This window comes from Carcharodon carcharias, chromosome 1, assembly GCF_017639515.1.
Source record: "Carcharodon carcharias isolate sCarCar2 chromosome 1, sCarCar2.pri, whole genome shotgun sequence".
Lineage (NCBI taxonomy): Eukaryota > Metazoa > Chordata > Chondrichthyes > Lamniformes > Lamnidae > Carcharodon > Carcharodon carcharias.
Genome location: NC_054467.1, coordinates 124,862,588 through 124,915,340, shown reverse-complemented (window position 1 = coordinate 124,915,340; position 52,753 = coordinate 124,862,588). Strand labels below are relative to the sequence as shown.

General features: G+C 43.0%; 1 protein-coding gene across 1 annotated transcript; it reads left to right on the top strand.

The window, feature by feature from the left end:
- Positions 1–1,872: 1,872 nt before the first annotated feature.
- On the top strand, positions 1,873–52,338 carry LOC121275276 (cholecystokinin receptor type A-like). The gene is made up of 8 exons (XM_041182721.1): positions 1,873–1,884; positions 8,063–8,195; positions 39,627–39,683; positions 41,228–41,479; positions 47,446–47,707; positions 47,811–47,938; positions 48,925–48,942; positions 51,818–52,338. The coding sequence occupies exons 1-8, from the start codon at positions 1,873–1,875 to the stop codon at positions 52,336–52,338; spliced, it is 1,383 nt and encodes a 460-aa protein (XP_041038655.1).
- The last annotated feature ends 415 nt before the right edge of the window (positions 52,339–52,753 follow it).

Sequence of the window (52,753 nt, the reverse complement as noted above, 5' to 3'; positions counted from 1 at the left end):
ATCAGTAATGGTTTCATGGTCATCATTTGACTATTAATTCCAGATTTTTATTGAATTCAAATTCCACCATCTGCCATCTGGGATTTGAACCCAGGTTCCCAGAGCGTTACCCAGGGTCTCTGGATTACTAGTGTAGTGACAGTACCACTACAGCACCACCTCCTCCAATTCCTGTTCAGGAATTTCTAAGTCTTCTGGTTTGTGAAATTAAATAGCTTCCATGGCCTTGCAATAAAACCTATTTGTGTGATTTATATCTTCCAGGGTTCAACCTGAGCATTTATCATAGCACCTGTGGTCTGTTTTCTTTTTGTAATTGCATATTTAAGTCATCCTTGAGAGTGATAAGTCATCCCATACAGGGTTTCTCATGAAAACAGCAGATTGGGCAGCCTTTTGAAATTCATAGAACTTGCTTTCACATGCTCTGTCTTACGGCTTTCATCACAGCACGCTCACCACATTGCATACCTCAGGAGTGCACCTCTCATACTATATGAACCTCGATTTTCCAACATTGATGTTATTTCCAGAATAATTGTTTTCGGCAAACTGAAAGGAAAGCAGACTGTTGACACCTAACTTTCTGAGGTACAATTCATTGACATAGTAACTGATGCAGATTCAGACAGATGTAGCAAGCATTCCAGTGATGGGAGCAGAAATTGTCTGGAAGTCAAATTTATGGGAATGGAGCTCATTAAAAGGAAGTGTCACCATAGCTTCTCCCATTTTACTTGGGATCACGGCAATGTTGTTTTATCACCCTTCTCCATCTCCTTTTGTCAGTAACTCATTCCCCTTTCAATCCCACTGTGTTTAACTCTCTTATTATCACATCCTTCCACCATGTCTTAGGCCTTCCTCTTTTCCTTCTTCCTGATAGCCCTATCACCATTACTTGCCTCACATGTTCATTCTTTCCCTACAACATATGACCAAACTATTTCAATCTCTTCTCAGCTACTTCCTTCAATGTTTCCACAACCTTCAGTTGGCCCCGTGATGTACTTGTGGTAATTATGATTTTATTTAGTGTGTAATATACCTTTAAGAATAGGGCTTATTAAGGAAGATATCATGATCTTTAGTACCCAATAGGAGAATAGTGTGGGCTACTTCTGTAGTTAGAAGTTAGTAGTGTCCGGATAGAGTTTGAAGTGAAAGCACACTTGTAGTTGCTGCTGAGCACCCTTGTAAATAAATTAAAAGTTTCCACCTAAGAAGTGTCAGCTGATCAACTCTATCAACATTACCAACTCAGTCACTACTCACAACAAACTGACAATGAGGATAAACAAGTTTAACAGAAGAAATAAAGTGAAATGAAATCGGCACTGTACCTCACCCAGTAATTGTAAGTAGAATTCCTTTTGAATCAAAGAAGTAATTCCCTGTCAGAATGCTGAAATTCAGAAGAATTGATCCTTTCGATCCAGCCACAGATGATTGGTCTCATTGCATTCTTTTTCCAAGCAAATGAGAATACGGGTAAGAGAAGAGGCAAGCGATTCTCTTAAGTACACGTGGGAATAAAACCTATGGCTTGATTTGAAGTTTGACGGCATCTAGTTCCCCAGATTCAAAACATTTTGATGAGTTGGTGAACCTCGTGAAGGACATTATCAACCAAAGTCCTCAGTTACTGTGCAAAGGTTTAAGTTTATCTCAAGAAATAGAGCCACAGGGGAGACAGTTGTATGCCACATGGCAAGTTTGAAGAAGTTAATGGAACATTGGGCATTTGGTACATCTTTAATTGGCATGCTCAGAGATTGTTTAGTGTGCGGTATGAATGAGGACACATTTCAGAAGAGATTATTGTCCAGAGTGAATTTGGATTTCTAGAAGGTGCTAGAGATAACACCGGCCATGGAAAACGCAGTAAGAGATTCAAGAGCTATACATGGCATGCAAAATGGTGCTGTCCTCCACATTGGGTGGGAAACACCAGCCAAAAAGGACACAAAAATGCAAGGCTGTACCGCAAGGCGGGAAAAAGCCCCAGCCAGCTGGAAAATAAAAAAAAATGACTTAGCAGCGAAAACAAAGAATAATTTTAATAGGGGTGGAAACAAGCAGTCTTTTAATGATTGGCAGATTTAAAAAATTGAATGTTATTATTGTCACAGAAATGGACATATGATGAGACAGTGCAAGGAAAGATTCAAGCAGACTTTTAACAGAAGAAAAAACCCAGTGAGATCTACAATGTAGAAGAGCCTGAAACAACAAATTCAGTTATTTGCTTGTTGTTTAATCTAAAAGTTGGAAAGACAGGACCAATATTTGACCTATACAGCACACATCCAGGAAATTCCCAAATGAAGACCATGTAGATGATGAAATAGAGAGTTTAGTGAAGAATTGTGTGCAATTTCAGCAACTGCAAAAGTTGCCTTCAACAGCTCCATTACACCTCTGGGAGTGTCCTGGAAGACCATGGGTGTAGTTACACATTGACAATGTGGGACCTCTCATGGGACAACGTTTCTGCTCATTGTCAATGCCCACTCAAAATGGATGGACATATATGAGGTGAAGTCGCCAACGTCTTGAGAAGTTATGTCAAAGTTTTGCCATTAACGGACGACCAGAAGTAGTCATTTCCAATAATGGCAAGGCATTTATGAGTGCTGAGTTTCAACAGTTTATTAGCCTCATTGGTATCACTCATGTAAAAACTTTGCTGTACCACCCTTCCTCAAATGGCCGAAAGGGCATTTCAAACATTCAAGGCAGGCATGAAGAAGCTAACTGGAGATTCCTTAGCACCCAAGCTGGCACGCGTTCTTTTCATTACAGGACCACCCCTCACATAACAACAGGTGTCACACCTGCAGAGTTATTGATGAAACGCTGTCTCAGGATGAGATTGAGCTTAATAATGCCAAATTTACAAGGGAAGGTGGAAAGGAGTCAAGGAAGCCAGAAAACTACACATGACTGGCATAGCCATGAAAGGAAATTTACTGTGGGAGAGACGGTATATGTGAAGAACTTTGGAGAAGGACCAAAGTAGTTGCCAGGTGAAAGAAGTGCAATGACTGGACCTCTATTTTACCATGCAGAGGTGGAAGGCACAGAGGGACATGTGGATCATCTAAGGAAGAGAGAAGCAAATCACCAAGAATTGATCCCACCAGTGTTCACGACCGGGTCTGTGTTTCCTGTTGAGAGTACTCAACCCAGTACAGACATGAATGATGTTCCTGGAAGAGTTGAGGATGCAAATGCCCACCAAAGCACCTGGTATTCAGGCAACTCCAGAAAAGGAGGTTCCTGACAAAGCATCTGAAGTTATAGAGCTGAGATGTTCTACACGCATTAGGAAACCACCTGAAAAACTGAACTTGTAAATTACTTACCAGTGTAAATATTTTGTTGTCTTGAGAAAATTGTATATATCTGAGTAAAGGGGGAAGGGGGAGGGCTGTGGTAATTATGGTTTTATTTACCGTGTGATTTACCTTTAAGAATAATGCTTGTTAAGGAAGATCCCATGATCTTTAGTACCCAATAGCAGAGTAGCGTGGGCTACCTCTGTAGTTAGAAGTTAATAATGTAGAGATAGGGTTTGAAGTGAAAGCACATGTGTAGTTGCTGCTTAGTGCCTTTGTAAATAAACTAAAAGTTTCCACCTAAGAAGTGTCTGCTGATCAACGCTATCAATAGTACCAACTCGGCCACCACTCACAATGGTACCGGTTCTTGATCTTGTACATTCTCATCATTCTACACATCCTTCTCAGTATCCGTATCTTCATGAAGTTGCCTCCCCCCACCCCTAAACTTATCAATATATCCTTATCTTTCTTTTTACTTGTAACGGGTTCTGTTCCTTTCCTCCTTACAGTGATTCTTGGATCACAGAATTATGAGGACAAAATGCACATGACAACCAGATTTTGGCTCAACCTTAAACTAGTTAGTTTATTAAACCAACAAATCCTCAGTACAAACCCCTTTAGGATTTGACTGATAATTACAATCACCCACACAGCTGGCCATTACCAGTGCAGATTGTAGGCCCAGATCTGGAGGTGACCAGTCCCTCTCCTTCTTTATCTGGCTGCAGTAACCACGCTTCGATGTTGTCCTTTTTTCTAGAATCCCAGTTACACTATCACAAACCTGAACCTCAGGCATAGGTTCAGTTAACAGCTGGATCGCCTGGTCTTTCGTACCTCTTTCTCTTGGTCTTACAATCTTCTGAGCTTTATAAACGACAAGGTCAAAGACAAACCCTTATCTGTTCCCCTGTTGTTTACACAACAGGGCCAGAAGTTTCCCGTTGGCACGTGGGGGTGGGCCCCATGTGGCCACGTGTAAAATGACGCGCGGTGATGTTGGGCCAGTGTCCCGACGTCACTGTGCGCCTTCGCAATATTTTGTTGGGCGGGCGTGCATTGATCTCCAATGCGCACCCATCATTAATTAACGGGTCACATAAGGCCCTTGAGGTGCCAATTGATGGCAATCTTTTGGTACCCGTACAATCTTCAGGTTGGTGAACGAGCTCAACGGGCAGACGGGTAGGATACATTTGTATAAACCTCATCCACGGGCGGGATAAGGGGGCTCAGTGGGGTTGTGAGTGTGCTCCGTCAAATATTGTTTTTTCAAAGTTACTGAAACTTGCCTGTGTGATCTGCAGTACTTCAAAACGCATACCAGCAGCTTGGTCTGGACTCACAGCCTTCAGGTCAGTACTCTGCAGTGAGGAATCTTTTTTGGCCTGCAGGTTTCAGGAAGCCTTCCCTTAGCCTGGGAATGGGAGCTGAACTGTCCACTGGAGGCACCTCCTCTGAGGAGGAAGGGAGGGCTAGAAGGGGGAGGAGGCCAGGAGTGCACATTCAGCCTCCAGGGGAGCCACCTATGGGGGGACAGGCACAGACACAAAGGATGTAGGGCCAAGAGGTAGTCCAAGGCGGAAGGGGCCACATAAGATGCCACAATCCTGCTGTCAGGGTATATAGGCGGTGAAGCAGTTACCTTAATATGTCTGAGGTGCAGTGCCAAAAGAGGTTGCGTCTCTCAAGGGAGATAGTCAACTATATCTGTCAGATGATTGGGCCTGAGATCTCCGCGAACTGTGTAGGTGGACACCCCATGCCAGTGGCTCTAAAGGTCACAACTGCCCTCGAATTCTATGCTTCTGGCTCCTTCCAGGGTCGGTGTGTGATCTTTGTGGTGTCTCCCAATCAGCTGTCCATACTTGTGTCAAGCAGGTTACAGACACTCTGTTCAGGTGTGCATTAGCCTTCATCCACTTCCGCTGGGACCAGGCAAGCCAGACACAGTGAGCCAGAGGCTTCGCGGCCATTGCTGGCTTCCCCCACATCCAGGGTGCTATAGACTGCACACATGTGGCCATCAAGGCACCAGCAGGTGAGCCCGGTGCCTTTGTTAACAGGAAGGGCTTCCACTCCATGAACGTGCAGATAGTGTGTGATCACAGGATGCTGATTCTACAAATCTGTGCAAGGTACCCAGGCAGCTCCCACAATGCCTACATTCTCAGTCACTCCCAGATGCCAAGGCTCTTCAGTGTTCCTGCCTGGCTGGATGAGTGGCTGCTGGGTGACAAGGGCTGAGAAGGTGGCTCATGACACCTCTCCGCCATCCAAGAACAGAAGCTGAGCAGAGGTACAATAGGAGCCACGCCTCCACAAGGGCTGTGGTGGAGAGAGACATTGGTATTCTCAAGATACCCTTCAGATGCTGGACTGTTCAGGGGGAGCACTCCAGTACCCCCCAGATCGTGTGTTGGTGATAGTGGTTGCATGCTGCGCTATCCACAATCTGGCACTGGAAAGGGAGGACACAGTGGATAATGAAGACGTTGATGCAGTGGCTGCGGCTGCACACGATGAGTCTAGACGTGAGTCCGAGGATGAACATGCTCAGGGAAATGCTGAGGGGGTAGACGCTGACCCGGGCATACTCCAGGGAGGCAGGGATACCCGAGATGCTTTAATTCAACAAACCTCCAGCTAGCACACCACAGATGGAGCTCCAGGACAAGCCTGGGATGCAGGCTCCATATTCGATACCTAAGTGCAAAATCTGCCAGGTTAGGAACAGTACCTAAGGGCCATGTTAATAAAGCTGAATGTCCCACAAATCACTCATAACATTTTTGGAAGCCATAGACATGCAGAAGAAAAGAGGCACCCTCAGCCACAGTGACATGTCTGAATTTAACATTACAACCAAAGAAGCTTAAGAAAACAAAATGGCAAAGGTGTTAAAAATCACACCAACTCATAAAGACCTCATCTCGGGCCAGCACAAAAGCACCAGTGATAAACCTGTGTTGTGCCTAAGGTGCCTTACGTTTACATTTCCGGCTGTTACATCTTGGTGCTGCCCCCTCGCTGGGAGTGGTATCTGAGACAGCCTGCTAACTCTGCTGTCCTGTTGGCTTCAATGACCTTGGCAGTCGTCCTCTGTCCGTGGAGCCAGTGCTGGCCCTGCCTGGGAGGGAGATGCCAGTTCCACAGCTGGCATCTCCCCAGTCGTCGCAGCCTTACTGGATGCAAGGGTCACAGGGAGAGGGGCGGAGGAGCTGCCGTCCTCATCCAGAGTGACTTGAGAGGAGCCCGCAGAGGCAACAGGCAGCTGCTGCGCCGCAGTGAGGTCACTTCGGACCTCCAAGCTCGATGTGGATGGATGGGCACCGAGCTGAGAAACTTGGTGCCCAGACCATCTCCCACACTGGCATTGACCAGCTGAGGTCAATGCCGATGTGAGGGCTTGCTGATCATAACGCATCCCCAGGAAGCCCTGATGGGTCTCCTGAATGAGCCTCTCTATGAGAGTCACCACTGTCTCCATGGGGGACAGAATTCGGACAGAATTTTCATGTTGTATATGTTGAGGTGGCTGTTTCTGATACATGGGGCAGAATTTTCTGGATGGCAGGGGTGCGGAGCGGGAGCGGGAGGGCCAATTAAGGCCTGGCCAGCGTACTTCATGACTCCCGTGCATGGGGGGTGTGGGTGGGCAGCAGCAACAGGCAGCAGCGAGTGTGCTCAGTCTGCCGGGTCCAATGGTGACCCGACGGCCTGTATAAAGGAAGGAATTGTAATGGCTGCTTACAATGGCTGAGCGAAGGGCTCTGCAGAGGGGCAATGGATGTTATGCAAGTCCGGAGGGTAGGCCATCAGGGCAGGCCAGGCCGGAGGGTAAGACAGGGGGGCAAGTGTGCCCCTCACTTTTCCAATGACTGCCTTGCTGCCCTCCTCGAGGAGGTGGCAGCATTGTGGGAGGTGCAGGTTCCTCAGGATGGGAGAAGGAGGCCCCCTCCCACATGACGAAACGTGCCTGGGAGGAGGCGGCGGAGGTGGTGAGTTCCTGCAACATGATGCGGTGCACTTGGATCCAGTGTCGCAAGCGCTTCAACGACTTGTTGCGATCTGGCAGGGTGAGTACCATGTTGGCATTGGTCACTTAGCCCAGAAAGTCGGCTCTGCCCCCTGCTGCACACCCCCCGCACCACCACCCCCCACCTCCACCCAAGTCTGATTGTAATGACTGTATTGAATCATTGACGGCATGTGTCCTTCGCTGGGCGGGCCAGCAGATATTGCCCATGCAGAGGTCACCCTGAGAGGGGGGTGAAGAGATGGGTTCTGCCCCCTAAGCATGTGGTACAGTGAGACCCATATGACTGGTTTGGGGACAACCTGGAGGAGCTGCACCTGGATGCAGTGTTTGAACTGCAGGACATGTCAAAGTCAGGGTGATGACATGCTGGGAGGGGAGCGTCAAGGTGGTGTGGCACCGAAACATCTGCTGCCCTCTGCATTCTGTGTGCTTGCGTCTCCTTGCTATGGAAGGATATACTGTGTGGTGCCTAATGTGATGTAGCCAGCATGTAGCCAAGGTGGGGGTGGGGGGCTGGGGAACAGGCCTAGCATCTTTTTGTGAGTGTTCAGCAGCAGCAGGGTGAGGAGGCACTGGAGACCTGATATGTCCCACTCTGGTTGGAGTGGGCCGTCCACAAGGAGAGTCCATGTGCAATTTGCACAAATCAATGCTCTTCTCTCATTTTCAGGAGAAGAATGCACATAATGCTACAGAGGGTGTGAGGACTGGTGGCGGCCAGGCGCAGATCACCATTCTCAGCCAGTTTGAGCAGGAGGCCCTGGATTTGGAGAGGCTCCATGCGCCCAGGTGCACTGGTGTCGGTGAGGCTGGGGTGCCGCGGCCAGGTGTTTATGCCCAGCAGTGAGGTCAGCATTGTTCTCCCAACAGCCATAGCAGTGCTAAATGTTAATTGATTTAATTTTGCAACATGGCTTGACCATTGGCTATGGAAGGATGAGTGCATAATGATCCGGGGGACAGGGATGCACATTGACATTGTCTCCACATTAACTGATCCAATGTCCTTGTTCTTCCTTTCAGCATCAGCGGAGCAAGGCTGGGAGGAGGAGCAGCAGAGGCCCCCTCTCACACCTGAGGGGCCTGAATTCTCACCAGCGTCACACCATCTCTGCCAGGCAGGCACCAGCACAGATACTAGTACCTTGTCGGGAGTTAGAACATCAGCTAGTGTCCTGGGGCACAGCAGTGAGGGCACTTCACAGTCACTGGAGGAGCTGGCAGAGGCAGAAAGTGCCCATGGCACCAGCAGTCAGAGGACTGCAAGAGGACCAGGCACGTGCTCAGTCGGTGCCTGATGATGTGCCTCTGGAGTCGTCCGTGATGCTGCAGGTGCAGGAACTATGGTCAAATGTGTGGGAGCATCTGTGGGAGATACATGAGGCTATGCTTGACTTGGTCTCCATGGTGGAGGAATCTACGGGAACTTCGCTGAAACAATGAGCCACATGTCCAAGGGCTAGGCACCCTCCATGGAGAGAGTGGCAACTCTCGTGAAGAAGCTCCTCCAGGAGACCCATCAGGGCTTCCTGGGGATGCGGTCTGACCTGCAAGCCATCACATCGGCATTGACCTCAGCTGGTCAGTGCCAGAATGGGAGATTGTCTGGGCACCAAGTTTCCCAGCTCGGTGCTCATCCATCCACGGTGAGTAGGGAGGTCAAAAGCGATCTCATGTCACTGCCTGTCATCTCTACAGGTATCTCTCAGGGCGCTCCGGATGAGGACAGCATCTCCTCCATTCCTCTCCCAGTGACCGTAGCATGTAGTGAAGCTGCGACAACTTGGGAGATGCCAGCTGTGGAACTGGTAGCTCCCTCCCAGGCGGGGCCAACACAGGCTCCACAGGCCAGAGGACATCACCAAGATCATCGAAGCCAACGGGACAACAGAATGAGCAAGCTGTCTCAGGTCCAACTCCCAGCGAAGGGGCAGCACCAAGATGTAGCACCCGGAAATGTAAACATAAGGCACCTTAGGCACACCACGGGTTTCTCTCTGGTGCTTTTGTTTTGGCCGGCAATGAGGTCTTTATGAGTTGGTATGATTTTTAACACCTTTGTCATTTTGTTTTCTTAAGTACCTTTTGTTGTAATATTAAATTTGGACATGTCACTGTGGCTGAGGGTGCCTCTTTTCTTCTACATATGTATGGCTTCCAAAAATGTTAGGAGTGCTTTGTGGGACATTCAGCTTTATTAACAAGGCCCTTAGTTACTGTTCCTAACCTGGCAGATTTTGCACTTAGGTATCGAGTATGGAGCCTACAGCCCAGGCTTGTCCTGGAGGTCCATATGCAGTGTGCTAGCTGGAGGTTCATTGGATTAAAGCCTCCCGTGTGGCCCTGCCTCCCTGCAGTATGCCCGGGTCAGCGTCTACCCCCTCAGTATTTCCCTGTGCATGTTCATCCTCGGACTCTGCTGTACTCATCATGTGCAGCTGCAGCCACTGCTTCTACGTTTTCATCGTTCGCAGTGTCCCCCCTTTCCAGCGCAAGATTGTGGAGAGCGCAGCATGCAACCGCTGTCAGCGACACACGATCTGGGGGATACTGGAGTGCATCCTCCAAGCGGTCCAGGCAATGGAAGTGCATCTTGAGAAGACAAATGGCTCTCTCCACCTCAGCCCTTGTGGAGGCATGGCTCCTATTGTACCGCTGTCCACCTTCTGATATTCGATGGCGGGGAAGCATCATGAGCCACCTTCTGAGGGGATAGTTCTTGTCACCCAGCAGCCATCCATCCAGTCGGGCTGAAACACTGAAGAGGCAGTGTCTGAGGATGTAGGCATTGTATGAGCTGCCTGGGTACCTTGCACAGACTTGTAGAATCGCCATCCTGTGATCACACACTATCTACACGTTCATGGAGTGGGAGCCCTTCCTGTTGAGGAAGGCAATGGGCTCACCTGATGGTGCCTTGATGGCCACATGTGTACAGTCTATTGCACCCTGGATGCGGGGGAAGCCAGCAATGGCCACGAAGCCTCTGGCTCTCTGTGTCTGGCTTGCTTGGTCCCAGCGGAAATGGATGAAGGTCAACGCCCATCTGAACTGAGCTTCTGTAACCTGCTTGACACAAGTGTGGACAGTTGATTGGGAGACATCGCAAAGATTACCCACTAACCCTGGAAGGAGCCAGTGGCAAAGAAGTTGAGGGCAGCTGTGACCTTTAGAGCCACTGGCATGGGGTGTCCACCCACACAGTTAGCGGAGATCTCAGGACCAATCATCTGACAGATATGGTTGACTATCTCCCTTGAGAGACGGAACTTCCTTCGATACTGTACCTCAGTCATAATAAGGTAGCTGCTTCACCACCTGTATACCCTGGCAGCAGTATGGTGGCATCTTTTGCAGCCCCTTCCTTCTTAGACTACCTCTTAGCCCTGCGGCCCCTGTGCCTGCCCCTGTGCTCCAAAAGGCATCTCTCCTGGAGGCTGAATGTGCATTCCTGGCCTCCTCCCCCTTCTAGCCCTCCCTTCCTCCTCAGAGGAGTTGCCTCCTGTGGAGAGTTCAGCTCCCATTCCCAGAATATGTAAAAGCTTCCAGAAACTGGCAGGCCCAAAAAAGATTCCTCACTGCAGAGTGCTAACCTGAAGGTTGTGAGTCCAGACAATAAGCTGGTATGCGTTTTGAAGTATTGCAGATCACACAAGAAAGTTTCAGTAACTTTGAAAATTCAATACTTGAGAGAGCACACTCGCAACCTCAGTAAGCCCTCATATCCCACCTGAGGATGAGGCTTATACAAATGTGTCCTACCCGCCTGCCCATTGTGCCCATGCGCCGCCCCAAAGATTGCATGAGCACCGAAAAATTGGCATCGACTGGTGAGTCAAAGGCCTTAGGTGGCCGTTAATTAATGGCAGGAGGCAGTGGAGTTCATTGCACGCGCGCCCAGCGAAATATTGCGATGGCACGCAGTGACATTGGGACGCTCGCCCGACATCATTTTATGGGCGGACTTGTGGGGCCCGCCCCTGCACGCCAATGGGAAAATTCTGCCCATGGGCATTTTTTTCCAGGTTTTTCAAATCTTTATTTTTTGTGTTTAAATTCTTCAGATCCCTGAGGCAGCTCTCTGCCTTCAGGGTGCTTTTATTCGATGCTCCCCTGTGCCCGCGCTGACTTCAGCGCATGCATTCCTCTGTGATATCACGGTCAGGTGCTGATCGCAGTCGGCGGTCCGTTTCCCTGCCGCTCCCTGGCCCGCTGATCATGCCTGCCCCCCAAGTTGAAAATTCAGGCCATGACGAAACTTTATTGAATGGACTCACTAGCAAAACTTTCCAAGTCTTGCATTAGGGTCATTTCCTGCCCCAGGCTAAAGCTGCATATGCAGTTATAAATAATGATCGCAATTCAGGCAGTCAGTTCACTGCTCTGCTTTAGCTCTGGTAAGGTAAAAAATCCTGAATCATACTAATAGCAGAAAATCCTTCCTTGTATTTTGTGCTAATAAATGCAGATTAAGTATGCAATTATTTTCTATTACCATGACATGTTCCTCTTATGTTTTAAGAATACTTTATAATAGAGCATTTGTGAAACTACTAGTCATATTTGGATTCAGAAAAACCGTCATTTTATCAACTTTTTTTTCTTTTTAATCAGTGAGAAGAGAACTGTGCCTTAGTTTAACAGTGTCACTGTAATTATGCTCCAGGAAATGGAGGTATATTTTTAAAGTTTCATACTACATTTTCAATTCCACAGCAGTTGTAATTGAAGCATTACTAATTCATCTACAGAAAGAGACAAAGCTGAATGAGAGAAGAGAAAGAGCTAGCTTAGATTTTGGTCTTCCAATTTTCACCAAGTATCCAAGAAGTTCTTGCTGAGAGCTTGCATTAGTTTAATGCAATAGCCACCATTATGCAAAATAAAACAAGAGTCAAAGATGGTGGTCTAGAAATCCAAATGAATAAACATGTACTCAAATTGCCAACCTCAGATAACCCAATGTTAGTCATTTTTAACAAAGCTTCCCATGTTATTCCTCCTGATGGCTATTATTTTTTCATTCATGGGATGTAGGCATGATGTCTAGGCCAGCATTTATTATCCATCCCTAATTGCCCTTGTTCAGAGGGCATTTAAGAATCAATCATATTGCTGTTGGTCTGGGGTCACATGTAGGCCAGGCCAGGTAAGGATGGCAGATTTCCTTCTCTAAAGGACATTAGAGAACTAGATGAGTTTTTATGAGAATCAGCAATGGTTTCATGGCCATCATCAGACTTTTAATTCCAGATTTTTTATTGAATTCAACTTTCACAATCTGCCTTGATGGGATTTGAACCTGGGTCCCCCCCACCTTCTCCCCCCACCCCCCCCCCCCACCCCCCCACCCCACCCCCCCCCCCCCCCCCCCACCCCAGCAATACCCTAGGTCTCTGGAATACTAGCCCAATGACAATACCATTATGCCACTGCCTCCCCTATTCCAGTGTAACTAGTTTCACAATAACATTGTCCCTTAGCTTGGGAATCTAAGAAAATAAAAAGGTCTGTTAAAAGTACTTTGGCTGCTGAAACACGTGCACTTGTGGAGGCAGGGGAAATAGTATTCTAATTGCCAAATATTTTAAATGCAATTCTGTACAATACAGAAGATAGCATACCCACTAACTGACATGCTAATAATGGTTTGTTGTGGGTTTTTGTTATTTTTTCCTGTGATAGGAATGTGCTTGCAAGGGCAGTATTTACTGCTCATCCATAATTGACTTTCAGAAGGTGGTGGTACCTTCTTGAACCGCTGTAATCCATGTGGTTTAAATACACCCACAGTTGTTTCTTTTCCTGTAGTGATTTGATACAACTGAGTGACCTGCTAGTTCATTTCAGAGAACAGTTAAGAATCAACCCTATTGCTGTGGATGAGGGTGGTAGATTTCCTGCCCTTAAGGATCATAGTGAGCCAGATGATTTTTTTATGAATATCTGGTAGTTTCATGGTCATTATTAATGAGACTAGCATTTATACCATATTTAGTAATTCATCAAATTTAAATTACCTCAGCTGTCATGGTGCAATTTGAACTCATGCCCTCTTAGAATTAGTCCAGGCCTCTGGATTACTATAATAAAATTAAAATAGTGCAGATGCTGGAAATCTGAAATAAAAACAGAAAATGCTGGAAGAACTCAGCAAGTCTCACAGCATCTGTGCAGAAAGGAACAGAGTTAACATTTTAAGTCCGTATGACTCTCATATGGATTTGAAAGGTTTACTCTGTCCCTGTTTCCACAGATGCTGCCAGACCCTTTGGATTACAAGTCCAGTAACATTACCTTTATGCTACCATCTCACTATACACTCTAATGCACACTCTATGAAAAGTATGAGTGAGAAAGTGTTATGATTTGTTTGGGTTTTTGTTTGTTATGAAAATAGGAATGTTTGTGTTTTGAAATGCAACAGTACTACATGTCATAGCTGGCTTGCTGTAGTCGTGTGACCTCTGCCATGAGGCACTTACTGTAGGCTGCCATTTTAGATCAGTTCAGTAAAGACTCTCACTGAGAAAGCACTGCTGTCTTTGGACTCAAAGCAAAATTGATCTTGCTGGCTTGAAACAAATGCTGGCGGGAAATGAAGACCCAGATTTAGATCCTTGAGACAGGAATCACAAGTCAGGCCATTTCCTGATGCTGAAACCCTATCTCCTGCTTAACAATGCCTGCCATGCTATTTTCATTAAGGGGTGGCAGGGTGGGCTAGAGTTGGGGTCGTCACCTCTGGAAGCAAGCCTGAGGCAGAGACAGAGGCTGAGATGGGCAGGTTAAAAGACCCATTAGGATATTGGTCCAATTCAGTACTTGGGAAGCCTTTGAGATGCTCTGAAAATGTCAAGGTAAATACTCATTCAAAAACAACTTGAAGAAAACATGATGCTATTAAGTGGTAAAAAACTGTCAAAATAAACAAACTTATGGTCCCCTTGACAGCTGTATGAACAATCTTTAGGGAGCTGGATCCATTAGTAGGGTTTGGAGCACAGCTACACATGCATAAGAAGATTCTATTGAATGACTGTATCAACAACCACTGCTGAGCTGAACCCATTAGTGGGGTTTGAATTTTAGCCAAGCATTCATAATAGGATTCCTTTGCACAGCTGTATAAACAAATTCAAGAGCTGAGTACAATAAAACCTTTGACCTCAAAAATATTTTCAAACTTAAAAGCAGGGGAACAGCTGTCTGAGCTACGTTCAAATAAAAGATTAAATCATTGGGCATCATTGGCAAAGTCAAATCTGAAAATCAATACTGTTCAAGGCAGAAGAGCACTTTACATATTGGATAATGTGTTCTAATGCATCTAAACACTTTTCCACTTTCAGAATGCTGATCAATTTATAGTCACTTACCTTTTAATCATTGTATTAAAAACATATTATAACTTGTCACACAGCTTTACATTATGACATATGAAGTTGTCAATATCTTTTGAACCTACTTGTCAACAGGTTCTCGACTCCAGACTAGGCTTCCCCCATGGTTCACAATTTCTCTGAGATGGCGTGAATCATGTCTCCTTCAGAAGTCAGCCTGACTCCATCAAAATAGCAGGGGGCCTGAAATACCTATCCCGCAATGGAGCCGGCAAGGATGGGCGTGCTACGTATGGACTCGTGATCCGTCCTCTTTCCCACGCCGCTAAAAATTGCCAGCAATGGGAATGGGGATGGGAATATTAAAACTGGGTCCTGCACGCTATTTTTAAAGCCCACTCACCTCCATTCAGACATGGACAGAGGCATGAAAGTCGAGCCCAAAATCTCTAAAATTAAATAGATGGATGCAAGTTATGAACTGTCTGTTTGTTTAAAAAAAGAAATTCTTGCTAAATAAAATTGTTAGGGGTCCTAGAGGAGGGACATCTCACAATGTAATATTTTGTGCAGAATGTGGAGGTCCTCAAGTTACTTTGAAATTTTGGATTGTACATCTAAACTCTAATTTTTATTTAAAGAGAGAAGGTAATCTTTTCATTGTATATTAATTGTATTTAATTGGTGAGAATTAACTGGGGATTAATTTCTGTTTCTATAAATAGCTGGGTGAAGAGCTGCATATTTGTAATGCGGAACTCTGTAAATAAATGCTTATAAAAATGTATAAGATGGGCTCCAGCTCTATCCTTCACCACTGGTTTTCTGCGATATGCGTGTCCTGGAACACTACACTATCCCATTCCAAAATGGTAGGTGGCACTTCTGGTATGGGAGTGAAGAACAAGCACCACCCACCATTTTGGACACTTAGGTGCCCAGCGTATGCTTCAGGAACAGACACAGCACTATTGCATTTTATACTGATGATCACTAGACAGAAGTCATCATGGGCACCACAGCACAGCAAACACTCTGACAGCTATGTGACAACTATGTTGACAATTATAAATGCTTGTGGAGTTTAGGGAAGTAATTGCATGGTTAGCTGTTTTAGTCAAAAATATCTGTCCAGTATCTTTTAAGGGACAGGCTCAAGGTATTTTCTTATTGATTGCTATTTACTAATCAGCATTGGCCATATGATAATTATGATAATCATAAAAGAAATGATGTGAGGAATAACAAAAATATAACAAACTCTTTTCAGTATAGACAGGATTAAACTAGTTGCAGAAGGTGGTGAGAATCATAATTTGTGTACAGGGATCGATTGAGGCAGATTACATTGGCATAATTAAAGGAAGACTTGGTGCATGCATGAGCAAGAACGAAATGGAGGAATGTGTGGGCAGGGTGATGAGGTGTAATTAAAGTGGGAATAGGTTATTTTGGAATATAAACACCAATGTAGACAAGTTGGAATGAGTGAATGTAAAAATGTAAATGTATATAGTGTCTTTCATGATATCAGGATGCCCTAAAGTGCTTTCCAGCCAATGAAATATTTCTGAAAAGTCGTCACTATTGTAATGTAGGAAACACGGCAGCCAATCTGTATGCAGCAAGTTCCAACAATTAGCAATGTGATAATAACCAGATAATCCGTTTTGTGACATTGATTGAGGGGTAAATATCTGCGAAGATACCAAAGATAGCTCTTCTTTAACATAGGACCATGGATTCTTTAATGTCCACTTGGGAGGGTAGACAAGGCCTCAGTTTAATGTATCATCTTCAACAATGCAGTATTTTCTCAGTCATGTACTAAAGTGCCAGCCTTTATTTTTGTGTTCAGGTCCTGGAGTGGGACTTGAACCCATAACTTCCTGACTCAGATATGACAGCCTGTGTCTGTGGTCTAGATTTTATATAATTCTTTATTACTATCATTTGTTATATCATGTGTATAGCGAGGAAGGGGAGGAGAGAAAGAGAGAGAACATAGGACAGAATTTTCCCGTCGGCGATTTGGGGGCGGGTCCCACTCGCCAACGGGAAAATGACACGGGATGACTTCGGGAGGAACCCCCGACATCATCCTGGTCCATTTAAATTTTTAGAAAGGTGGGTGGACACCGAAATCAGCTCTCCGCCCACCAACCTGTCAATGGCCAATTGAGGCCATTGACAGGATAATTAAAGACCCTGCCTGTCCAACCTTAAGGCTGGCAGACAGGCCAGGAGCCTTGGCGGGCTCCTGTTAATACACGAAACCTCATCCTCTGGCAGGATGAGGTTTCAGGTTCATGTTTAAAAGCTTTAATAAAGTTTCAGTGTTTCTTATTAACATGTCCCATCTCATGTGACATTGTCACATGAGGAGGACATGTTAATTATGTTTTTATTTTTCTATTTTTAGAGTTTTTTAACCTGTCACTAATCTCCCTGAGACAGCACTTAGTCTCAGGGAGCAGAGCGCACTTTGACAGCTGGGGATTCCCTCCCCCCCGCACAGGAAGCACATAGTGTTTCCTGTTGGGCCGGCCGCTGGGCGGGCCTTAATTGGCCTGCCCACTCAAAATGGCGACGGGCCCCGTTTCAGCGGTGGGGGTCGGCTGCCTGGCCGCCACCGAGCTGGTGGGGCCCACTTGCCCACCAAGGACAAAATTCTGCCCTTAATGTTTTTTATATAATCTAATATTAGACTGAAATAGGCTCCAATATGACCTCTTTTAGTCTTGTCAACACCAATAAAACTCAGGCAATGTCTGCTTCTGGTAAGGGATTGGATACACTACATTCGGCTTTCATTTCAACAATGACTTGTTCAGTGGTGTATAATAGGCTATTTGACTCATTTTTGTCTCCAAGCAAATGAAAACTAAAAATAAATGAAATATTCATATTAATGGAAAAGTTTGATGTTCTTTTTACATAAAATAATTGAAGACATACATCTATTATTATTTTTCTTGAGTCTCTCTTCAAGATGAAATTCTGCTTGTATGGCATATTATTGAACCTGTGCCAATTAAAAAGCTTCAGAATATTGCAATCTGATTCTGAGGAACCCATTGCATTTGACATGGGTAAGCACTGTTTTTGAAATGCACAAAACCATATTTAGCAAGGTAAACATTGAAAGGCAAACAACATCAAAGCAAGGGAAATAACATGATAAGAGTTTTTACAAAAACAGTACCATTAGGAGCTAGGAAGTTAAAGAGTAATACTGGACAAAAAAGCTAAAGGTCAATCCCGACTGCAAAAGCTATTTTCAGTGATGCAGAGGATTTTAGCCCAGAATAAAGAGTGGATGAAAAGAAAGCAACTGTCTGATTAGAGTGCTTTTCTTACCTTGGGGTGTTTGTTGCAATATTAAAACTGCTGAATCTGTCACAGTATCCATTAGTAAATTATTCTGGGAATGAGCACCTCTAAGTGTATTTTTAGGTGGATATTTTTGTTCTGCTTTTTCTCCCTGTTGAAACTAAAAGGCCTATATTGGAATATTTTTAAGGGTCAATATCTAAAATACCTCATTTGACAAGTTTCATTCAATGCACCCCACGTAGGTGTTTGTGGAAGAATTCTGCTGTAACAATATTTTTATGTTTTTTATTTAAAGTTTTGATTAAGGTTTGTAAAAACATTTAAAGAAATAATCATCATTCAATGATGCAATGATATATTATTGTCATTAAAGATAACATTGTATTTTGTTTTGGACACAAGTTGATGTTTTGGAAAGCATTGAATGTATCTTTAATACTTCAACAACAACAACTTGGATTTAAACACTGCCTTTAATGGGATACAATAAATCAACTCTTCAAGGGGTATTATAAAACAAAATATGATACTGAGCCACATAAGGAGATCCTAGAGCAAATGACCAAAAAGCTTGATCGAAGAGGTAGGTTTTAAAGAGTGGAAAGTGAGGAAAGTGAGGTAGAGAGGCAGGGAGGTTTAGGGAGGGAATTCCAGAGCTCTCAAAACTCCCCACTACACCCCAGTCCCCTTCTTATAATTCAGGGTATAACCAATAGTTCGTTAATCCAGTTTTAGCTTATGACTTTGTAGCTTCCAAATTTGCTGCTTTTGTAAAATCATTTTGGCATCATATTTTATACTAAAGTGGTAGAATTATTTTTTGCTATCCTACAAGCTTTGTGGGACTATGATATGAAGGGAGTAAACTTATTTCTCTGAAGCAAAGAAGAGTGAGGAGAGACATAATGTAAGTCATTAAAATAACAAGCTACAAGTAAGATTGAAGAAAGCAAGCTTTTCATAAAGTGACCATAGGCCTAAATGACAATGGCCAGGATTTTCTGTGCCCGCCAGCTTTGGGCATGTTCGTTGGCATGAGCAGACAATATGGTTCGATCAGTTTCACGATGCATGAAACCAGTTTGCGATCGTCCACTCAGCCCACCAATGGTGGGCCATGTTCTCTGCCATCAGATGTCAGGAACTTCACTGTAATATCAGCATATCATTATTAGGCCAGCCTGCTGGAATCATCCCCCACCCCCCTGCTGGATTGTCCACCTACGTCGGCAGGAAAATACGCTGACATGTTTCATAAGCGACATGCACCTGGCGAGCTGCACTTCACTTGGGACTTCAAGTTCTGTTTGCCTACCTTGCTTCAGTCAGCACTTGCAGTCAACAACACCAGGCTTCACAGACAGCACCACATCACTTTTAAAGGGGCTCAGGGCAGGTCTCTACCTCCCAGATTAGCCATGTGTAGTTGACATTTCAATGGCTGCAGGGCTAGGGCTTGCTTGGCGAAGGGGGAGAAGTGGCCTCATGCAAGGGAAGAGGCTGCAGGATGAGGGCTGTACTGGGGAAGGAGGGTATCCCAGGGTGTGTGTCGGGGCTCATGTTCATCTGCGCAAGTGGCCTCAAGTTTCTGAGGGCTGAGAAGGCAGTTTCCAGAGGAGATGAGGCCAGATGGAGATGTGAGGGTGTGTGTGTGAGAGTGAGTGATGATGTCCCTTGAGCTGGCAGTGAGTGAGATGCCAGCGAATGTGTGATGGGTTTGAGTGTGTGAGTTTAGAGTGATAAGATGGTTGCCTTACCCTGGCAGCACGGATGAGATCATTCACCCTCTATCTGCATTGGATGGCCAACCTCTTCTGTGCAGCATAGGCTCTGATCACCACTGCCATTGCCTACAAAACCGTAGTGATAATGTTGCAGCCCCTCCTGCAGCCAGAATGGGAGTAGGGGACATCACAGCCAGCTTCCAAAAGGTGCTTGAGGGCTGCAGTCTTCTTGCCTTTCTTCTTTACTGCAGTCCTGTGCTGGAAGCACTGAGCGTGGCTGTACTTTAAATGTGGTGCCTGGTGTGATGAAGTGGTGAGGTGACGGCGTGGCAGACGAATCGGAGTCTGCCCGCCATGGAAATGGCATGTTTCCCAGGAATGCATAAATAATGTGGTTGGTTTGGGGCGATACAGCGTGAAAACCCACCATTACGGTCGACAGGTAAAACATCATTTTACCCGCCCACTACGGTACTTTGTGCAAATCTGGGACGATTCCGCCCATTGAGTGGAATGGAAGGGGAATACTGTATGACTTCAAACTATAAAGTCTCTATATTATATCTCTTTCTATTATTTAGTATATCAACAATAAAAGAGATATGAATTTCCCAGTGACCAATTCAAAGGATCACACAAGATTTCACATTTAAGACATTTTCTGTAAAAAAATCTAAAATCAACATTGTATAAGCATTATTTAGCAGGTAATAATGTACTAAACTACAGAAAAGGTACTTACTAGTGACTTATTAACATAACTAAACCCCCATGCCTAGTTTATAAGTTTATAAGTCAGAAACTGGGAATAGTGTGACAAGTAACCCTTCTCCTGACTCCCCAAAGCCCATCCGGAGTCAGAAGTGTGATGGAATACTCCCCACTTGCCTGGAGGAGTGCGGCTCCCACAACAGTCATGAAGCTTGACACCATCCAGGACAAAGCAGCCTGCTTGATTGGCAGCACATCCACAAACATTCACTCCCTCCACCATTGATGCACAGTAGCAGCAATGTGTACCATCTACAAAGATGCACTGCAGGAATTCACCAAGGCTCCTGAGAAAGCACTATCCAAACTCGTGACCACCATCACCTAGAAGAACAAGGGCAGCAGATAGATGGGAACATGACCACCTGGAAGTTCCCCTCCAAGCCACTCACCATCCTGACTTGGAAATATATAATAGTTACTTCAATATTGCTGGGTCAAAACCCTGAAACTCCCTCCCTAACAGCACTGTCGGTGTACCTACACCACATAGACTGCAGCAGTTCAAGAAGGCAGCTCACCACCACCTTCTCAAGGGCAACTAGGGATGGGCAATAAATGCTGGCCCAGCCAGAGAAGCCCATATCCCATGAATGAATAATATATATTTTTTAAATTGTCAGCTGATACACAATCTTGTATTTAAAGTCCCAAATGTCTCTTGGCAATTCAGGCTGTCTTCTCCCTGCCCTGCCAGGGTGAATCTTCCAGTATCTTTTTAAACAGTCCCTTTCACTCAATCTTCTAAGCATACTTGAATGGACTTCCAGCAGCAAGGCCGGTGATGCTTTAGTCTTCAACTCACTGTAACAAACTGATTCCTTCAAACAAGGATTCTGTCCTCATCAGCATTCCCTTAGTAATTAACCCAAAAACAGACTTTTCTTCTTCCTGGCATAGCAGAAACTAGCTTCAATCTGACTGCAGAACAGCTGCCTTCTCCTTTTTGTTCTGGTGTTGAAACTCGCACCTGACTTTTAAAAGGACTTGACATGGATCCCCTGTCCCCCAGGGGAACCGAATAACATGAGCCTATCCCTGAGCAGATTTCAGGATAACTTCACGCCAACCCACATTCCAGGGCATTCTGTTGTACTTAAATTAAAAGAGGCAGTTTAAAACATAACCATCTTATAAAGTCTATCTGTCCTAACAATATATATATATACTTCACATTTCAAGATCAATCAACCCTAAGATTCCATCTGATAGTTAAATTTAATTAATAGGATACCTAATGTAGGTAGCTGCTCGGATTTGGAGTGTCAAAGTCTGTTTGGAAGACTACATGAATTCCTGGCTTTCCCCTTTTTGGAATTCCCCTACTTGAACCTGCATTGAAATATAACAGTATGGAGTGAAGAAGTATCCATTCTACATTCATCAAATTCAGCTGAAAGATTTTTGGAACCATTCCAAATATCCTGTAAGTTGGGCATTATTTTGCTGATTGCTTTCTGTATTCTTTTTGTGTCTGTGTGATCATAGACCTGGTAAATAAATTGAACCAAAATTACAGCCTGAAGAATATGCTCTGACACCATGCTGCTTTCTAACTATTGAAGTTGACAGGAATGTATGGTTGGCACCCCACACAATCGTGAAAGGATCATTTATAATCCTGTGGTACACTGTTTTGATGGCACACCTTATGGTATAAATTTCAGATCATAAGAAATGTGGTCCTGGCTATAGAAATTACAGTTTATTGAAAAACACAAATGAAATTTAAGAGAGAACCTAGATTGTGCCAACAGATAGAAAACTCAGATGTTTCAAGAATGGTTAGAGATTGGAGGAGATGAGAATGAAACTATAAGGATAATATTACCCTAAGAAATCCAGTGGGAAATGGTGGATCCAGGTCAACTCTTCAGTAACTCACCATTGACACCAATTGAAAGTAAAATTGGCAGGGTGGAAAATGGGGGGTGGGGGGTTGGTGGTGGAGCCGGGGGGGGGAGAGTGACCAACCTGAAAACATTAATTTCCTGCACAGTAGTTTAGGTTCAAATGATACCCTTATTCTTTTATAAAACAAATAGTGATAGATGGGGTGGGAGGATTCCATAATAGAATTGGCATACAATGATTCTGAATGGGGCAGGCTTTGTGGGTTGGATGACCGTTTCTTTATCTGAATTTCCTTAATTTATGAGGTATTTACTTTAAAATCTGTTACAAAATATTTACTCAACTGCTTTTCATATGCAGCAGAGCCCAAAGTTTGTGTAGACCTAACAGGCTCACACCCAACAGAAAACTATACAGAGTGCTGTGTAAGCTCTGCTAACTTTGGTCAGAGCAGAAATATAGTAGGTCCATTCTTAGGAGCATGTTTTCAAGGGTATTCTTTGAGGTCAAATCTTTGTTTACCCAAAAATGTGTTCCTAGTAGCATAGGAGGCATGCTTAGGGAAAGAAGATTCTCAGGCTGGAAGCAGCCATATAAATGAGGAGCATCTTCAGAATTGGGGCCCATTTGTGGTCCACATCTGGCTTTTGACCTGGAACTCTGAATTTTAGTTTGTTAATCTTGACCACCCCTTACAAAAATAACTGACAGACCATGTGTAAAGAATTTCTGTGCCAGACTTTACAGCAGCACCATACTTTCTAAGTCCCCTACTATTGTGGCAGCCTTGTGTACAGCCTAAGACCCACCATTGAAACTCCACTGAAGTCGGCAACAGAGATTCGTGGAAGGTGCAACCCAACACTTTCACCATGAATTCGGTCAAGCCTGTGGTCCCTGGAATTATAATGATTTACCTTAACATGCATTGGAATGCCTTTATATGTAATAGTTCGAAACAGTTAGGCTGACCCTCACCTGAGCAGTTTCCAGGAAGCCTCATTCTGCTTTTCTGTATTGAATTATTTTATTTTGTGCTCCTTTACATAATAAATGATATTCACTACTTTAAGGACTGCTGATGACCCAGAAATTTTTGAGCTTTTATTTTTTGGGGTGTTCAGGGGAAGCAGGAATCCTCTACAAAACACACTCTGGTCCATTGCCAATTAGTTAGAGGCCCTCCAAAGGAGCCGTCTACCATTCCCCACCCTACCTTCCTGTGGTTCAGTATCACAAATAAAAACAGAAAATGCTGTAGGTGCTCAGTGGATCAGATAGCATCCATGGTGAGGTAACAGGGTTAAAGGGCAGGATTTTCCCTTCATCAGGCTGCATGGCAGGCGGGCCCAAGAGTGGCCAGGAAACAGACCACCGCCGACAGTCAGGCCCTGAATGCGATTTCACTCTGGCTGGCCGGTTAGTAGTCAGGCAGTGTGAAATGTGCGCTGAAAGGCTCAGCCTGCCAGGGTGGGGGTGGGTGGAGTGCGAGCACGGGAGTCTGCGCATGCGCGGGGGAGCACGCACTGACAGCTCCCTGAGGACACAGAGCTAACTCAGGGAGCTGAAGATTTGGACAAAGGAAAATAAAAATTTAATGAATGATATAAACATGTCCCCATGTGTGACTCAGTCACATGAAGAAGGACATGTTTAAAATGAAGTGGAAATTTTTTTTTTTAGTTTTTTTACTTACCGTTGGAAACCTCATCCTGCCTGTGGATGCGGTTTCATAAAATATGCGAAGGCCGCCTGGCAGTTTCGCCCTCCCACCAACTGAACAGTTGAGCGGACAGTGAAAAATACAACTTAATTAATATTTTAAGGGCCTGAATAGGTCTTTTAATTGTTGGCAGGTGTGCTACTGACTCTCACGCGCACACGCCGACTGAAAGATCGCGAGAGTGCGCAATGATGTCGGGACGCTCGCCTGACGTCATTGCATAAGATTTTACACCCGATCAGGTTGGGTGCGTGCCCGCTCGACAGATGTAACATCCTCCCCAATGCTTCAGCTCAATTGCCTCTTGTTAAATTCTATTTCTCTCATCTCACAAATGCTGCCTGACCTGCTGAGTGCTTCTGTTTATATTTCAGATTTACAGCATCTGCAGTATTTTGCTTTTGACTTAATATAAAAGTTGGCTTAATTTAGTGTCCCACAGCTATTTGGTATCTGCAGCTTGCTGTTGCCACGAAAATGTTTGCTTTGGGCGACAGACTACCATGAACTGAAGGTCAGAGAGATTTATCTACCAAATTTGCTTCCATCTGAGGTTGATGTTAAATTTCCTAGCTTATATTTCAATGTAGGAATCTGAAAATTGGACTGTGTAGCACCTGTTTTACAGGTGAGAAACAGGTTTAGAGGAGTCCATTATCCATGCCAGGAGTGTGCCTTGAGTAAAATTGGTTTGGGTTCCTGGATTGCATTCATGAAACTAGCATTAGGCTTATTTCCTAAGGGCTGAATTTTCACCCATCAGGGGGGGTGTGCGGGGACGGGTGGGAATAAGAGCGAACACGATCGGCACCCCCGATCCAATCGGGTCTGCACCGCCATTTTATGTGGGCGGGCCAATTAAGGCCCACCCAACGTGACGCACACCCGGAAGTGCTGAGCACTCCCTGTGCAGTTGGGGGGGTGGATTTCCCTGAGTCGGGGCCTGTGCTCTTTTGTGCATGCGTGTGAAACAGCACAGAAATGGTTTTAAAATTTAAATAAAGGACAAAAAAAACTTTTAAAATGTGTCCCCTCACGTGACCGTGTCACATGAGCTGGGACATGTCAATGAATTTTTAAAATAATTTTTATTGAATTTTAAAACACTTCATGAAACCTCCTCCCGCCCATGGATGAAGTTTCATGAAAAATGCAAAGGTCGCCTGGCCTATTCATCCACCCGCCAACCTTAAGGTTGGACGGGCAACTCATTAAACTGTTTTAATTAGTTTTTAAGAGACCTTAATAGGCTTTTGGCAGTTAGGCGTGTACGCAGCCCACTTGGCTGCGCGCCCGCTGAACTGAGAATCTAAATGGCATCGGGACGCCCACCCCCGTCACTACACATCGTTTAATGCATCGGCGACTGGAAAATTCTTCCCTAAGTAAATCCAGGGCCTAACGTGGGATTCAGATCCCTTCCCCTTATTAGATTGCCCTGAACTGTATGTGCCATTTCTTGGGCCTAAAACTACTAAACAGTAGCCTTAAAGTGAAGCTGCCATAAAAGTGCATGCGGTGCCAGGATGGGCATATTGAAATTGCCAGCCACTGCCAGCCACAACTCCCCATCCTCCCAATCTACCCCACTCCTCCCTTACTTGAGCCAAGTGCCGGTGACACTACCAACCGAGTTTCATTCCTTTCATGATTGAACTACCTTCTGGAGTGTGACTAGTGTCCTCAGTGCATTGGTTGCCTCCTGATGAATCTCGCATGGTCCTTTTGCGCAGCAGCTTCTGACCTACAGTGCCTTTCCCTTGTTTGAAAAACATGAGTTGCTCAACCCAGTTTCTACCCTGGATGTGATGTGTATTACCATAACATTGGATTTTGCATTTGCATTGAATTGTAAACTGCAGAGACATCCATTTTGTCTCAGATAATAAAAATGAATGCTGGCTTTATTGCATTAAAATGCTTTTAGATGATTTTCAATATCCACATGCATTATTGTTTGGTTCTATACATGCCTGCAGCTGAAATTGGGAGTACAAACAAAATAATCCTAACAATGTTTCAAATTTCCATTTCCCTGATTGTAAATCAAATATTTTTTCAAATCACTTATGTGAGTTATTCTGAACATTAAAGAGCATATTTTATTACCACTTGAAACACACAGAACACTATGAATTCACTTAATATACAAATAAAGATGTTAACATGATTTTTACAGTACTCTGGAAAAACAAAGACCTTCCAACATTGTACTTGTATCATGAAATAGACATAGCTTGTTACATTAGATCCTCATATATTTTTGCCTTGTCAAATCTTTCTTTCACAAGCTGGTGACATCCCTTTTCCAGCCAATGGCGATAGTCAATTATAAAGTAGTCCTGGGCATGGTGATTAAGTTATCACCACCGCACTTTGATAACTACATGGTGCAAGCAATGTTAATTGTCAAAGCTAAATTGCTTCACTACCAAAATGAATCATTTCTGTCTTTTGAATTTTACATGCTATTGGCTATGTGCATTTGACCTGGTAATAACAGAAAGAAGCCTTTACTGATGTTTAGTGGCATACTTACACTGAAAGCTAATATATATTACATTCCAATTCTGTTAGTAAAGGATAGCAAATCTCCTACAGTTTCAAATGCACTTTAATTGTATCTCGAAACATTACATTGAAAATTACAAACTTGGTCTAAAAGCTGCAATGGAAACATCATGAATATTAAAGCATTCATGATATAGATAATCTCATTGGAAATTTCCATCTTGAAGTGCATAATGAACTGTTTGGCATATTCATGGGCCAGGATTTTTCAGTCAGCGTGCGGGGGCGGGCCCGACATGCTGGCGCATAAAATGATGTGCGATGACGTCAGGCGTGCGACCTGACATCATTGCGCTGTCTTGTAATGTTTAGTTCGGTGGGCGCACACCGGGGTCGGCTGTGTGCCCGCCGGTATTTAAAAGGCCTATTAAGTCCGTTAAGGAAGTAATTAATTTCAAATTTACGCTGCCTGTCCAACCTAATGGTTGGCGGGCAGGCGAAAAGGCCAAGCAGCCTTTATGTTTTTTAAGAAAACTCATCCATTAGTGAGATGAGGTTTCCTAAAGCTTTTATGAATTAACTGAAAAGTTTTTCTTAAAAATAAAAACATGTCTCATCTCATGTGACACAGTCATGTGAGGGGACATGTTTCATTTTTTTTAATTGATTTTATTTATTTATTTCAAAAGCTCTGTGCCTCAGGGAGATTGAAGTGTGTGAAAGAGCGCTGGCCCTGACTCTCCCCGCCCGCACAGGTAGTGCTGAGTGCTACTGCTCGTGTATTACATTGGGTGGGCCTTAAGTGGCCTGCCCGCGTAAAATGGCGGTGCAGAGCTGATCGTGGGCGGCTCCGTGACTGCCCCCACCCCCGCCCGACACGGGAAAAATTCAGGTCATGGTTTCTGCTTGTTTATTTTTCTGTTTTCCCTTCCTCGGACAGATATCATTACTTTTTTTTAGAAGGGTCTCAATATAACTGAATAAGTCATTTCAAAATTGTGCTCTAATGCTCTAATTTTCTGAAGTATTCTCGTACTGACACTAACTATGTGGTACTGATATATTCTGGGAACTGTGACAACTGCATGTGCAAAATGTTCAGGGTCTGGCTTCAATTAACAGAGCCACAGCTCTGCGCAAAATATCAAGCCCAAACTGAATTGTTTGGAAGAGGCTCAGGTTAAGGCCTTAAAATAAAAATGTTAATAAAGGCATTAAAAGATATAAAACCACATTGATGGGTACATTTAAGAAAAGAAACAATGCATGTATTTAAATAGAAGCCTTCATAACAGCAACTTAAAAAACACTTTGTTGTTGTACCTTTCATGACCTCAGAATGCCCAAAGCACTTCATAGGCAACAAAGTACTTTTGCGATCACTATTGTAATGTAGGGAAACATGGTTTGCACACAGCAAGGTCCTACAAATAGCAATGAGATAAATGACCAGATAACCAATTTTAGTGACATTGGTTGAAGTGTAAATGGTGGATTTGATAACAAAAGAACTCCCCTGCTTTTTTCAACAAGAGCCATGGGATCTTTTTAAACCCACATTGGAGTACAGACCATGATCTGGCCTCTGGGCTGCTACAAAACACTCAATGTCCTTTGTAAAAATACTTTTTATGCTTTATTTTGCCTCAGTGACTTAAATTTCTAATGCCTAAAATAATAAAATTAAACCATTTAAAATAAAAAAAATTACATATTTCTCAAGCACACGATGTAATTTATCCACTGGTTGTCTTTTCACTGTAATACCTGATAGGCAGCAGGAACAATTGCGCATGTACCCTCGACTCGCAATGTTCCGCCGACATATGCACAGTTTCTCCCACTGCTGACATCATAGCTTTGTGCCCGTCAGCCAGTGCCAGTGCTGGTTTGCGCCTGCTTGCTCAGCTGCTCTCCTTGGCATGTTGGTCACTCTGCCCCTCGTTACAGGCAGTTTGGGGAGCCGCTCTGTCCACCACTGGCCTGCTCTCGCTCTGCTGCCCCAAGCCCTCTCCGTCATTCCCCAAGTCTTTTAGTCTTTAAACCACTTCATTAATTTATTTTTTATTTCTGTTATTAAGTTTTAACAACAATCATAATGAGTAACAGTGCAAAAAAAAAGCTTACAGCACAGCAATAATTTAATACACTTACATTTGGAATAGAAAGAGAAAGAAGAAGGAAAGGAAAAGAGAAATAGGAGGAAGTAAAACAGAGAGCAAAGAAAAACAAAACCCTCCCCAGCCCCCAAAAATTAATAATAAGAAAATCAACAACAATCATAGGTCAGATATAGTTTCACACATACAACCTAATTAGGGTCAGTTATATGAAACCAGAGAGCTATAGTTCCTCAAAATAATCTAAGGTTGCTAAACTACATAAAATCCACCAGTGGAGCCTCTGATAGTGTACTTCATTTTCTCAAGCCTAAGATACTGCATAAGATCACATATCCAATTAATAAAAGAGGGCAGGGCAGACTCTTTCCAATTTAATAGAATAATGCACCTAGTCAATAATGCTGAAAAGGTGAGTGCATCAGTCTGAATTTTTGTAAGAGGGAGGCCATTTGGCTCCACTCCAAAGAGTGCTGTAATAGGAGAAGGTTTAATGTTGCTACTAAAAATATGTGACAGTGATGTAAAAATTTATTCCCAAAACCACAAAGCCAATTTAGGACACAACCTGTACATAAGAATTAGAGAGGCTGGGGCAGTATGACAGGCTGGATCAAAATTTGAATAAATCTTAGATAATTTCACTTTGAATAAATGGGTACGATGTAAGATTTTAAATTGTAAACTTTAAATCTGGTTGTCCTAGTGCATGAATCACAAAAGGTTAGTATGCAGGTACAGCAGGTAATGAGGAAAGCTAATAGAATGTTATCATTTATTGTGAGGGGAATTGATTACAGAAGTAGGGATGTTATGCTTCAATTGTACAGGGCATTGGTGAGACCCCATCTGGAGTATTGTGTGCAGTACTAGTCTACTTATCTAAAGAAAGGCGTAAATGTGTTAAAGCAGTTCAGAGAAGGTTTACTAGACTAATACCAGGAATGGGTGGGTTGTCTTATGAGGAAAGGCTGGACAGGTTAGGCTTGTATCCACTGGAATTTAGAAGAGTAAGAGGCGACTTGATTGAAACCTTTAAGATCCTGAGAGGTCTTGACAGGGTGGATGTGGAGAGGATGTTTCCTCTTGTGGGAGAATCTAGAACTAGGGCGTTACTGTTTAAAAATAAGGGGTCATTCATTCAAGACAGAGATGAGGAGAATTTTTTTTCTCTCAGAGGGTTGTGAGTCTTTGGATCTCTCTTCCTCATAAGCCTTTGAATATTTTTAAGGCAGAGTTAGATAGATTCTTGATTAACAATGGGGTGAAAGGTTATCAGGGTAAGCAGGATTGTAGGGTTGAGGTTACGTTCAGGTCAGCCATGACCTTATTGAATGGCAGAGCAGGTTCGAGGGGCCAAGTGGCCTACTCCTGCTCCTAATTCATATGTATGTTCTTATGTATGTAACCCATGACTTGCACATGCAGATGAAGAATGTACATGAAAAAGAATAGACTTCCAGTTATCTTCTGATAAGTCTGAGTCAAAATCTTGCTCCCAAAGAGTTATTAAGGTAGAAAGTGAAGGGTAGTGTAGTGAGAAAATTAGAGAATACAATTTGGAAATGAACTGCCTAACAAAAGGATTTAACTCTAATATAATATCTATCACTAATTTAGGGGGCGATGAAGTAAACTGAACGATGTTTTTGTATGCAAAATCTCTGATTTCTAAGTAGCGAAAGAAGTGTGTGTGGGGCAGATCATATTTCTTAGAGAGAGCATCAAAAGAAGCAAAATATTATCAATGCATAAGTTAGCAAGGGTTTTGATGCCTCTTGTTGCCAGACTTGAAAGGTAGAATCTCCTAATGAAGGCAGAAATAAATGGTTTGCATCAATAAGACTGCATAAAGAGAGAGATTGCAGCCCAAAGTGTGTTCTAAACTCGGTCCAAATCTTAAGTGATTGTCTAACGATAGGGTTTGAAGAAAAGTGTCTGATTGAGAAAGGAATGGAGGAGCACAACAGGCAGAGATGTGGATTGTCAGGAGGCTGCCTCTGATTGCACCCACACTGAACTAGCTGAGACCAAATGAAGCCAAAAAGAAATATTACAAATATTAGCAAACCAATAATAAAACTAAAAAATTGGCAGTGCCAAACCACCAAAGTGCTTGGGTCTTTGTATAAAAACTTTATGAATTCTGGGTATTTTCTTATTCCAAATAAACTAAGAAATTAGTTGGTCTATTGTAACAAAAAAAAACGCTTGAGGATAAACAATGGAATGCACTGGCATAAGCATAGAAATTTTGGCAAACTATTCATCTTTACAGAATTTATATGACCAACTAAAGAAAGGGGTAAGCTAGACCAATGTGCTAAGTCCTGCTTTGTGCGTTCCAAAAAAGGGTCAAAGTTGAGCTTAAACAGGTCTCCAAGGGATCGAGTAATTAAAATTCCTAAATATTTAAAGCTTTTTACTGAGAACTTGAAGGGGAGGGAAGAAAGAAGGTAACTCTTTGCAGTAGAATCAATAATTTCATTCTTTTCCAAATTAATTTTAAAACCTGAAATATGAGCAAATTGATCAAGAATATAAAAAATATGTGGGAGAGATGAGGCAGGATCAGAAATGTAAAGAAGCAGGTCATCAGCATATAGGGAGAGTTTCTGCTCAACTCCACCCCGTACAACACCTCATATATTCCACAGGTCCGCAGTGAAATTGCCAGGGGCTCAATAGCAATATCAAAAAGCTGGGGAGACAGGGAACAGCCTGTCAGGTACCTTGATGGAGGTCAAAGAGATTAGAGTGGATATTACTTGTGCGTACTGAAGTGAGGAATACAGCAATTTTATCCATTTTATAAAAATGGGTCCAAATCCAAATTTTTGATGAGTGAAAAAAGGTAGTTCCGTTCCATTCCATCAAAAGCCTTTTCTGCATCCATAGTTATAAGAACCTTGGGGAGAGGAGTAGTTGAATATGTATAAATAATATTGAAAAGATGCCTTAAATTAGAGAAGGACTGTTTGCCTGTATGGCCAGGAAAGATAATAGATGGAGGCACAGGTTCAAGGCGGTGGGCTAAGTCTTTAGCTAGTATCTTGACATTCGCAGTTAAAAGGGAAATGGGCTGGTATGAGCTGCAGTGCAGAGGATCCTTATCCCTCTTTAAAAGAATAGAAAAGATGCCTCATGCACAAAGACAGTAATAATGGAGAAAGTTGTGATAAGAATTTTTTAATTAAGTTCTTTTGGAAATCCATCAGGCTCTGGTGCCTTGTTACTTTGCATGGATTTAATTGCATTTAGTAGTTCATTTTAGGAAAGGGGCACTTCTAACACATTCATAGAGTCAGTCATTAGAGATGGCATGTCAATATTATCCAAAAAATTGTGAAATAAATTAGGATCTGAAAAGGAGTCTGAGGTATAAAGAGTGGAATAAAAAAGTTTGAATTGATCACTGATCCCCTGATGATCGGTGGTGGTTGGCCCTGTTCGAATGGTGATTTCAGTAATAAGTTGAGAGGAAGCAGACTGGTGAAGCTGGTGAGCCAGGAGCCTACTAGTTCTTTCACCATGCTCATAAAATGTACATCTGATCTAAGTATAAGCATTTCTGTTTATTTAGCAGAAAGAAGGTCAAATGCAGCCTGTGGAGCTAGACACTGTTTGTATAATAAAACAAAAATACCTGGAAAAACTCCACAGGTCTGGCAGCATCTGCGGAGAGGAACACAGTTAACATTTCGAGTCCGAATGACCCTTCAACAGAACTAAGTAAAAATAGAAGAGAGGTGAAATATAAGCTGGTTTAAGGGAGGGTGGGACAAGTAGAGCTGGACAAAGGGCCAGTGATAGGTGGAGATAACCAAAAGATGTCACAGACCTCTCTTCTATTTTTACTTAGTTCTGTTGAAGGGTCATTCAGACTCGAAACATTAACTGTGTTCCTCTCCACAGATGCTGCCAGACCTGCTGAGTTTTTCCAGGTATTTTTATTTTTGTTTTGGATTTCCAGCATCCGCAGTTTTTTGCTTTTATCTTACTGTTTGTATAATACTGGGGTGGGTGCAATAGCATACTGTTGGTCCATTAAGAGAATTTGGTCAATCAATTGGGACTATTTTTGAGGTATTGTATTTAAGTTGAGCAGTATATGGAGTTACTTATCCTTCATGCTCTCCCAAACAGTAGCAAAGGAAATACCTGGAGTTGTATTAGACTCTATAAAAGTATCTGTTTGAAAGGAAATTAATTTAGTAAAATCTGGGTCTGCCAGAAGAAGAGAATCAAGGTGGGTGGGAAACAGGCTGGTCATGGAATGGTATTGCTAAAAGTAAGGGGGCATGACCAGAGATCACAAAACTATTGTCTGCACAAGATTGAATAAATGGGAGCAGGCTCTTGTCAAGGAAAAAATAGTCAATTCACGAATAGGTGTGGTGAACTGGAGAGAAAAAGGAGTATTGTCTTGCTGATGGGTATAGGAAACGCCATGAATCTACCAATCCGTGTGCATCCAGAAAAGACCTGATGGCTGAGGCTGATTTTGGTATTGGAACAGATTTTTTAGATCTAAATTTGGGTTACGAACACAGTTAACATCTCTTCCAAGAAGTAAGTGATGTGAGTCTAATCAGGTATGGAAAATAAGAAATTTGAAATGAAATGGCGATCATTCCAGTTTGGTGCATATACATTAGCTAGGATCAATGGGCAGTTAGAAAGTCGGCCTTGTATTATAAAATAGTGGCCATTAGAGTTAGCTATAATCTGAAAGTGAACAAAGGGAATGCCTTTATGGATTAGAATTCACCACCTCTCGCTTTACTATGAAAATTAGAATGAAACATCTGCCCAACCCATCCCTTCCGCATTCGGAAGTGGTCAGATGTATGTAAGTGAGTTCCCTGCTGGAATGCAATGCCAACTTTCAAATGATGTCAATGAGAGAGAACTTTATTTCTTTTAACTGGGCGATTTAGACCTTTCACATTCCAAGTGATAAAATGGATTGGACAACCACCCTGTGAGGCCTTAATATTAGTGGACATTATGATAATAAAAGTGTATCAAAGCATATCGTCCCCATAGGTTGACCATTAGAAATAAAGGATTAAATATTTTTGAACCAGAGTTCATCCATCTGAAGAATGTTAAAAACTGACCAAGAGGAAAGCCTGTATGTATATTTGGAAAAGAACAAGAAAAAGGGTGAAATGAAGAGAAGGGAAAAAAAGTAGAAGAAGGGGAAGAAGGAAAGAAAAGCTTACATCACCTCCCCAAATGAGGTGAACACTACCCCTCACACCTAGCATACTATACATACCTATCTTACCAGTGCATCTTGAATAAACAGCCCACATGAAAGCAATATACTATCAAATATCCCGAACAAAAGTATTGTAAAGCTCAGCATATGCTAACAAGGTGCAGAATCTGTCCAAAAGCAACAGTTTTGTAATACAATACACAACAAGAGAGGGAGAATATAAAGAGAGATTCAACTCTCAAAGAATTCAATTGCACATGCGGTAAAATGTAAAAAATAAACACCCATAGGGTTTATGTAAAACTTTCCACGATTAATGCAGTTTGGACATAAAGTACAAAGAGATTGGTATAATTAACAAAACTTATCGTGTAACAGAACCATCATGCATAGTTATCTAGTTAGGCACTGCGTACCGTTTTGTCCTGGGTGAAGTCATGATATAACTTACTAAGAAAAGATACATTTGTGCCCATGAAAAAGGCTGAAGGTTCTAGCGGTGTGTTGAAAATCTTATTCACGCTGTTGAAAGTTACATACAGGGGAGCAAGGTGGAGAAGGCCATATTTCAGTCCAGCTTCATGAAGTTGGGCTTTAGCAGGTTTGTATTCTTCATGATGCCAGGCTAGATCCACGTTGAGGTCAGGGTAGATGAATATCTTGCTTCCATGAAAGTATAGTTGACCCTTTTCTCTAGACTGTTGAACAATTTGCTCCTTCACTCTATAGTGATGCAGTCTTAGTATTAACGGCCTTGGGTCTCACCATGCTGCGGCCGTGACGCCAAAGAGCGATGGGCTCGATCCACTACCAGCGGCGAATCGAAACTGTCCTTGCTGAAAACCTCCAAAAGAATTGCCTCAGTAAGAGTTGTAGAGTATCCCTGTTCCACACACTCAAGCATCGAGAAAATCCTTAAATTTTTTCTTTGACTGCAATTCTCCAGGTCACCCACCTTCATTAGCAATTTCATATTCTGGGCTTCCAGATGGGTGCAGCAGGTCTCCAGAGCTGCAATTCTGTCACTCAAGCCAGTAGCTGATTGTTCAACATCCCGCAGCCTTCAATTGAAGGAAGCGACAGAGGCTTGGAGATTAGCAACAGGGGAACACAGTTCCGAACAGAGTCTAGCAAATTCAGCTAGAATAGTGCTCTGTAAGTCAGCAAGTGTGCTGACAGAATTAAATTCAGTGCAGGAAACCACCATGTTGTTACCAGATGTAGTATCAGACACCATAGCCAATAAAGCAACAGGCCTGGTTTCATTCTGATTACATTTGCCTCTGTGTTTAGATATTTCAAGTGTATGTTGAGCATCAGAATAAACCCCAAAACACTGTTAGTCAAAAAGCTGAACCTTTTAGCCCAATATGAGTAACTTTTATAGGGATAAATTACAGAAATCGTGGGAGCTGTCTTCAGCCACATCTTACTCCATTCCCATCACATGACCCCTCCCCTACTTCATTAAAATTTTTACTTGAAAGCATTAGCCTCTCACAAAAGCCTGGACATTGACTTGGTAGCAAGTTACTGCCTCAGGGATTCTCACTTGTTTGTTGTAATGGCATTTATGAAGATTTTCTGGAGTGTCTGTGACTTTATCATTGCAGCTACAACAGACAATTGGGACAACCTCCAGAGGAAATTCATCGTTTATATTTCTCCCCAGAACTTTGACTACCAAAATTCATGGCCATCCTTGAGTCCTACCAAAATCCAAGACTTCTCCCATTGTACCAAAGCAGAAGATTTCTCCCATTGCATTAAAAATGCAAGTCTACTCCCATTGCAAACAATGTGTAGGACTTATCGTATTGTAACCAAAGTGCAGCTTTGCCTACTTTGCAACCAAAACACAGGATTTCTTGCATTGTTCCCATTGCTACCAAAGTGCAGGACTTCCCGATTGCCACCAAAGCGAAGAACATTTTGCATTGCTACCAAAGTGCAGGGCTTCCTCTAAGAGCAATTGAACCCATTTCCTCACCTGAGTTCAGCTAAATACAAGGAATCAGAGTATCTGTAGCCATTCAGGTTGGTTCCTGGTAGAACCTCAGGGGGAATCCATCAGAAAAACCAGAATTAAGCAGAAATCCAGCTACTGTGTCCAATTCTGGACCCATATTTTAGGAAGAATGTGAAGACTGTGAAGAATTAGAGATGGCACAAAAAAGATTTATGAGACTGGTTCCAGGAATGAAGAACTTCAGTTGTGCACGTAGTTGGAGAAAATGGGGTTGTTTTCTGTAGAGAAGAGGAGATTTCACCAAGGTGTTCAAAATCATGAGGGGACTAGACAGATTAGGTAGGTAGAACCTTCTCGTCAGCAAGAGGGCCAAGAACCAGAGGACACCTTTTAAGGTGAATAATAAAAGAACCAATAGTATAATAAGGAATTATATTTTTGTTCAATGAGTAGTTAGAACCTGGAATGCACTGCCTCAGAGAACATAAGAATATAAGAACTAGGAGCAAGAATAGGCAATTCAGCCCCTCGAGCCTGCCCTGCCATTCAGTACGATCATGGCTGATCTCATTTCGGCCTCAACTCCAATTTCCTGCCCTCTTCCCATAACCTTTCAACCCATTACTAATTAAAAATCTGTCTATCTCCTCCTTAAATTTATTCAGCATCCCAGCATTCACTGCACTCTGAGGTAGTGAATTCCACAGATTCACAACCCTCTGAGAAAAGTAATTCCTCCTCATTTCTGATTTAAATCTACCACCCCTTAACCTAAAACTATGGCTTCTCATTCTAGAATGCCCCACAAGGAGAAACACCTGCTCCACGTCTACTTTGTCTATCCCCTTTAGCATCTTATATACCTCAATTAGATCTCCTCTCATCCTTCTAAACTATACCGAGTATAGGCCTAAACTGCTCAATCTCTCCTCATAAGATGAGCCCCGCATTTCTGAAATCAATCTAGTGAACCTCCTCTGAACCGCCTCCAGTGCAACTATATCCTTCATCGAGTAAGCCGACCAAAATTGTGCACAGTACTCCAGGTGCGGTCTCACCAATGCCTTGTACAGTTGCAACAACACTTCCCTATTTTTATATTCTATTCCTTCAGTAATAAATGCCAAAATTCCATTTGCCTTCCTTATTACCTGCTGTACCTGCATACTAGCTTTCAGAGTGTGGTGAAGGCAGAATTAATCCTGGCTTTTAAAAGGGAATTGATTAAACACCTGAAGGAGAAAACCTTCAGGGCTGTGGGGAAGGGACAAAGAATGGGAGTAGGGGAGTTGCTCTTCCAGAGAGCTGGCTCCAACATAATGGACTGAATGACCTCCTTCTGCTAACTGCCTGAATATATGGGATGGCCTCTAGGTGGCTGAGGGCTGAATTTGTTCTCCCAAGCCAAGAGTGCAGAGTCAGGAAAATTGCTGACTCTGCAAACCTGACTTGGGAGAAAGTGTCTCAGATCTTCGGATTTTCATTTTGCCAGGGCAGGTATTAATGGGAGTCGGACTTGCTACCCCAGGAAAGAGTTCGGAGGCAGTCATAGGAGCTGCCAGCTGCCAACGTTGACTGTTTAAAAGGCCCACTCCCCTGATCCAAGACCTCATCTCAGCTGTCAAAAAAAACTAAAAACAGCCCTCAAACCCTGAACCCTCACCCCCATACACTCCCTATGTTTCATCCATGCCAACTCACCCAGTATCCACTATAAGCAGACCTCAGGTGTCATTCTGTGATTAAATATGGAATCCACTGCAGACTTTATTAAAAGAAAATACTCTCATTGACAAAAATTTATTCAATACATTTAAATTCCTTCAAGTAGGTATTCCCATATAAAAACAAATATTTCATTCAAGCGCTTGATCCCTTATGAAAACACATATTTGTGTTCATAACCCCACATCAAAGACTTGCAGCTGTCAATCAAACTGTGAACTTACAAGTCCCCACTGTGATAATGATAGGTTGTGGAATCAGTCATGCAATGCAAATCCTATAATGATAAACCTCAGGCTTATGTCAATAGACGGCTAATGAAATTGCAAGCACTGATTTTTTTCTCAACTGAAGAGTATTTTTTCTGTCGAAAATTTAAATAGCAGACGGATTTAAGAGCCTTAACAGCTTGACAGTTTCACTGAGTCCATTTTTACGTATACTTTTAACAATCTCAAAAGATACCTGACCTCTCCTAAAGGACACCATACCTTTCCCAAAGGGCACCTTTGGGGTACCTAGGCCACTCTGAAAGGATGCCCTACCTCTCCAAATAACTATGGCAGCTTTAAACCTTTTGCTCAAATGTCTAAAGGCCATGTGGTGTTTTGGACATCCCACTAACCAAAATTGAAATTGTTTGAAGGCAACTGCACTTTTTACATCTGTAGCTGCCACCATGAACCACAGATGTGCAAATTACAATCAGCCCATTCTCCTGCCCAAAGAAAATTAGGGGAGGGGGGTGGTGCTGGGTCCGGGGGCTGGGCTTCCAGAATTGGGGCCCTGGTGCCAATTTGGCTATGGTGCAGAGCCCTTTCGATTCCATGAAAACTCAGGCCTGAGTTTCCAATGACCCCTTGCGAGGTTATCATTATGAAGGGTGCAGAGTTTCTAGGTGGTCACTTTTGCTCTCTCCTCTCCAGCCAGTGGCTGAGACCCCCATCACTTCCACAGAACTCCCCCCTCTGTATCCCTTCACTGGGACCTGGTGTATGGCCAGTAAAAGGGCAGCTGATCTGGATGACCCTGCAGTGATTATTGGGATTGTCTGGTGATCAAGGCAGGATCGTGGAACTTCAAAGATCAGATGATAATCTTTGAAAAATTATTTTAAGTTGTGCCCTTTGTAAAGAAATAAAATCATGAAATGCTGGAAATACTCAGCAGATCAAGCAGCATCTGTGGAGAGAAACAGTGTTAACAGTTCAGGTCGAAGACCCTTCATCAGGATAGGCCATTGTAAAGGGCCTGCTGGGGCAACTGTATATTGTTTCATCATGGTGCCAACAACCAACCCCATGCCCCCCACTCCCTTGTTTTGGGCATAAAAACCAAGTATTCCGCCTTTGTCACAATCAATGGTGGTGACCTCAGTGGCAGAGCTACCTACCAATGGTGGAGAAATTACACTTTTTCCATTTGAATCTTTAGTGCATCTTGTACACATTCACTGTGTATGCTCAACTTTAAAGATTATAAGGGATTAAAAATAAAGTACATGAGCAAAGAAATATACATAAAGGCAACTGATTTACATTATTCACAAAAAGTGGACAAAATGAAAAAATGCAATTCCCAAAGTACCAAGAAAAATCCGGGATTATTCAGTAGCCCTGATGGTATCTCCTTTGTAGCATCCCTGAAGGGACTGGGGAAGGGGAATCTCCCTGCCGGTCGAGCCTGGAGCTTTAGTATCGAGCAGTGTGAGCCTGCTGTACGTTCAAAATGGGGAGTTGCAGTACGGTTAACATTGTGAAGCTGATGTACATTTAATGTTGGAGACCCGCTGTCTGTTTAAAAGGTAGACTTGCTGTGCGTCTAACTTCCTGTGATTAAGATGGCACTGCAGCGACATGAGATTTTACATTGCTCATTGTTTCAGTTTTCTTCGGATTTTTTTTATCAGCTTTTAACTTTTCTCCTGTGAGATAGTGAGATCAGGACATTCGAGAAGATGATCGTGAAACTTGTGACTGTCGTTTTCGGTTTGTCTGGTGATGGCATAATTTTTATTTTTCATTATATGTGATTTTTAATGAACAAGTAATGTACCTGCAACAAATTTGTGAATGGACATTTGAACTGAATTGAATAACAGTGACTCCTCTACCTCACTGCAAGCAATGTTGAGGCAATTCATAGTTCCCATCTCCAGTACATCGGCCACATCTCATTATTAAGAGTTGAAAGTGTCACATCCACAAAGTCTATCTCACATTTGCATCTGATTGGCTTAAATATAAAGAAGTCAAAACGGAACCATATTTACAGAAAGTTAGAAAAATAGAAAGAAAATGAAAATCAGTTTGCCCTCTCTCCAAGGGAAGAGCTGGGAAATTAACTTCTACATCCTTCAAGGTGTAGTTCACTAACTGGAGCTTATGGTCGGATTCCCGTGGCTACATAGGTGACTGCTTACCCGGAAGTTTCTGCTGCAAATGGGACAGGACAATTCGGCACTAGATCAGCAGAAACCTTGGAGTGTTCTCCAGTTCTCCACTGATTGACCCATCCGGAATGAACCGACGGGTCTGATGAACCCACTTCCCTGGACATTTCCCTCCGGACGATGTTCTTAAACCCCATGTTATGTCTAATACTATGGGAGCTAAGCAATACACATACGCTGAAGGGGAAAAGGAGGAGAAATAGAAGGGGGAACGGGCAATTGGCTCAATCTGCGCTCTGGGTAGGTAGTCGAGGCTGATTCACTACTTTCCAGGAACGTCCTTTATTCCCCGGAATGGATCATCCTGTTCTGCCACAGTGCACAAGATGTAAAGCCAAATAATGAAGGTAAATCCATCCGCTTGCCAGTCCTGCGCTGTGCTGTGGTTACGGGGCGGGTCTGAGTGACTGGTTCGGGCTGGAACTGAGACCTCTGGCAGGTGCCTCACTCCATTCATTCCTCTGAGCCAGGTCTTCAGTTTACAGGGTGCACATGAGGAACATTTCGCAGCGCTCCAGCCAGCCCAGCGAGCCAAGTCCAGCAGCAGCTATAGAAAGCAGCCTGAAGCATCGCCGCTAAATCGGGTTATCTTTGAAAGGACAGAAAACAATTAACATTAACTTTATAGCAAAGAAATTTAAATGTTTAAATACAGATTTTTACAAGATATTCAGTATACCTTGTGTGATTTGACAGCGCCATTTTGGTTTATTAGAAGGAAGGGATATATGTAATGGTTAGAGTTAGGAGGGGAGAGTGCATTGGAGATCTGGCAAAGTTTAAAATGGATCAATCGCCGCGGCAACTGCATTGTTCAAAAGAGTGAGAAAGCAATTAAAACAATTGGAAATGGAGTTGGTTTCTCATCTACTCCTAAACCTGACGGAAATGCCAACTCCGACAGGTAGATCACAAAGCAGGGCGGAGAGCTGCAAGAATGAAAGCTGGGAAGAGACTGCACGGCCGCCCAAAGGTGATGAGGGGATGAAGGCAGAGACACAGAAATGGGCACGAGTGATCTGCTGATCTGTACGGTGATGTGTACATGAATTAATGTGGTCTCCTTTGTTTTTCTTCCAGATGTGGATCAAACTGTGCGGATATTCCTTTACTGTCTCTTCTTTATCCTGAGTGTGCTGGGGAATGTCCTGATCATCGCTGTCTTACTGAGGAACAAGCAGCTGCGGACTGTAACTAACTCTTTCCTGCTCTCGCTGGCGACCAGTGATCTGATGCTGTGCCTCTTCTGTATGCCCTTCACCCTCATTCCAAACCTGCTCAAGGATTTCATTTTCGGAAGCGTCGTCTGCAAGGCTGTCTCTTACTTCATGGGTAAAAATCCATCCCAGTGTGTAAAAGTAGAGCAACTACCGTCCACTGAGACACGGGATAAGTAGCCGACCAGAGTAAAACTTTAATTCCCCATATCTTCCACACTCTACTCAGGATGATGTTGATTGGTATAATTTTTTTAAGTAACTGTGAAGTTTAAAACTGGGTAATCCAAGTGGCGCTCCCAAAAACTGGATATTTATTAGGGATTGAACTAAAGTTGGGCTTTAGGGCCATCGTTAAGTGTCATTATTTTCGCAAGCGTGACTCTTTTAACCTGTCTCCCCCCACATACATACATCAATTTCATTTCTCTCTAAACATGGAAAAATGTTAACGGAATGTTCGTAATTATAACTGAACGTGCTACAAGCAGGAAGAGGTTTTAATAATATAAAGCAGCTGCGGTGTTTATGTATTAAATTTGCTAAGCTTTAATGTTTAAACTCTGTTCGATATAATCTGCATTTAATGCTGCCTTTACTGTGTTTTTTAATCGTAAACGTCACTTGCTAGACCAGCATTTATTGCCCACCTCCAATTGCCCTAGAGAAGGTGGTGGTGAGCTGCCTTCTTGAGACTGCAGTCCATGTGATGTTGTTCACCTACAGCGCTGTTAGGGAATGAGTTCCTCCCTCCTCCCTGTGACAGTGAAGGAACGGCGATATATTTCGAAGTCAAGATGGTGAGTGACTTGGAGGTGAACCTCCAGTTCACAGTGTGATGCATTAAGGTGACCCTATTTCGTAAAATTCATTTCGAGGTTTGCAGGCAAAGTCAGGGTTTGATTGTTCGGCAATGACCATTGTCTCAATCTCAAAAAAATATCATAACTTTGATTTCAAACTAAAGGGGAATGAGGGGGGTGGTGTAGCGGTGTGTGAAGACCTTCCGTTGAATGTTCCTTCTGTCTATTGGTTTTCATGACATGGAATCTACTTGAAAAGCCCCAAACAAGGTGATACTTCCTCTTTAAATGACTTGTGAAATATGTGTTGCCAGGTGTGATTTTCATGTATCCTACACGCTTTCTAATTGCTTAAAAAAACTAAATTAGATCATCGATTTCTTAATACTTGGATGGTTTCCTAGGCAGTGTGATGGTGGAGGCAAAATATGTGGGATTACTCAAGGAGACTTGAATGTGGTATGTGGTGTTTTATGGAAGGATAAACTGGATTGCTCAAATGCCCCCTCATCTGTGATCTGTGTAATTCTGTACTACTTTTCTCGACTCAGAAACAGTGATAAATTACACTGCTATTTTACTGCATGTTGTTTGGGAACCAATAGTGGAGCTGCTAAGAACACTTACTCTCTCTACTCAACCACTAGATTTAAATAGTAGCCTTAAAGGGACAATATAAATACAACTCTACTTAATTATTTGTGAGTATGGATTTGTATTGGGACAGATTACTGATGATAGAAATCACAACATTGGTAAATAATGTAAAAAGTGAGAACTGAGTAAAATACAGAGGAGGTAGACCATTAACTCCATCAACCCCACTCAATCCAGAGCCCATGAAATGAATACATGCTAATAAACCTCTGAAATACAGAAAGCCCTTTCCTGACATCCATGTGCTTCAAAATACTAAGCATATTATTAATACTGAAATTACAAGTTTAACATTAAAGAGTTGTGAAAATATATCTTCAAAAGTTTTTTCAGAATTAACTGCTGCAAAAAATCTTCCTTAAATACAAGGGGTGGTGCCAGAGCACTGGAGAATTGTGAATGTAACAACCTTGTTCAAAAAATGGGTGTGAGGATAAGCCCAACAAATATAGGCAAGTTAGTTTAATCTGAGACAAAAATAAATATCACTTGGACAATTGTGGGCTAATTAAAGAAGACAAGTGTGGATTTGTTAAGGGCAAATTGTGTTGAACAAATTTAATTGAGTTTTGAGTTTTTTTGATGAGGTAACAGAGAGTTTTGTTGAGGATAATGTGGTTGTTATGGTGTACATGGACTTCCAAAAGGCATTTGATAAAGTGCCACACAAAAGGCTTGTCAGCAAAGTTGAACATGGAATAAGAGGGATACCGGCAGCATGGACACAAAGTTGGCTGAGTGACAGGAAACAGGGAGTAATGGAGAACTGTTGTTTATTGGGCTGCAGGAGGGAATGCAGGGGGGTTCCCTAGGGATTGATTTTAGGGCAACTACTTTTCCTGATATGTATTAATGACCCAGACTTGGTTGCAGGTATAATTTCAAGTTTTTCAGATGTCACCAAACTTGGAAGTATTGCTAACAGTGACCGGGAAAATGTAAAATTTCAAAACAACATAGCTGGTGGAACGGATCGCCATGTGGCATATCAAATTTAATGAAGATAAGCATGAAGTGATACATTTTGGTAGGAATAATTAAGAAAGGCAATCTAAAATAAAGGGTGAAATTCTAAAGAGGATGCAGGAGTCGGGAGATCCGATTACACAAGTTGTTGAAGGTGGCAAGGCATGTTGTCAAAGTGGTTGCTAAGGCATACAGGATCATGAGCTTTATAAATAGAGGCATAAAAGCAAGAAATTGGAATAGTTGAACCTTTATAAAGCACTGGTTCAGCTTCAACTGGTGTATTATATCCAATTCTGAGTGGCACAATTTAAGAAGGATATGAAGGCATTAGTGAGGGTGCAGAAGAGAGTTATGAGAATGGTTTCAGGGATGATTCAATTGCGTTGATCATATGGTGAAGCAAGGGTTATTCTCAGTGAAGAAGAGGTTGAGCGGATTTTTGATGGAGGTTTCAAATCGTGAGAAAAATGGACAAAGCACTGTGCTCACTGGAGTTTAGAAGAATGAGAGGTGACCTTATTGAAACATATAAGATTCTTAGGAGGCTTGACAGGGTAAATGCTGAGGGTTGTTTCCCTTTGTGGGAGAATCTTGGACCAGAGGGCATAATCTCAGAGTAAGGGGTCACCCATTTAAGACAGAGGTGAAGAGGAGTTTCTTTTCTCAGAGGGAGTCAATCTGTGGAATTCTTTACCACAAAGGCTGGGTCATTAAGCATATTCAAGGCTGAGATAGACAGATTTTTAATCAGAAACAGAATTACCTGGAAAAACTCAGCAGGTCTGGCAGCATCGGCGGAGAAGAAAAGAGTTGACGTTTCGAGTCCTCATGACCCTTCGACAGTTCTGTCGAAGGGTCATGAGGACTCGAAACGTCAACTCTTTTCTTCTCCGCCGATGCTGCCAGACCTGCTGAGTTTTTCCAGGTAATTCTGTTTTTGTTTTGGATTTCCAGCATCCGCAGTTTTTTTGTTTTTATTATTATTATTATTTTAGATTTTTAATCAGTATGGGAATCAAGAGTTAGAGGGAAAAGCAGGCAAGTGGAGTTGAGGATCAGCCATGATCTCATTGAATTTCAGAGTAGACTCAATGGTTGCATGGCTTACTTGCGTTTTTATGTCTTATGGTCTAATGGTCTTAGTAGATAGGGAGACACTGTTCCTATTGGCAGAAGGGTTGAGAACCAGAGGACACTGATTTATGTGAATGACAAGAGAACTGCAGCGAGTGGTTAGGATATGGAATGCATTGCCTGAAGGTGTGGTGGAGGCAGGTTCAATCATTGCTTTCAAAATGGAATTAGATAATTAGCCAAAGAGGAAAAAAATGCAGAGCTACAGGGTAAAGGCATGGATTTAGGCCAGCTGTTTTGCTCTTGCAGTGAGCTGGCATGGGCATGAAGGGCTAAATGGCCTCCTTCTGTAGTGTAACTGTTCTATGTTTCTATGAACATCTTTTATTTATATAGTGCCTTTGATGTAATAAAACATTCCAATGCTTCATGTGAGCTTTATAAAATTAAACTATACACCAAGCCACATAGGAAATATTAGGATAAATGATCACCAGTTGATTAAAGTGATAGGTTTCAAGGAGCTTCTCCAAATGAGGAGAGTAATTTAGAGAGGCAGAGAGGTGTAGCAAGAAGATTCCAGAGCTTAGGGCCTGGACAGCTACAGAAGACCCAGCCACCAATGATGGAGTGTTTAAATCAGCTCAAGAAGCCAGAATTAGAGGAGGGCAGATATATCAGAGGGTTGTGGGACCAAAGGAGATTACAGAGATAGGGAGGGGCGAGGTCACGGAGAGTTTTGAAAACAAGGAGAATTTTAAAATCAAGGTGTTGCTTAATGGGGTGCAAGAGTAGGGCAGCAAGCACATTGGGTGATGGATGAATGTGACTTGGTGTGAGTTGGGACATAGGCAACAGAGTTTTGGATGGCTTGAAGTTTAAAGAGGGTAAACAGTGGGAGGCTGGAGCAGAGTTGATTGGAATAGTCGAGGCTAGAGATAACAAAGCGCTGGTTCAGCTTCAACTGGTATATTTCATCCAATTCTGAGTGGCACAATTTAGGAAGGATATGAAGACATTAGAGAGGGTGCAGAAGAGAGTTATGAGAATGGTTTCAGGGATGATTCAATTACATTGATCATTTGGTGAAGATGGGGTTATTCTCAGTGAAGAAAAAGTTGAGTGGATTTTTGATGGAGGTTTCAAATCATGAGAAGAATGGACAGAGCACTGTACTCACTGGAGTTTAGAAGAATGAGAGGTGACCTTATTGAAACATATAAGATTCTTAGGAGGCTTGACAGGGTAATTGCTGAGAGATTGTTTCCCCTTGTGGGAGAATCTTGAACCAGAGGGCATAATCTCAGAGTAAGGGGTCACCCATTTAAGACAGAAATGAAGAGGAATTTCTTCTCTCAGAGGGAGTCAATCTGTGGAATTCTTTACCACAGTGGCCTGTAGTGGCTGGGTTTCAGCAGCAGGTGAGCAGAAACAGTAAGGACTCGGTGGTCACTGAGGTGGAAATTGATGATCTTTGTGACAACATGTGTATGTAGTTGGAAGTTCATCTCTGAATCAAAAATTGGCATCAAAGTTGCAGTTTATTTTAATCTCGGACATTTATCATGGAGAAGGGTCAAATGACTCCAAACATCAACTCTGTTTCTCCCTCCACGGATGCTGTCAGACCTGCTGAGTTTTCCAGCATTTTCTGTTTTTGTTGGAGGATTGGAGTCATTGGTTAGGAAACACAGTTTGTGGTGGGCATCAATGACTGTGGCTTCAGTTTTCCCAATATTTAGTGAAGCTTCTGCTCATCCAGTACTGAATGTTGGATAAGCAGCCTGTTAAAACTGGGACAATGGAGAGGTCAAGAGTAGTGGTGAGATAGGGCTGGATTTAGTTAGTATGCATAAGGAAAGTAGCATGTTTTTGGTTGAATCCATGAGGAACAATGTGTAGATATGGAAATGGTTGGGGCTCAGGATAGCTCCTTGGGAGACACCGGAGGAGCAGTACATGACCGGTAAGAGAAGCGACTGCGGGTGATGGTGAAGCTTTGTAAACTTCTACAAAACATTCGCTTTACAGCAACTTTCTGACGTTTTCCAGAATATTTATGTCCCTGGGTTACTTATAAATACATTCGGTTATCAGGAGCAAATGGATGAATCCAAGCCTTTTTTTTAAACATCAGAATTAAAATCAATTTCTGCAATGGGAGGCAAATCATTGTAAACTGTCAAACGTGCTCCTTGGCCATCGTGTCACGGAAATGATACATACCGACGTTGCTTTTCTCCCTCTCTAGTCGTAAAGATTTGTCACCCCTTTATCCGCACCAACCCAGAATATCCCATAAATAGTCAGGAACAAAATTATTACACGCCATATATGAACTAATGACGTATTTTCTGAGTTTCTTCCAAGACTTAGGTTAACTGTTAAAATGAAAGTTACATTCATTTGTGAATTGCTGCATCTTTAGACTTTGTAAAGTGTTCATTAAGTTCAGTTAATAGATTAGCCTTGCATTGGGAGAAGGAAATCCAAAATAGTGCAGATCGTTTTCGAATTGTAGATCACGGTAAAGGAAATTACTTTTTTTCAGTTATAAAATGTTGTGGTTATGTTTTAGGTATCTCTGTTAGCGTTTCCACCTTCAGCTTGGTAGCGATTTCTCTGGAGAGGTACAGTGCTATCTGTAAACCGCTCAAGTCCAGAGTCTGGCAAACGAAATCTCACGCCTTCAAAGTAATCGCCGCTACTTGGCTGCTCTCAGTTATTGTCATGTTACCGTATCCCATCTACAACACCTTAGTGCCCTTCACCAGGGTAAACAACAGCACAGGCAATATGTGCCGTCTCCTGTGGCCGAATGACTTCACACAACAGTCCTGGTAAACACCATGCTCATTGGAAGTTTAAGATTCGAAGTCTGATCATTTCAAAGCTCTGCTCGATTTACCTGTATCTAACTTGTCTCATGATTGTTCACCACAGGTATATATTTTTGTTACTGATTCTGTTTCTGGTCCCTGGAGTAGTGATGACGATAGCATATGGACTGATTTCTCGCGAACTTTACAGTGGGATTCAATTCGAAACGAATCGGAGAAAGAGGAGTCAAGGTAACTGAGCAGGTGGGACCTGGAAGTTATGGTGGCTTACTGCAGTGGTCTTTCTTTGTTATCAGTTGGACTGCAGACAATCCCGTCAAGGTTTCTAACTAGGCGTCCGATACTGCCGTGTGGAAATGTAGGCAGCCCCTGTTTGTCATTTCTTTAACAAATAATCACGTCGTTGATCTTGATTTCCCCCTCCCCGTTATACTTCCCCTTTCTTTGATTTTATTTTGCCTTTGGTTGCCTCATCTTGATACTGTACATGAAATGAAATGTTATATTATTTCAATGCCTGCTAAATAGGCGACCACAATCTTCCTTTAAAAACCAGTTTGGGTTACATACGGTTTCAACATGTATTCAAATAGTGAGATAAAAACAAAAAAACTGCGGATGCTGGAAATCCAAAACAAAAACAGAATTACCTGGAAAAACTCAGCAGGTCTGGCAGCATCTGTTCCGATGATGCTACCTTCAAAAACAGTTCCTCTGACATGTCCTCCTTCTTCCTTAACCGAGGTTTTCCACCCACGGTCGTTGACAGGGCCCTCAACCGTGTCCGGCCCATCTCCCGCGCATCCGCCCTCACGCCTTCTCCTCCCTCCCAGAAACATGATAGGGTCCCCCTTGTCCTCACTTATCACCTCACCAGCCTCCGCATTCAAAGGATCATCCTCTGCCATTTCCGCCAACTCCAGCATGATGCCACCACCAAACACATCTTCCCTTCACCCCCCTATTGGCATTCCATAGGGATCGCTCCCTCCGGGACACCCTGGTCCACTCCTCCATCACCCCCTACTCCTCAACCCCCTCCTATGGCACCACCCCAAGCCCACGCAAAAGATGCAACACCTGCCTCTTCACTTCCTCACTCCTGACCGTCCAAGGGCCCAAACACTCCTTTCAAGTGAAGCAGCATTTCACTTGCATTTCCCCCAACTTAGTCTACTGCATTCGTTGCTCCCAATGTGGTCTCCTTTACATTGGAGAGACCAAAAGTAAACTGGGTGACCGCTTTGCAGAACACCTGCGGTCTGTCCGCTAGAATGACCCAAACCTCCCTGTAGCTTGCCATTTTAACACTGCACCCTGCTCTCGTGCCCACATGTCTGTCCTTGGCTTGCTGCATTGTTCCAGTGAAGCCCTACCAAACTGGAGGAACAACACCTCATCTTCCGACTAGGCACTTTACAGCCTTCCGGATTGAATATTGAATTCAACAACTTTAGGTCTTGAGCTCCCTCCCCCATCCCCACCCCCTTTCTGTTTCCCCCTTCCTTTTTTCCCAATAAATTATATAGATTTTTCTTTTCCCACCTATTTCCATTATTTTTAAATATTTTAAAATCTTTTATGCTCCCTCCACCCCCACTAGAGCTATACCTTGAGTGCCCTACCATCCATTCTTAATTAGCACATTCGTTTAGATAATATCACCAACTTTAACACCTATGTGTTCTTTTGTTCTATTGTTGTTGACATCTTTTGATGATCTGCTTCTATCACTGCTTGTTTGTCCCTACAACCACACCAACCCCCTCCACTTCTCTCTCTCTCTCTCTCTCTCCGCACCCCCCCCCCCCCACACACACACCTTAAACCAACTTATATTTCAACTCTTTCTTGGACTCGAACTCAAGTTCTGTCGAAGGGTCATGAGGACTCGAAACGTCAACTCTTTTCTTCTCCGCCGATGCTGCCAGACCTGCTGAGTTTTTCCAGGTAATTCTGTTTTTGTTTTGTATTCAAATACTAATCGGTACAGTTTGGGAGGGGCGGGGGGAGCTTTCGGTGTGTCACAACTTTTAAAGAGGTAAATAAAAAGAACAAATGCATGGGCAATCAGTCGACAAGCTGTAAAAGATGGAAAGCAGCGTAGTAATCAATCATTGACTGGGGATTTGTGACTATATCATTCATGCCACGAACACACGATGGAATCCACATCCATCCTTGTTACCTGATGCAGTGACTTTGACTGATTCTGAAGAACTCAGACTCGAGATACAGAGTAACAATATTGTTATTTTCTTGGTTTTTCTATTGAGGAAATGTTTTGATATGAAAACTACAAAGGCGTTTAAGGCCTAATTGGTGTATTGCCGATGATTCGACCTTGTATTATTCCGCGTTAAAAGTTTAATTATTTTCTGATGGAATGACTGAAGCGATGTAAATAACAAACTAAAGTGAATTTTGGGGCCAAAATTGAACTGAGAGATAATTTTAATTCACACTTTGAATTGAGGGTGACCATTTCCTAACAAATTGTATATTTTACTTTTGTTCAAAATCGTGACATTTTGATTTCTACGAGAATGCCTGCGTGAAGCTTATGATAATAAGATGCTAAACTATTACTGATATAGAAATACGGTTGAAGGAAACTCTAGAGTCGCTAACTGGATTAAGGGCTACAAATAAAACACGTGCTCTTTGGTAGGGTTTACTTCTATTCAGTTCTTTCAATGTTGTTTTCAATGTAATCCAACAGATAGTTGAAGTAACAATCATAAACGTGCTAAATGTATAACCCCCGGTTCACTTGTACCAATTGCTCGATGTAGTTAGTAATCTGGCCTTTGAATCAGAGACTTGGGGTTATCTGGGACTGGGCTGATTAACCTGGACTGACACTTCATAGACTAAACGAATGCTACAATTGGTGAACCCCAGGTAAAATAGGCGCGAAAAAAGACGTCAGATGAGGGCTCTGAAATTCCTTGGGAGGCTGAATCTGGAATGGGACCGCTCTGTGTCTCTAGTCTATGTCCTTTAGAATCAGTCGAAGTCACCACATCAGGTACAAGGAAGGATATGGATTCCATGCTGGAGGCCGGGGAAGTTGCTTCTTTCAACACCGTGTTGAAGGGTCTTAGAGGGTCAAATTGACTTTGGCTGAGGTTATGGGAGTGGGCAACCATCCCCCCGATGTTCCCCAGGCAGGTGAGCGCTAAAATGTCTTGCCCCGCGGATAAATGGGCACCCAGTGAAACGCCCAAAGTGAGGCCTGTGTGTCTCTTCCATGGTAAACTCGTGCCCTCCTGGAAACCTCAGCAGTGCCACCAGCAGGCACGAACATAGCTGCTGGGCCTGGGTCACCATTCATTGATTTTTGGTGCTGGAATGTTTAACCAAGATTGCTTCTGTCTATTTGTAAGGGTCTAGGCATCTAGTGTCACTTTGTCCAGTGGAGCTGGAACTGGCCATTCATCTCTGCTAATGGGACTTGCTGGAGGGGGGCGGGGGGTGTGGGGTGGGTAGTGGGGTGGAATTGGCTACTGCTTTTATACAAGACAAAAGTGAAGGCTTTCAGTTGTCATTCGGACATGAAAGGGGATAAATAAATACGTGTTTAAGTCAACCCCTCATCATTCTACTATATATTGTCCTACGGCCTTTCCATTTCTAATGTTAAAGTAAGGAGATTTTCGGATTTAAAAGGATTGCAAGGATTTAAGTAACTGCTCCTAGAAAGTGATCCAAGGTATATCAGTATATCTCAATCACTAATAAAATATCCTGCTATACAGGGAGTGCTTGGTTGATCAGTGTGGCAAAAGAACGTCATTAGACATAATGTAACTACTGAACCTAAAAATAAGATGATCGTTTTTGGCATTGATTGTACAAATGCTGCTCAATCACAATCCTCGTGTGTTCTTTTGAGCTTTGAGGAAAATCTATCCCCATTTTTCGAAATCTTTTTCACGTCAGACTTAGCTAACTTGTTCAGAAATTTTCGAAAACTGTCTCACACTCTCAGATCAGGGGCGGGACATGTAGCAAAGAGCAGCAGAATGTAAAGCTGGAGTTTGTCCAGAGAGTAATGTCGAAATCCGAAGGCTGAATTGTATTACTTTCCATTGCTTCATTTCTCAGTGAGAAAAGTCAGTAGCTGTGGCAGTGACAGTAAATATGAAGACGGAGACGGATGTTACATATACAACGTCAAACGAAAAAGAACGATTGAAATGCAACGATTATCAAGCAGCATCAGTGTTAAAACGAACAGGCCAAGGAGCAACAGTTCAACTGCGAACTTAATGGCAAAGAAGCGAGTAATTCGGATGTTGATTGTGATCGTGGTCATGTTTTTTATCTGCTGGACTCCTGTTTTCAGTGTGAATGCTTGGCGAGCCTTTGATAAAAACTCGGCTGACAAGTTGCTGTCCGGGACCCCGATTTCATTCATCCACTTGCTGTCCTATACATCGGCGTGTGTAAATCCCATCATCTATTGTTTCATGAACAAACGATTCCGCATGGCTCTCTTGGCCACTTTTCTCTGTCGCACCAAACGGTGCCCTCGTACGAGAGAGACAGAGGAGGAGAGACGCACAACCACCGGCTCCATCTCCAGATGTACCTACACCCATGTGAATGTGTCAATCGCCCCCTGACTCAGCTACAGCCCCGGATCGCCTCGAACCAAGGGTATCACTCAAATGGAAAATCTCTCGTGTTCTCGCATTAATTCTGCTTATTATTTTTTCAAACTCTAAAGCGTCGTTCGGTGATGGGAGAGATATTTGGCCTATTGCTCATTTATTGATTTAACGGTTTGAAAAAACATTCATAAATAATGATAGAGGATGCAACTAGAAAATTGCTTGGCAGGTGGACAATAGGGTCATAACCGAAAGAAATAACTCTAAAGTCAATTTACCGAGAAAATATTTAATCTTTAAGATGAAACATTGGCCATGTGTTAATGGAATTTCACTGGCTATTCCACGTGATCATTTATCAAACGGTGATGATCAAACCAGTACAGTACTGACCGTGTGAAAATCAACATTCAGTTCAGCTAACTGC

Coding starts and splice junctions, on each gene's coding strand:
- LOC121275276 (XM_041182721.1), top strand. Junction 41,480..47,445: donor GGCTGTCTCTTACTTCATGG/GTAAAAATCCAT, acceptor GTTATGTTTTAG/GTATCTCTGTTAGCGTTTCC. Junction 47,708..47,810: donor GACTTCACACAACAGTCCTG/GTAAACACCATG, acceptor TGTTCACCACAG/GTATATATTTTTGTTACTGA.